The 72,089-nt window shown below is 35.6% G+C and overlaps 2 protein-coding genes across 2 annotated transcripts; both read left to right on the top strand.

Moving 5' to 3' along the window:
- Window positions 1–16,142: 16,142 nt before the first annotated feature.
- LOC132549431 (gamma-aminobutyric acid receptor-associated protein) lies at window positions 16,143–22,300 on the top strand. Its single transcript, XM_060213369.1, has 3 exons — window positions 16,143–16,319; window positions 19,300–19,497; window positions 20,464–22,300. Exons 1-3 carry the CDS (start codon window positions 16,230–16,232, stop codon window positions 20,527–20,529), a joined length of 354 nt encoding a protein of 117 aa, XP_060069352.1. The 5' UTR covers window positions 16,143–16,229; the 3' UTR covers window positions 20,530–22,300.
- An 8,688-nt stretch (window positions 22,301–30,988) lies between these two features.
- LOC132549350 (solute carrier family 12 member 9-like) lies at window positions 30,989–66,477 on the top strand. Its single transcript, XM_060213279.1, has 13 exons — window positions 30,989–31,301; window positions 49,058–49,192; window positions 50,302–50,436; window positions 51,315–51,469; window positions 53,420–53,588; window positions 54,123–54,230; window positions 54,518–54,629; window positions 55,088–55,245; window positions 56,805–56,887; window positions 57,505–57,629; window positions 58,875–59,067; window positions 61,429–61,590; window positions 65,146–66,477. The coding sequence occupies exons 1-13, from the start codon at window positions 30,989–30,991 to the stop codon at window positions 66,154–66,156; spliced, it is 2,859 nt and encodes a 952-aa protein (XP_060069262.1). The 3' UTR covers window positions 66,157–66,477.
- The last annotated feature ends 5,612 nt before the right edge of the window (window positions 66,478–72,089 follow it).

The following is a 72,089-nucleotide window of genomic DNA, read 5'->3' as shown; positions in this document are numbered from 1 at the left end:
CATCTGTTCAAGTTGTAGAGTTGCCCTTCAGCAGGGAAGGTATTGATGGTATCATGAACAGGTTATGGTTTTCCTTAGCCGACATTTTAAAGAAAGGATCCTTGCAGAGGAAGCCAGTGACGGAACAGCGAAAAACCCACCAATATACAGTTTGTGAGAGCTGGTGAGAAGGGATATCCAGCTGCCACTCCATGTCACAGCAGTGTCAGAAAGTCATTCCTGTGGAGATAATGTTTCCATGGGAGGATGAGGTACCCGAACGGAGAGCTGTCAAATACCATGAGCAGGTCAGACAAGAGGAATGGGGTAACGTGTTGTTTCCGGTAGATATCGGAGTATGAGGGTTCCATGAACAGTCAGTATGGAAGACGATCTCGAAAGTGGGACTGACAGTAGCAAGAAGAAAGGTAGTTATTAAGACCATAACTGAGAGGCAGAGAACATTATACTGGTAATATTGCGGATGATATAAGCCGAAATAGAGACCCGCCAACAGTGAGCAGTAATTGATCAACAATGATGACCTGCCAACCAGAGGACGTCGTTGAATTGGGGTTTAAACGGCCGATGCTGATTGAAATCCACCCGACGACGTTGTGAACAATAGTCTCCAAGACGCCATTGCCTAACCGAAGAAGCGATTTGGTTTACCAACAGCAGAAAAATATGTAAGTTCATATTATAGTATAGGTTCAGTAATTTATTTTATTCATATATGACCTGATCTGTTATTTTGTCATGTGACATTTAAGTATTTATTGTGAATGGTATGGATATTGGTACTTAGGTTAAAGAGTGAATTAGCAGGACATCTCAGTGAGTGCAGATGAGAGTAGCGAGACTTTTTCTGAGTAAAATAAGGTTTGTGGCAAGATCGAGAGCAGACATCTGTTGATTTTGTGTTTAATTATAAACATGTACAGTATATGCTTAATATCACAATCCATCCTGATGGTTACATTTCTACTGATATAATATTCATGTATCTTTTGTTCATATTTACTTGATTGAATTGTTTGATGTTGAATGTTGTATGCTTTTTCGTGATACAGACAAATAATCTGATATATTCAACACAGCTTTGTTGCCTGTTCCAATCGTCCTACGTCTGTTGTTCATTTTTTATATCAACAATATTGAGGTAAAGAAATTGCTGACAGGCGGCCATCTTGGAATTTGACGATGACAAAATGTTATCACCAATTTTTGAGAAGCACTAATGGATCTTCCTAAAATGTTCTTATGTAGGTTTGCAATGGTCCATTGCTATTTCTAGAACAAAAATTTTTTTCTGAAATTTTATATGCAGTTTCTCCCTGATATCTTGGTATGCAGACAACCATCTTGCATTTCAAAATAAGCGTGCTATCACTGTTCTTTAGTGTCGATCTTCATCAAATTACATTTGTCGACTTCCAACAGTCTCTGATTGTGCATGATTAATTTTAGGAAAGATATGAAAATTCAAACTGGTTTTTTCAAGATAGCTGTCCAAATGGAAAATAAGGATACAGAAGGGAAAACGTACCTATTTTAAAACATTCATTAATGCCATACAGTTGTGAGCGCCAAAATCCCTATTAGGTCTCTTGTTACATGTAAACCTTGCATATAAGTAAAATTAAGACAAACAATAGGTAAGACACATTTATTGATATGAATTCATATAGCAATCATAGATATATAAACAAACAAGAATGTTGGCAGTTCATATCGATCTAGACGTTTAAATACTATTTTGACTGACAAGAATCAATGATAAAAACATTAGGGAATATAGAAAGTGATTTAACGTTAGTGACAGCATTACAACGACGCAAAATTTACCTGGGGATATTCAGTCTTATTGTTCTCTGTGGAAGTTTCTATCTTAGGATAACCTTTCAAGTTCCATACATGGACTTTGCTTTAGGTAGTCATACGTTCCCATTTATTTCAATGAATCCTATTAGGCGTTTTCATATAGTAGATATTCACCTTACGACAGCTTATGCTTATCTAGGTGCTACACAATTGTTTCCATCATGTCAACTCGTTGTGTATCACATAATGTTACGTATTCAGGATGATTCTTACATGCCATTTCCCACAGTAATATTGATTTCCAAGGTAATATCCAATCAAATTTCCTCTTGTTCATATATGACTCTACCGGAACATTCATATGACTCTGTCATTTATAATTAATAAAAGGTTATAAATGTTGATGTAGCCCACTTTGCTCAAGATCTTGTTGTACATTATGTTGGCAATGTTCCGATGTTCAATAAATCTATCATTTTAATGTTATGTTGTTTGAAATGGCATTTGAAATTTATGCGATTGAAAACCTCACATGTAATTACTTTGTATTAGCTGGCAATATTTACATACATAGATGACATTTACATAGACTTTTTAATGTTGATCTATCAAATAACAACAAGATAATACCAACATTTCAACATAATCATAACCCAAACTCAAATTCAATAAAACTAGGCCAAAATATGAACAAAAAAAAAAAAAAAAAAAAGAGACCTCTGTGATAAAGATAAATGAGAATAAGACCAGGTGTTTCGAAAGAGTAAATTTTGGCCAATCTTAGTCAAGTGGGTGACGTCACGTTCTCAAATGAGAACAAGGTATACAACATCGGAACCAACAGGTAAACTAACGGTTTTAATATTTCCGCTTAAATAACAATAAACTTACTTGGTGTACGTGGTATTTTGAAAATAATAAACATGTATCAAAATATAAACTATATAGATAATTACAATACAACAACAACGAAAAACAAACAGAATAGTTATATAGATATAAATATCACTAGACATCATCAAATCACATATAACATCATTAAGTAAGAATTTGAAATCTTTATTGAAAAGATGTATGATAATAGGTTGAACACAGGGTTCTTCGAGAGCATACGTCGCAGCGGGCATTGGAATGAGGAAAACACACAGAAACATCTTTTTTATTATGAAAACTCTTCCCAAACATATTCTATCAAAGCATAAAGTCTAGAAAATTGTCCGATTTGAAAACATTGTCGAATTCAAGCAATTTTTTTTTCAAAATTTACATTTTTTGCTTATGATCCCAGTATTATTATATTGCGTTTGCATAGGAAATAGATAAAAAGTCTTGTTATTCATGGGAACAAATATTTGTTTTTCTTTTAAATTAAAATTTTAAATTTCGAAATCTGAGTTTTATATATCATAAAGAAAGGGAAGCCGATCGAATTATGCAGCGTAGGTGCATTGACCAATCATCAATTTGACTTAATTCTGTTACCGCCAGCTCGTCACACCACTTTCCCCTTCTATGTACGCACTGCTTAATTCATCTGATGAAGGGGACGTTGGTCGACGATAAAGACATTTTCTAAATAGTTGTAATATAAGAACATCAATTTCCTATACGTTACCATCATGAACGAATAAAAATTAAACCCGAAAAATATTAAGAGATTATGGAGAGCAATGGCACACGAAATAGGTCATTACTTACCAACGTTACATGTATGTTGTAGTGCATTCCATTTACATAAAAAACTAATGTTATAAAACATCTAATTAAGGTTAATTTTAATTAGGTAGTATAATTGCCTAGTAACTATTAAATGAAAGAGTCCGTTAAATCCTTCAGGGATGCCAAGAATAAGGTGTGTTATCTAGTTTTAATAATCAATGCAGTGCTTTAGGTTTATTTACTACAAACTTTATCAAGCCTATGAAACCTGATCTTATGCTTGACCTTGAGAATATTTATTTCATATCCATACACTCCAGAGAAAAGAACTTTTAATTGGAATTTATTAAGCAGAACGTATATACCCTTCTTTGTAAAAATTGCTAGTTTCAAAATCAATGATGCATATGTGACGAAATTGAAATCGTGAAAAAAACATTTAAAATGTCAGTTATAGTATCATAATTTAATCAACAATCATCAGCATCCTTTCTTTTGTCAAACCTTAAGCATCTGTCTTGGAATATAATTTCGCTCATTTCATTTTAATGAATCGTCCCGGAAATAACTAGTATCTATGATTTACAATAATTCTATACATTTGTTAGTGAAAAATAATTATTTTTTATAAATGATATCCTGATGCATGCTGTTAAACGTAATACAGTAACATCATAAATGAACAATGAAAAACTAACCAAACAGCAAATCACCACAATTATAGGATGGTTTCGGCCCTTGGTTTAATTATCATGTAAACGATACTTTATATAGACAAAACCATGTAGTAATAACAACACAAGTACATTTGGGGTCAAACCAGAGGCGACTGAAGGTCCATTACAGAAATCACCACTACACAGGGTTAAACAGACAAGATTAAAACTCTGGTAACCGCATTCTGTCTGATTGTCTGGCACAAGATAATCAATAGGAGGATATATGGCCGAAAACGATCCGTCAGAACAGTCCCTGATATAGGACTTAAGAGAACCTGGAATATATAGTAATACATCATTTCAGTATTCCAAATACACGAATGTGGAAAATGAATTTTACAGAATTTCGAAGAAATCACAGAGAAAAGAGATAATAAATAATGTAATACAACTGTCACACGTGAAGTATATTTTTGAAAATCGTTGATACCTCTCATTATACTAAATGTAACAAGTTGATCCTAAATCATGAAAAAACATCGCTTTATTTTCTACGTTTCAACATCACAAAATGTTAGAAAGACAATCAAGCTAAACTGATACTACCAGGTCGTCGCAACATCATATGTAAATACCTTTTTAATACAAGTTAAGAATTAGTTGTATTAGAGGTATATAATACATCAACTGTATCATACAACTATTTCCTCCTACATGTCTGGTGTTTCACTTTTTAATTGGATAACAAGATCTGGCATGTGTACAACCACCACCCCAAAAAAAGAATAAAATAAAAAGATTCAATTATATTTTCAACATCAGAAATAATACAACAAACCTTGGCTTTCGACACGCTCTATTGAACAGTATTTTCTTGTTCCAGTACAGTTCTTCACATATGGTTGCAATACATTTTCGGCCTCCGTATCCAGTCTGGATTTCCTCAGAGCCTTCCAGTTAACCACACATGGGTCATCTTCTTTTGTGGAAGCGCAACTATAGCAAAGACCAGCATCTAGACAAACAAGTAGTAAAAACTGACTTTTAGTTGATTATGGCTTCATTTGGGGATCTTTTGATGGTCATCGTGAGCATTGAAATGTTTTCTCTGTCCATTGCTGTTCTCAGTGTGAACTTGTTTCAAAGGGAGCAATATCGTTATAATTGTAAGATTGCCAAAACGCCTTACAACATTAACCATACTAATAGTTATCCATATTTTCAACAAACATAACTCACTTCCTCTGCACAAGAAACTCGAGTGATCCGACTCGTCAGATTAACACAAACAGGTGGTTTTAATGTCCATTCATCTTTAACCAGCCATTTCAATTACTACGAACATCCATAACACCCTTCCTGAATTTTGGCATATATCTTAGACCGGCTCCTGAAGATATCAATTACATAAGCTGTGGATAGGACACGAGATTTACTTGCCAAGATTTCTAAATGATGACGTGCTACAACCACAGACACATCTTACTTATCAAAACAATTATTAGCAAATGTACTTATATAATGATACATTCCAAGAATCTATGATAAGTGTAATTCAACGTTATTCTGTACCAAGCGAAACATTCGGAATGAAACAGGAAAGATTAAAAAAATCTATAAAAAATAGCAATGGAGAAAAGGAACACTGCACTTACATTAAACCATATATAATCGTCTGATACGTAATCATAAATGTTACCAAGAAAAGCTAGGCGAGAATTCTTATCTCGAAACCTTTAGGTGATAATCCGGCTCACCAAAGTGATGGTACTAGCGGACAGATTCTTTGGATGACAAGAAGTGGTTTAGAGTAGATGTCATTCCCATGTGGCCAACAGTAGAGATATTCTGTATTATAAAGTGACTGAAGCATTCAATTTGAATTAAAGATCTTGGATCTTTTTGCAGTTCAGGATCTGACATCTCTTTTTATATTGCTGACTATATAACCCTGTAGTTCATTTCAAATGTAAATGAAAAATTCAAAACAGAAACTAATGGTAGACAAGCCGAGAACGTAATTTTATTTGCCTGCGAATACAGAAATGTCAAAATGGGGAGAAATTAATTGTTTTATTAAGTTCAAAAAATTCTTTCAGAACCTCTATTTGTGCAAATTTAAGATCAACAGCATTAAGCTACAGCAGGGTAATAAATGAATTTACGGACAAATAGGATAACTGTATGTAATTGTTTTTGAAAATCATAACATTATTGATTCTAAATATTTTAATCTGATTTATCGTTTGCTGTTAAATTGATAGTGTTTCAAAATTTAAAACCTCCCACATTTATGACATAAAGACGCTTACACAACGCTATGAGTAAAGAGCAGTTTGATGTCTTCGTACATTTGTTGATTTTCGATTCATTTGAGCCAAATTTGAGATGTGTTCTATGGCAAGCCGTTCTACATCGTCACCACTCGTGCAAAGGAGGAAGTGTAATTTAGCACTTATGATCGATCATTACTAACACAACTCATCCATGGTATGTATAAATACACAATCTTCAAAACAAAAACCAATACACTACAATATATCGATACTGACAATTCAGATACCATTATACAAGTTCTCATAAGTCGTGACTGACATTACTTATTACACAAACACTTTACTTGAAAATGACTCAATCCTACCTATTATAATCAGATATGTATGTGTCTGTGTGTCCATGCTATATACCTTGGCGATACCATGTGCCCGTATGTCCATACAGTATTTCCTGACGTTGTCACGTGTCCCATGTCATGTTGTATCTCCTAACACCTTCACGAGTCCCTACGTCAGGTGTTCTTATGTTGTGTAGTATCACATTATCACGTGTTCCCGTGTCATGTATTAACACTGGATGATGTCATATATCGCAACGTCATGTTGTATATACTGTCAGTGTCAGGTGTCCCTCTGTCATATTGTAATTTCTGATACTATCATGTGTCGATATGTCCATCTTGTATCTCTTGACACTGTCATGTGTCCCAAATAATGTTTTATATCATGTCACTTTCACTCGTCCTCGCGCCAATGCTGCTTCTCCGGACACTTCTATCAGTCCTCACGTTCATGTTGTATCTTCTGAAACTGTCATGTGTCCAATGTCATCAAGTATCTCCTGACACTGTTATATGTCCCTATGCCCATGTTGTATATCCTGTCACTATTATTCGTCATCATATCAAGTGGTTTTCTTTGTCAATTGTCATGTGAATTGTTCTATAACCTCACACTATCATGAATCCCTATGTCCATGTTTCAAATCTTGACATTGTAATGTCTTCCCGTGCCATGATTTATCTCCTGACTTCGGTATGTGTCCCTTTGTATATGTTGTGTCTTCAGACATTGGTAAGTGTCTCTATGTCTATGTTGTATCTCCAGACATTAGTATGTGTCTCTATATCTATGCTATATCTCCTGACAATGGTGTGTGTCTCTATGTCCATGTTGTATCTCCTGACATTGGTATGTGTCTCTATGTCTATGTTGTGTCTCCAGATATTGGTATGTGTTTCTATGTCTATGTTGTATCTCCTGACATTGGTATGTGTCTCTATGTCTATGCTGTATCTTCTGACATTGGTATGTGTCTCTATGTCTATGTTGTATCTCCTGACATTGGTATGTGTCTCTATGTCCATGTTGTATCTCCTGAAATTGGTATGTGTCTCTATGTCCATGTTGTATCTCCTGACGTTGGTATGTGACTCTATGTCTATGTTGTATCTCCTGACATTGATATGTGTCTATGTCTGTATCTATGTGTCTCTATGTCTGACATTGGTATGTGTCTGTCCATGTTGTATCTATGGTATATGTCCCTATGTCTGACATTGGTATGTGTCTCTATGTCTGTTGTATCTCCTGACATTGGTATTTTTCTCTATGTCCATGTTGTATCTCCTGACATTGGTATGTGTCTCTATGTCCATGTTGTATCTCCTGACATTGGTATGTGTCTCTATGTCCATGTTGTATCTCCTGACATTGGTATGTGTCTCTATGTCTATGTTGTATCTCCTGACATTGGTATGTGTCTCTATGTCTATGTTGTATCTCCTGACATTGGTATGTGTCTCTATGTCCATGTTGTATCTCCTGACATTGGTATGTGTCTCTATGTCCATGTTGTATCTCCTGACATTGGTATGCGTCTCTATGTCTATGTTGTATCTTCTGACATTGGTATGTGTCTCTATGTCTATGTCGTGTCTCCTGACATTGGTATGTGTCTCTATGTCCATGTTGTATCTCCTGACATTGGTATGTGTCTATATGTCCATGTTGTATCTCCTGACATTGGTATGTGTCCCTATCCCCATGTTGTGTCTCCTGACATTGGTATATGTCTCTATGTCTAGTATGTATCTCATGACATTGGTATGTGCCTCTATGTCCATGTTGTATCTCCTGACAATGGTATGTGTCCCTATGTTCATGTTGTATCTCCTGACATTGGTATGTGTCTCTATGTCCATGTTGTATCTCCTGAAATTGGTATGTGTCTCTATGTCCATGTTGTATCTCCTGACGTTGGTATGTGTCTCTATGTCCATGGTGTATCTCCTGACATTGGTATGTGTCCCTATGTTCATGTTGTATCTCCTGACGTTGGTTTGTGTCTCTATGTCTATGTTGTATCTCCTGACATTGGTATGTGTCTCTATGTCCATGTTGTATCTCCTGACATTGGTATGTGTCTCTATGTCCATGTTGTATCTCCTGCCATAGGTATGTGTCTCTATGTCCATGTTGTATCCCCTGACATTGGTATGTGTCTCTTTGTCCATGTTGTATCCCCTGACATTGGTATGTGTCTCTATGTCCATGTTGTATCTCCTGACATTGGTATGTGTCTATATGTCTATGCTGTATCTCCTGACATGTCTCTATGTCCATGTTGTATCTCCTGGCATTGGTATGTGTCTCTATGTCTATGTTGTGTCTCCTGACATTGGTATGTGTCTCTATGTCTAGTATGTATCTCATGACATTGGTATGTGTCTCTATGTCCATGTGTTATCTCCTGACATTGGTATGTGTCTCTATGTTTATGGTATATCTCCTGACATTGGTATGTGTCTCTATGTCCATGTTGTATCTCCTGACATTGAGATGCGTCTCTATATCTGTTGTATCTCCTGACATTGGTATGTGTCTCTATGTCCATGTTGTATCTCCTGACATTGGTATGTGCCTCTATGTCCATGTTGTATCTCCTGACATTGGTATGCGTCTCTATGTCTATGTTGTATCTCCTGACATTGTTATGTGTCTCTATGTCTATGCTGTATCTTCTGACATTGGTATGTGTCTCTATGTCCATGTTGTATCTCCTGACATTGGTATGTGTCTCTATGTCCATGTTGTATCTCCTGACATTGGTATGTGTCTCTATGTCCATGTTGTATCCCCTGACATTGGTATGTGTCTCTTTGTCCATGTTGTATCCCCTGACATTGGTATGTGTCTCTATGTCCATGTTGTATCCCTTGACATTGGTATGTGTCTCTATGTCCATGTTGTATCTCCTGACATTGGTATGTGTCTATATGTCTATGCTGTATCTCCTGACATTGGTATGTGTCTATATGTCCATGTTGTATCTCCTGACATTGGTATGTGTCTATATGTCTATGTTGTATCTCCTGACATTGGTATGTGTCTCTATGTCTAGTATGTATCTCATGACATTGGTATGTGTCTCTATGTCCATGTTGTATCTCCTGACATTGGTATGTGTCTATGTTTATGGTATATCTCCTGACATTGGTATGTGTCTCTATGTCCATGTTGTATCTCCTGACATTGGTATGTGCCTCTATGTCCATGTTGTATCTCCTGACATTGGTATGCGTCTCTATGTCTATGTTGTATCTTCTGACATTGGTATGTGTCTCTATGTCCATGTTGTATCTCCTGACATTGGTATGTGTCTATATGTCTATGTTGTATCTCCTGATATTGGTATGTGTCTCTTTGTCCATGTTGTATCCCCTGACATTGGTATGTGTCTCTATGTCTATGTTGTATCTCCTGACATTGGTATGTGTCTCTATATCTATGCTGTATCTCCTGACATTGGTATGTGTCTCTATGTCCATGTTGTATCTCCTGACATTGGTATGTGTCTCTATGTCCATGTTGTATCTCCTGACATTGGTATGTGTCTCTATGTCCATGTTGTATCTCCTGACATTGGTATGTGTCTCTATGTCCATGTTGTATCTCCTGACATTGGTATGTGTCTCTATGTCTATGTTGTATCTCCTGACATTGGTATATGTTGCTATGTCTATGTTAATTTGTGTTTATTTGTCTGCTGTTTAACACACTCACTTTACATAATGTTTTTATTTGAGATTAAAAACCTCGAACAATTTCCATGTTCGTGTCAAAATTTGGTACAGAAAAAAGCCTGGCAGATGCGTATCGAACCTTGAAATATAGAAGAACCCTACACATGTACTACCTCATCGACATTACAAAAATACCAAGATTATCAACACTTTGAGTCTTTCTGAAGAAAATAATGTCAATTTACCTGTAATCGAGTAATTTCATATATCATATACATACCTGTTAATTTGATGATACTCAGAATACCGAGGTAAACACATATATGTTGGATTTCAACCATAATTCCGTTTAAATTAACGTTTCAATGGTGGATCCACACTTGACTGTCTATGAAACCAGGAAGTTTAAATCGGGTACCGAGGTGCAACGAATTACGCCGTGTTTGTCCAATACCGGTTCCCCTATTGTTATGAGCTGTAAATTTAAATACACACATACATGTTTGTAATTCAAGCCGAACAGAGACAAGATTGACTGATCAGAGAATGTCAGCTTACTTTTAAACAAATGTTTATTTTAAAATAAATTATTAAATTATTTAAAATGTGTTTAATATCTATCTTATAAGTATTTACTTAAAGAAAATAAATCCAAGATGTCGCATGATTTCAGATCACGTTTTTGTAGTTAACATAGTAATATTGCAGATGAATACGATAATGATAGTGCTAACCTAAGCATGACTCGGTAAATATTGGCCTTTCTTATGTTAATTACTAGTCAAGCAAACACGCTGCTTAGAATATGTATAGTAAACAATGTAATATATATATATCCCCACAATAACTCTACGTAAACTCAGTTATATTCATCCGACGAAAGGGAAGATATGGTTTATATAAAAAGAAATCGGAAATGGAATGAGATTTTTTTTAATCTTAAAAGGCCGGATTAATTGAATAAAGCAGTGTATTTACATATAAGATATTGTTCTCTAGGTCAGGACAACGCTGATAATCCTACAGGTTTTAATTGTATGACAAGGAAGTAATAGTAATGTGAATTCCTAATAACAAAGAATAACATACAGAATAGAAAAAATTAAAAAAAAAAAAAAAAAAATATGACGGTCCTTATAGCAAGCATGAGATTGAATGTAAAATTTAACCCGATTAAGACAAGGAGACCGGGTAGTGGTCGAATTGATGGAACCAAATCAGTGTTTTTAGTGTTTGGTACCATGTTAATTATCATACACTTCTGTCTTCCATGTTGTGTCCTGTAATCGTTCAGCGATTGTGTTGTATGGCCCGTGACATAAACCTACAGGGTCGGGTACATTAAGGTCGGTATTGGTCACAATCAGGTAGGTTTCATTGTCGCCATCACTCTTGTCATATTGTCCACAGGGGCAATGAAATAACATTTGTCTTTAACATTGGGATGTTGTTACAAGAAACTTTATTTCACGTCGAATATTACAAACAGTAAACATAAGCTCTAGTGAGCTTGGTCTTCGACATCGGTAATTTTAGCTTGCACTAAATGGATTGTTTACATAAAAAAGGTCAAAGTTTTGATTCATTGTTTTTTTTTTTTTTTTTTTGGGGGGGGGGGTGGGGGGGGGGGGTGGGGGGGGGGGGGGGGGGGGGGGGGGGGGGGGGGGGGGGGGGGGTGGGGGCGGGATTTAGCTGATCCAAATTTTCAATCTTGTCTGAATGTTGTGACTTTGTTTACACGACGGCAGATAACAACTGACAGATCGATGTAAACAAGTAGGCGCTATTGTAAGAGTTGTCTCCCCTGAGCGCATAATTTTCTTACATAATACCTTACAAGGGCAAACACTATCCAAACGTTTGTGGCTGGATGTGATAGACATATTTGTCTTTTAATGCAAATTTAGATTTAGAATTTATATTTTTCTACCGCAAAATAACTGAATGGAAATGGTGGGATGTGAAAAAATAAAGAGAAAGAAGACAGATAACTTCCGTTTTGTGTAAAGAGTGGCAAGCCACAGGCCACTGTACGAACCGAAGAAAAAATTGTGACGATTCAAAAGTGCCCCAAATCCATAGAAAATTAGGGCATTTGAGAATGGCCACCATCAAAGAAAACAAATCTAAGATGACGAACTCAATAGCTTAGGCTAAAAAACAAGGAGAAACTCCGGTAGACCTTCTAAAACATCATCAAATCCCAATTCCAGGAACAACTATTGTGCGAATTTTCCTTATTAAACACTTTATTCAGAGGATTGTCGCCCATGTAAAAACACTATCACGAGTGATAATACACCTAATAACGTTAAATTCCAATTGAACTTAAAATGGATTGTTTGTTTCCTTTTATTCAATGTTTACAATAGTAAATATACATGTATATTATGATATAAACTAAGGAATATATACATAATTTCTTGTTTCAAATGCCTAAACAAAACAGAAGAGGAATGAAAGCTTATGGGAAAATGACATCGTGTGGTTTTATTGCCTGTATAAAGCAGAGGCTGAAAAGAACATCATTGTATACAGAGATATTGAAGTGAGTTGCAAAGAGAAAAAGAAAGGATTTGAAAGCAGTTGGAGGAAGATATAGAGACAAAATGTAATAAGACGTCAAGTAAATGAGGAAATACAGAAACAAGTACACACAAAAGCCAATTCAGTATCAACTGAGGGTACACATTGAGAGCAAGGAAAAATATGGCAGCAGTTCTGAGTGAACTAAACAAGTGAAAGAACAGGGAGTTTAACATGATTATATACAACCTACAATAAAGTGATCAGAACGACAAGGAAGCTAAGAAGGATCGCAACTTGGTACAGGAAGTGAGCGAAACATAAAAAGGATTGGACCAATACATATAAAGTACAAACATGGACAAGAACTCAGGAAAAAGAATATCAGTTTGTATACATTAATCTCTATAAGACGAAGACCTTACATTTCCTGAGTTATTTGAGGAGAAAGCTTTTAACATAAAAACAAGTAACACAAACAGCATGTACTTGAGAAGTTATGAGGTTAACATGATATCTTCGGAGAAGTAGTGTATGGGGGATTTTAGTATTCTAACATTGACTGGGAATTACCGAGTGACAATGGGGAAGACACGGGTGATTATAAATTCTTTGAAGTATTACAGGACAATATACTGTTTCAGATAACCAGTGGCCCTGTCCTGTTTCTATGAAGCAAATCGTCCACAAGGTAACATAAACGACTCGTTCTATTTGTCTCCAATGCCGAAATGGCTATACGATCCTAAATGTTAAAGATAAATGTAATTAAATTTGCTTCTGTGGAAAATGTTAAGATCGACAATATGATGAGAGTGACGACGGTAAAGGTAAAACCACCTGGTTGAGAACGACTGATCAATACAGAGGTTCGAAAACATGTAACGGGCTATAAAACGCACAATGGTTGAATAATTATAGGACACTGCACGAAAGACGAAAGTGTATGGTTTCTAATTGCTGTCAAACGCAAAAACAACAACAACAACAACAACAACAACAAAAAAAACAAACAAACAAACAAACAAACAAAAACAAAAACAAAACAAAACAAAAAAACTCTGATTTGGCTCCATCAACCCAAACATTATCCTGTCTCCTCTTCCTCATCAAGTTCATTTTTTTTACATCTGAATGCCACAACGTGCTTAACTCCACCATCACATGAACAACTGCCAAATTACCATAAATATCACCACAAATGTTCCAGTACCGAAATGTTGTTGCATGGTGGTGATCGAGGATGACTTGGAATAGATATATTGTGTGACGTCACGCCTTGTAAACTTTTGATAAAATTCCTTTGACTGGGGTGACGTCACGCGAGCATTACACAGTGTGTCGAAAAAGTGATAAAACGGTAAATAAAATACGTCGATATACCTCTTAAAATAAATTAGCAAATATGTGATATTGAGATTAAAATGTCGAGTCAGAAAAATCTGTTCCTTATATGTTTTGAAGTACATAACGGAACAACTTTCTTTCGCGGACGAATATACCTACCCATACAATGTTATCACAAACTGGCCTTTTTTTCCAACATCGAATGCTATAGGCCTGCAATATACCGCGAAGAAAGGAAAATAATTAGTTTGTAAAATATGGGTATGTCTTAAGAAATATTAAATTTGTTTGTTTATTTTTATAAAAACTTGGGAATAAAAAATAAATAAAAATGAAGGAAATGGAGGGCCGACGGTCACCTTTTCGCAGAAAAAGCTTCTTTCTATATGTATGATTTAGAACAGGTAATGCATGAGGAAGACATTGGGGTCGTGATAAACGACCAATTGCTTTGAGCAGCACATAATTGGAAAAGTAAAGAAAGCTTCTTATCATCCTTAATACGCAGCTTTTTATAATTTGGAAGAGAAATAATTTATACCACTGTAGGAAACTCTTGTAAGGACGTATTTCGACTATGTAAGTTTATTTATTTATAGAATTCATAGGAATACAAAAGATGACAACAAATCAGACCCCTGGGTGGAGCCTTCTAACATATCAACAACGCCAAGGAAATTAAACTATCAACTTTGAAATACAGGCGTCGCCGAGGGGACATGACAAAAGTCTATTATAAAATAAAAAGTGGATTATATGACGCTAAAGCTGCATATTTCATTAAAATAAGGAACGTCAAAGTATCAAGAGCGCAAGGTGTTGGAACTCTAAGACAATTTATGTGCAAAGACCAAGGCTTAAAACCCGAGGAAATACAGTTTCACAGTGAGAGCTTCAAATCTATGGAGCACCTTACCTGACAAAGTGATATATATAAAGAAAAGTAATTTCTGGAAAAATCAGAAAGTGTATAATTACACTGAGGAGAAGATCACTGTTACCACGGAGATATTTGCCCATTTTGGATAAGACATAAGAAAGATGCTGTTTTAAGAAGACAATGACAAACCAATTAGTCTGAGTAACTATCTGAGTACTTAATACTAACCATATTTCACATGAGTTCATTTTTAAAATCATTTAAAAAAAATAAAGTTCTTTTAAATTAAGAAATAGACTGTATGATGATCATACAGGCTACATCCCTTACATTTCACGAAACACATTACATATAATCCTACACAATGAAAAAGATGTGATGATGCGTTTGCATGCTCCATGATGTCGCTCCTCTATGTGCCTTAGGTGCGGCTCATGTAACTCCATCATGTGCAAGAATATATTTAGGTACCAAACTTCTTTCTAAGAAACATGCATATAAGTATGTAAAACTGGAATTATACTGTAACTCTTATTTTTTTCATTTCAAGTCGTTATCACTATTGGAAGTAAGAAGGAAGCTGAGAAGGTTCCAACAAATAGTACCTCCAGGAACAGTGTTGGATTATTAATAATATCTCCGTGTTAAATGCCTTCGTATGATGTCGGCTGATTTCGTATACCGTAGTCAGCCGAGATTAACCGAACGATCATCCCTTGTTTTAAAAATAGACATGAATAAGTTCCAGTCTGACGTAAGGTCTAGATCTTGTGACTGAGGAGATATTATTGCGCCACGTATACCTATTCGAAATTAAGTTGTCGCTGTTTTTATGTATCGATGAAAGTGTAATCGTTTATATCATCCACCAGCACCATTTGTTTATAATATTTCCAAAAGAAAGATTCATGGAGAAATAATCACATAGTATAGTGGACTACTTTTAAGCACGGATGTACTTATTTGTTTACATCGGTACAGAAATCGGCCATATTTGTTGTTAGTTGAGAGCAGAACCAGCCATCTAATTATTGTTGACATTTAGCGCAAGAAAATGAAGTGGGAATATAAAGAAGAGCATCCGTTTGAGAAAAGGAGAGCCGAGGGAGAGAAAATCAGAAAGAAGTATCCTGATCGAGTTCCCGTATGTGTGATTTTCTCTCAAATATGCAATGACTTTGTGGCGATAGTTCGCCTCAAATTTCTCTTATCATTCTCAAACTGAAAGTACATACCATAGGTAAACGTCATCGGTTTTCTTAGTGCGTCGTCATCATTTAAAACTGAATGTACTGCTAAATGCTATATTTTCTTGTATTACGGTTTGTTTTTGTTTTATGTTCTGAAGTCGATGATTTTACCTCGCATGACTCGAGTGGAGGCCAATATACAATTTGCGCACTTCTTGAGTTGCTATATCGACGTTTATAATTAATCGCAGAGTGTTGTATTAGACTGTAAAACATACAGAGAATCAAATTGAAGTTTCCCCCGTACTTTTTAATTTGCTTCTGTTGTAGTTACAGCGCGTATAAGTATATATTGTAATATACGTGTTGACAAATGCAGTCGTTCCCGACATCTGTTGTTTGTTTACATTCATATGACGTTAGTTGAGCCATGACGCGTCCGACTTTGTGTTTCCTTTGTTGTCATGATTTTGTAATCGTTTGTTCGAACTACCGGATTGAGTGAAAGTAAATACTTGTTCTTTTTTACTTAAATTTAAACTTTATTACCTCAGCCTAAAATTGATTTAATTTGTTACAGGGAATACATTGTCAGTGTCATAAATTAAAGCAGTATCTCGGCTAGGGTAGAGAATGACAGAAGTGCCACTTTTATATTTCTGACCCAAACAAAAATATGGATTGCATTAATCAAGTAAAATTCACAGACTATTAAAACTTAATGCTTGTCCTTAAAACTTTGTTGACCTGATATTGATCAGTGTTATGCTGAATTAGGCCTGATGATGACATACACCAAATTACTTAGTGTTGCTGTGTGTGGGAACATAAATGATGAGGAAATGGTTAAAATCCATAGTGAATTATCAGTTAAATAAGTTAATAGATTACACAGTTGTTCGTGTGTTTTAAAGAAAGTAAATGTATTTTCTGTTGCAGCAATCTTTTCTTTTCTTATATTTTTAACCTTAAATACCTCACTTACCTAGAATTTTCATTAGGATGAATATTATTGGCGTCATTATTATGCATAATATGAACTGTCTTTTTTGTTAAAACGCCAGAAAAATAATGAGGTACCGATGAACAACTATGAAAAATTGCAATGGATCATTTCATCAGATAAGGTTAAACAACCAGACAATCGATTATATCCGATCATGGTCCAATCACTAGGGTTCCAAACAAAACAGATTCAGCTGTAGTAGAATTTTCATAGTTTTCCTTAATACACATGTTCAACACAATTAACAAAATTATCAAATAGCATTTTGTAATAGCAAACTGATGGATATAGACTGAAAGCCTCTGTGTCCATATCAAATAAAGACACTCAAAATCATAAAGATATGTATAATATAATATATCAATGACTGGTAAATTAATGTAAGTTCTAGATCTAGAATTCATAGAGTATTTCTTCGTAGCGTTTATTCAGCAGATGTTTATATTCTCTTATGGTATCTGCATTTACAGTTCCACATATCAACAATGCTAGTTGTGTAAAGTTCTGTATTACATTACAGTTATATTTGTGAAGTGTAAAGTTATGACTGTGAGAAGTCCCTTTTCCACCAAAATATTATCGATTATTATGAAGATGTTACTAAATCCCCTCTCATCCTATGGTAATTTAGAGCGGGAAGTTCTTATACCCTCAGATATTCGCTGTATTGAAGCTAAGATCCCTGAGCCTTAGTGAAAGCTTGGTTGCACTTCCTTTGACATTTTCAGTGATTTGAAATTTGGCCAGACTTTAGCTTTGAACAGTTGTTGGATGATTGGCTTGGTTATTTACATAAAAGAACTTTTAAGTATACCAAGAATGGAATTTGCTTTGTTGATAGACCAAAAACAAAACAAAAACCCAGTTTTTCATCTACTGGCACACCAAAGTCTTTTTCAGTTTTAGTATTTTCAAGAGTTATTACTTTGCCATTTTGATCCTGTAGATGGGATCTTATATTCATTGTTCATGTGAAATTTGAGCAACCAGACATTGGACCACTTTTTGAGCTTATCTATATCTGATTGTAGAATAAATACATCTTCTTGATTTGTAATATTTGATAAAGTTTCAATATTTTGCGTTATCAGCAAAGAGGGAATAAGGTAATATGTTTTCTGGCATATTATTGATATAAATAACAAATAGGATAGGGCCTAGTTGATGTTCTGAGAAATCCCACATAATATGTGATGCTTTATTTATTTTAAGAGTTTTTCATCTCTGAAATAATATAGAAGTGATTTATAAATCATTTTTGGTGAATTTGTGCACATATTAAAGTACAGTTCTTGCCACTCTCGAATACAATTATATATATGAGTCAAATCATATTCCAGCTGTAACCCTTAAATTGTGGTGCTGCCCTGTGTAATTTATCATTTTCGTTTATTGACAACTTTGCTGCCCTTACTTTGAACTTATTAGTACTTCAAAATTAAGAAAATAGGAATGCACAATATCCTTTTACATATTCGTGTTCAATTCACTGTGGACTTAGATTGTAATGTATCATGTATGTGGTTTTCTTGAATCTGATTAGTTTGGATGATGAATTGCCCTAACTCAAGAATAATAGACTATATAGATTTGATTCATAGATATATACATATAGATATATATAGGTATCTATATATGTGAATGCAATTTGAGAATAGGTAATAGTTGCATGTCTGCTTTTTGTAGACATTTAGCAAATTATAGTGACTGACAAAAACTTGTAAATTTGAAATAATATCTGCAGATATTTAATTTTTTATCTTTCATATTTATAAATCCTAAACATGATATTTTGAAATTGAAGGAAATTGTTCAAGACCTTAGGGGTTAATGTTACAGTCTGAGCTAGCTTTATATATTGTAAATGTCAATGCTTGAAGATGCAAGAAGGAAATAATTATATGCCTGTGTTTCTTATATCTTTTCAGGTCATTGTTGAAAAAGCACCAAAGGCAAGAGTTGGTGATTTAGATAAAAAGAAATATCTGGTACCATCAGATTTGACTGTTGGACAGTTTTATTTCCTTATTAGAAAGCGGATACACCTGAGGCCAGAAGATGCCCTTTTCTTCTTTGTAAACAATGTGATTCCTCCAACAAGTGCAACAATGGGATCATTGTACCAGGTAACAAGTTGATGATTAGGAAATTGGACAACTTGAATTATATACAATTAATAGCTCTTTAGGAAGAAACTGCTAATTATCATTTATGATAATTATGTAATCTTTCATTTCTGTTGTAATAAACCAGTTGCAGTTCACGTGAATTTAATTTGTTAAAGGTTTTGAACGATTTTCAATCATAATGTGAGTAATGATCAGGAGGAAAAAGAATTGCTTTATTGATTTTAATTATATGATGGTGTGGATACACATTGCATTTTTTAGAGTTATCGCTGGAATCAGCTTAGTTGTTGCAATGTTCATTGGTTTCATAAGTGAAATTAAATATCATGAAAAAATTAATCAAATTAGTATACATAAAATTTGCTGGTTGATATCAAGGACATATGGTTGGAGGTGTAACATAATCTATGTTACACAAAATTGTAAAATAATTAAGAGAAAAAAAGAGAAAGTGATTAATGTATAAAATCTTATCAACCCCCCCGGTTGTGCAATAATTTGTTTTGGAGAAAAACATATTATAAAATTTAAAAGTAACTGCCATAGAATACAGATATCAGTTATGCCAATGAACACCAACTTGATATATAATATTTCAAACCTTAAGAACATCCTAGCACAACCAGTAGATATATTGTAGTATGGTATATCAGTGATTCTAGGAATAACCTTAGTGAAGTTGTGACAGGTGTAAATAAAAAGTGATTTAGATGACACATCAAGTTCTTAGTGGTTGTGATATAAGACAATTAGACCCTCTTTTCTAACTTGTACCTGTCAGATGAAATGTTTCACTTTTGTTTTGACTTTAAGCTTTTCCAAGGTGTAATAACTTAGCAGACATATGGTAAATGTACTTTATAAATACAATAAACCTAACCAGACACATCTGGAAATTGGAAGTCAGTGTTAAAATTGATATTAAATGTCCTGCTTCTAAATGTTTTTTTTTCTGTTTTAAAGGAACATCATGAGGAGGACTTTTTTCTGTACATTGCTTACAGTGATGAGAGTGTGTATGGCCAGTGAGACTCCTTCATATGAAGTGACAAGGATGTGTATGGTTAGTGATTTCATCACAATCTGCACATAATTGAAGACCACACCTGGGGAACGTTTCATTGCTTTTACTACAAACTGGTGATCTTAATTTTGCATGTTATCATTATTGTACTCAAAATACAGACAACATTGCGTACAGTTTTGTTAAAAGGGAGAGAATGTGATTTTAAACTTTAAACTAACAGATGGGGCCAGATTTTACTTTGAAAAAATCTGCCTTTTTACTGAATTTTTTTTTTTTGGCAGAGTGCTATTTTAACCTGATAATCTTCACAGGGCTATTATCACAATATGGGAAATTTTTGCACCTCTCATCTCAGTAAACGTTAATTATTTTGGTGCACAGTTTTAGGGAAAAAAACTTGTTCCCTCAAATTCTGCTTGGATTGCATCTACAAGAAATTGTTTGTCAAGAAAAAATTTCACAATTACATATCAAAATTGTAACCAACTGTCAAGAAATTCTGGTACTTTTGTTTTGATTAAAAATAATCATCATTAAAAAAAGAGATACATTTGTAGATATATGATTGCAATGTAAAATGTCATGTATGGTTAAGTATGTGTAAAAGTGTGAGTAAATGTTGACACGTAGTTCAAAGGTCAAAGGTTAGCTATTTCTGCATTTGTATCTATACTGACCATTTGTGGCATATAGGGATTTGCAAAGCTAGGGACTGATGTTTGTTTTATTTTCATGATTATTATTTTATTTAATGTTGTACCCACTTTTATGTTGTTTTCACCCATCTGTTTATTGACTATGTATTGACGGAGCATGTAAGAAGATTTGTATCTGTATAACATCAGATATTAAGAAAACAAAAGTTTGGAGAGGGATGGGGGTTGCTGATGTTAATTGGATGAAAAAAAAATTAATTTGGTATTACTATACTCAGTTTGTAATAAAATATTGATAAAGACTCCTTGGAAGCGAAAGTTTTATTTTTCATGCGAGATGTTGTACATATTTATTCAATTTTGCCACAAGTTTCAAAGTCATGCTTTGTCTACTTCTTATACACTTAATAATGTATAAAACAGATTGTTGTGTACGTTTAAATGTGTCTTTCAAAAGAATACACCGTTATTTTTACCTTTTGTTACAAACTATATCTATAATTAAACAGAAACAGTTGTTTCTTGATAAGGGTTTATATTTTCCGCTTGTATTATTGGTGTTACACAGAAATTGCTTACATGATAAAAACACTTCAGATATTGATGTTTAGGAATTTTTAGCTTTAAAGAAAAAGAAATTGTTTATATTTTAATAGGTGCTGTATTCTGTAGAGAGATTTATTTCATTTTTTTTTCTGATGCACAGTTTATGTCTGGGTCGCTGCAGATTATTTGAAAGTTTCCAAAGATAGGCTTATTCACGTCTTGATCTGTTGATACGGTTGTTCTACTTTGTTCATACAATGTTAATATTCCTTCACTTTCATACTGAGAAAAGTGTACCAAAACCTCACCATATTTTGTTTTAAGGTTTGTGTGGTGAAGTGGTTGATAGGATTAAATATTGATGTCACCTGACAACCTGGTTTGGTTGGTGTTTGTGAAACCTTGATAATAATGTTAATGTATACAAAACTTCTTTATGTAGAGAACATGTAGTAACAGTCTGTCTATTTAATGGAAATTTTGTTCTCATATTAGTTCATCTCTGTTATATATTTGGTTTCACCCCGAAACATGTTTTATCAAATTGAAAATAAAGGTAAAATATTGTTAATTGAGATTTTATTTTGTATGATGTATATTATTATGTAAGTAGTAATGGTCAAAATGAAGGGAGATCACTCTTCTGGCTCATTTCTAATCAATGTTACAATGCCTGCTTCACCAAATAAAGCGACTGCCATGTACAATAGCAGAGATTGTATGATTCATAGCAATTACTGCATTTAATTTATTTGTGGAGTATTTTCTGATATTCAGAGTTTTAAGGACATATACAATATCTCATTTTGAAGTGGTACTTTGCATTGGTGAAATAATAAGATATAAATAAAAACTAAATGCTTTAATCATTAAGTATCCCTCCATTCAAACATTCCAGACAAATAATTTTGCAATTAAAAATATCTGCTTCCACGGGTGCATAATGTGGTAAATGACAGCTGTGTTATGATAACCCTATTGCTAGGCCTGATCAAATGACCAAATATGGATGCTGAGCACTAGATGCCTAGGAAACTATGACTACATGTCATCTGTATAAATAGGATATTCACTGAATGTCATCAGTCTCCAGTGTTTCGTTTGGAATTGCAATTAGAATATGGTAATTTTAAAAGTCGGTTTCGTCAACAAAAAAAGATAGGTCAGAGGTCACTGCCGTAGCCTTGTGTTGAAACTTGACACTGTTATCTACATTACTGTGGAAGAATTTTACTTACTATTCGATGACGTCAATAAAGTAATCATCATTAAATTTCTGTGTCTTTCAAGGGCAATATTGGACCAACCATCGTGTAAACAGAAGCTGACCGCCCGCCCTCTAGAGAACGAAAACCCCGTAGGAACAAGTTATATTTAAAATATATTTTTTCTGACCTACATTGCGGGTATTTGAGATAGAATGATGGGTGGTGCTAAACGAGTGGTATCAACCAAGAGCCACGCGTTTAGAACTACCCATCATTCTATCTTAGATACCCAAATTGTTGTTCATAAATATATACTTCAAATGAGTTGTAACATGGTCCCGCCTACAATGAACCTACTTGGACCACTCTCATATCAATCAAAAGACCGTCTTTTCCAATTAACACTAACTGGGAATAAACCTACACAGTCGACTTCCTGGAGTTTTCCGACGATGGACAAGACATTTTCTTAGTCAAGTTTGTAAAATTATTGAAAAAATGGTAGCTTTTGGGGGGCTGAAAAAATTGTTCTTTACTCAAGTTTTCGCAAATTACGACTTCGACGAAAATATGTCAAAAAATGAAGCAAAATTGAAAAAGCCGAGGAAGACGATTTTGAGGGAGCTGGTCTAGGCACATTGGAATTGAAACCCCGCCGGTCTGCAATATGGGGCTACCGTCGCCAACGCGGAATTGGACGAACGACAGCAGAACGTAAACACTAGGAAAAACACCCAGTGGAGTATTGCTGTCTTCGAAAAATAGCGTGAAAACGAAAGATCCAACAGCCCGACCACGGGAAGGATGATGGATGTCCCATAAGGAAAAATACTAACAGAGTACTAGGTTAAATGTACATAAGAGCCATGGGGTTTGGAAATGTTGTCAAGTTTGTGAGGAAATAACAACGTTTTTAACAATGGTAAACTCCTCTACACTGACTAAGTTTTATGGGACTTCCGTCTGATGGAACTCGCTGCTGTGTTAAGTCGGTCCTCCTGTGGTACATGTATTTATGGAGGAACAGTGTATTCCTGTCCAGGGGAGTCAGTTGTTTTTGTTTTGTTTTTTGTTTTTGTTTTTTTATTTTATTTTTTTGTTTAATCTTCTCTCATTTATTTACAGGAAACACGAACGAGTTTCTCCTCAAAGAATGGCGCATCTCTACAACTTTATGTTAAATGCTATTTCTTTACAAAATGTAAATAACGGGAGGCCTAACTACTCTCTTGGAAACATCCATGTCAAAAATTTAAGGATGGGGTGTTAAACTTTAAAATAAACTGCTGACCGTTTGGATGACCATAATACGAATCCCGATATTTTAGAAAGTAGAACTGTGTCCCCTATGATGAAAGATAAACAGTGTGATGATCGATGAGGATGATGGTATTTGTGATGAGGTTGTTGGGGGAGAGGTGATGATTTGTCTTAAGCATATTGTGTACATAAATTTTGTTTATCAAAATTCATCAAATTATCTAAATAAGATGTAAGCCTATCTAGGTTAGCGATGCGGCCCCTATGCCATTTATTCTTCAGTGTTATAACTTTAGAATATACTTAAAACAGGTAAAATCGATTGTTTCGTTTTTCACGAAGAGACTACGTCTGGGTATTCCCGTGGGATACGGAGAGAGTCTGTGACCGTTATCGGGATGATGTGTAGAACAGAGGAATAGGTAAATAAAACCACGAGCTTAATACGCTTCCGGAGTTTTATGATGTCACGCTGTGACTCAGAGATAATATTTTTTTCTTTTTCTGTCTGATTCATGATATTTCATTGATTATTTTGAAAGAGGTGGAATTTCGAATATCAGGCGATGACACTATTGGAGCATAAAAAAATAACGAGGGAATAACTCCCGTTCCTAGTGATGTAAAACCGGACGTTAGTTGCAGTATAAGGTTGATTGAACAGTGTACAATACATTAAAGGATATGGTCGGTAACCCACGGTCTCTATGCGTGAGCGCAGGACCATGGGTCACCAGCGTTAACTATTAGAATCGACATTCAATTCCTTAAATCAAGAACCTTGATTCAGACCTTGAAAGCTATACGAACAACGCCCAGTCCCAACTCCCCGAATTTTTTTCCACCAACACCACAATCGCCATTTTTGAAGCGTCGTTTGAATCTTTATTAGCTCACCTGGACCGAATTGACCCAAATCTGGTCTGAAGCAGTCTTGGGTGAAGGGGAATAAGTTTGTTAAAACGATTGGTCTCGTCCCCTTGGGACCTGAGGGACGGGGCCAATTGAGGGAAATAGAACATATTCTTAAAAAAGCATACTCTCCCCGTAAGAATCATTGCATTTGACCTAAATCTGGTCTGAAGCAGCCTTGGGTGAAGGGGAATAAATTTGTTAAAACGGTAGGTATTGGCCACTTAGGACGGGGGGGGGGGATCCTAAGAAGGGAAATGGGCAAATTCTTTAAAATCCTACTTCTTCTGTAGGAATAGTTCAGTTTAGCTCAAATTTGGTCTGACGCATCCTTGAGTAAATTGTAAACAGTTTTATAGAAATGGCGGGTCTAGGCCCCTTTGGACGGGAGGAGCAGGAACTATTCGAGGGAAAATGGAGCATATTCTTTAAAATTCTTCTGTTGAAATGTCAAATTGGTTTTGAAACATGAATTGTTTGGCTGATCCCCTAAGGACAGAAGGGCGGACCCAATGGAGAAATAGATATAGTGTTGTGTGTGCGTGGGAATTTAGAATTCCTTTTCTTATAGTTCCTAATAGTTTGTATGAAGCAATTTCAGCAAAACAAGACAGATGAGCGATGCAGGCCCTGTGGGCGTTAAAAAAGTCAAACACATGATAGCTACAAAAAAGACATTATCAACAAGTTTAGACTAAAATGTGTTCTGTATATACCCGAGGGCAATGTCGGTTATAGATTTAAAATAGCGAAACAAGACATCAGCTTGATACATGTATCACTTATTTTGGCTCTTAACATTAATCAGAGTACTTGGATAAACTCCAAATTGTCGGTCCTGCAGGAGAGCTCATATATTTTCACGTCCGATTCGGAAATCGAACTCCAATCGCTGAGGTGAAATACAATGGCGTTACTACTAAACTTTAATGTTGTAGCCTTGACAACAGCACACTTTTTCACTTGTGCTAAAGAGACCGGATATTGGTAATATTACAAGTAAGTAAAAATGGAAGGATTTGAATCCGGATTATCTATCATCCAAGCTTTTTTTTTTTTTTTTTGTTTACTTGCCGTATTGAATTTAAAACTCTACGGCGTCGATAAAACCACTTTCCCATTTCGAAACAGAAACCTGAAACATTGTAGATTTTACCCGATATTTTGCTGATGGTCCTATCCGCCGTCGACCCTTTCTTGATTATCCAGAAATAGTCGGTCTGTCGGCTTATCGATTTATGCGTCAAATTTGTAGAATCAGTGTCAATATGATTACTTGTACAGATAAGAATATCAACTTGCAAAGGTCGCGTGTAGAGCTGTCTAGATTGTTAATGGAAAACGAGACGCTTGTAAAGTGCTGATTGAATCTGTTCAATCAGTCGTCGAAAACTTTTCCATACCAAGTCAATGCCATCTCGTTAGTCCGGAAATTCTCTGGTTGAAATAAGAAACAATGAAAATAAGAAATGAACTTAAGTTTTTCCTTGTGAAAAAAAAATCATTTTATACCATCAAATGTCGCAGGTCATAGAGTGCAATTAAAACTGTTTTTATAACTTTTTTTTACTCGAATGTTAAATAACGCTTTACATACTCGCCTGTTAACGAATGGTTCATATACTTTTTTGTCACATGTACCTACAACGCTTCGATTTGTTGCCACGAAAATGCGACGGTTCGTTATTAAAAACGACACCGTTTTCTTAAATCTTTCGCGTCAAAAAAATATTTAAGAATCCGCGAGGAGATTTAATCATCTGTCTGACATGGAACGGAAACATTTCAAATATAGATTTGTGAGCAATTGTGAAAGCTGTAAAATGAAAATGGACAAAGTTCTCGATACATATCTATCTTCGCTGATATCACAATGCAGATAGATATGAATTGTCACAATTGATGGGTTGAAATTTAACCAATCATTTATCATTGATTACTAAATCATAACAAAAATATGTAATGGGTATAATGTTATACTGATAATAGTATAGTTGTTGTGATAATTGTAAAATCAATTTTAGATCCGTATAACACACCGAAATGTACATCAATGATACTCAGAAATATAGACAATCTATTGTAATATATCTCAATGTAAATATTGTAGGTTTCACATGGATAAGATAATCGCTCAATCAAGGTCAAAGTTCAGGAGCACAATTATAAAACCCCGGATGAAGCCCTCGGGTTCATGGTGTAATGTAATTCATGTTTGTACCTAGTATGTACGCTATTCAATGCTTAATCACTAGAATTTAAAGCCATGTTTAAGTAAACCACATGCAATAAGACGACTGATGGTAATTTTGCCGGATTTAGAATTTGTTCTATGGTTAATTTTTTTTCTTAACTATAATGGAATGATAGAAATAAAGGTGATTATTCAGCAGAAATCACTAGAGCCGTGTAATTGTATTTTAGTCGTAATTACGGCGATTACGGATGTACGCCGAACTAGAGAGACACGGCGCCACAGAAATCGATGTGTAATTTGTCGATATTGGGATGCTGGTTCAACAACACCGATCCATTGTTGATAACATTAGTACAGATTTCCACGCACACGGCACAAATCTACTGTTAAACCAGTCTTATCTGAGGCTATGTAGATGAGACTGCAAATGCCATATTACTAAAGATTTCTGTAAATAATCAGCAAATTTACTAAAATTATTGTTAATTCCCTAAAGTAAATAAAACACGATAGAAAACCTACAGTATATTATACTAGCAGTACACACATATCAATTAGTCTATAACTCTAGTATAACCTGTCTTTGTCTATAACTCCAGTATAACCTGTCTTTGTCTATAACTCCAGTATAACCTGTCTTTGTCTATAACTCCAGTATAACCTGTCCTAGTCTATGACTCCAGTATAACCTGTCTTAGTCTATAACTCCAGTATAACCTGTCTCTGTCTATAACTCCAGTATAACCTGTCTTTGTCTATAACTCCAGTATAACCTGTCTTAGTCTATAACTCCAGTATAACCTGTCTTTGTCTATAACTCCAGTATAACCTGTCTTTGTCTATAACTCCAGTATAACCTGTCCTAGTCTATGACTCCAGTATAACCTGTCTTAGTCTATAACTCCAGTATAACCTGTCTTAGTCTATGACTCCAGTATAACCTGTCTTTGTCTATAACTCTAGTATAACCTGTCTTTGTCTTTGACTCCATTAAAATCTGTCTTTGTCTATAACTCCAGTATAACCTGTCTTAGTCTATGACTCCAGTATAACCTGTCTTAGTCTATAACTCCAGTATAACCTGTCTTTGTCTATAACTCCAGTATAACCTGTCTTTGTCTATAACTCCAGTATAACCTGTCCTAGTCTATGACTCCAGTATAACCTGTCTTAGTCTATAACTCCAGCATAACCTGTCTCTGTCTATAACTCCAGTATAACCTGTCTTTGTCTATAACTCCAGTATAACCTGTCTTTGTCTATAACTCCAGTATAACCTGTCTTAGTCTATAACTCCAGTATTACATGTCTTTGTCTATAACTCCAACTGTCTTTGTCTATAACTCCAGTATAACCTGTCTTTGTCTATAACTCCAGTATAACCTGTCTTAGTCTATAACTCCAGTATTACATGTCTTTGTCTATAACTCCAACTGTCTTTGTCTATAACTCCAGTATAAACTGTCTTTGTCTATGACTCCGGTATAACCTGTCTTTGTCTATAACTCCAGTATAACCTGTCTTTGTCTATGACTCCAGTATAACCTGTCTTTGTCTATAACTCCAGTATAACCTGTCCTAGTCTATGACTCCAGTATAATATGTCTTTGTCTATAACTCCAGTATAACCTGTCTTAGTCTATAACTCCAGTATAACCTGTCTTTGTCTATACCTCTAGTATAACCTGTCTTAGTCTATAACTCCAGTATAACCTGTCTTAGTCTATGACTCCAGTATAACCTGTCTTAGTCTATAACTCCAGTATAACCTGTCTTTGTCTATAACTCCAGTATAACCTGTCTTTGTCTATGACTCCAGTAACGCATGCCTTAATGCATGACTCCGGTGAAATAGGTTTGACACTATAACTTATGTTATATGTGTATAAGTCACTACAGTCCAACCTTAAGCTATAAAACTGCTGTCAAATAGTCTATAGCTCCAGTCGAAACTTCCTTTAATTCCAGTCTTACCCGCCTTAGTTTAAACAACAACAGTTAACCTTGGAAAGTGTATAACTCCCTTCAAATCCTTTGGCCAACATATTTATAATTCCAGTCCGAGGTACTGGGCTTATTCTGTTAATCTAGTCACTCCTGGATGCTTAGTCTATAGCTCTAGTCACACACACCTTAGTTTTTCGAGACGAATCTCTCTAAGCTTTCTTGAAGTTAACATATATGGAGTCTATAACTTCATATTTATCACTCGCTTTATTATGCCACTGTAAAGACCAGTAAGTGTTTTAGGGACTACCTGTCTTAGTCCATAACACTGGACCAACTTACATCTACTGTAAAGACCAGGATGTGTTTTGGGGACTACCTGTCTTTGTCCATAACGCTGGACCAACTTACATCTACTGTAAAGACCAGTATGTGTTTTGGGGACTACCTGTCTTAGTCCATAACACTGGACCAACTTACATCTACTGTAAAGACCAGGATGTGTTTTGGGGACTACCTGTCTTAGTCCATAACGCTGGACCAACTTACATCTACTGTAAAGACCAGTATGTGTTTTGGGGACTACCTGTCTTAGTCCATAACACTGGGCCAACTTACATCTACTGTAAAGACCAGGATGTGTTTTGGAGACTACCTGTCTTACTCCATAACACTGGACCAACTTATGTAAAGACCAGTATGTGTTTCGGAGACGTAATGTACATACCTGTCAGATAAATATATTCATTTGCCGCATAAAACAATTATTTACTAGTCCCAATATTCAATATTCGCCCAAGGAAGTATATGTTTTCTCCAGGTATATGCAGTGTCTCCAGGTAAACACATCTTTCTGTCTGTGTATTGTGTAACCAAGCGAAACGTGTCTTTTTGTATTGTTTCCCTATTTCTTGTCACAAGATACCAAGAGTTACAATTTAAGAGTTTGTGCCTAGCTCCTCGTATGTTACGTCATCTATATCATATTCACATTTTTAACTTTTTCAATTCCAGCTGATCATTGTTTTGGTAAATACTGCAACAATAAAACATCCACACGCTGACAATAAAGGAAGTAAACATGTAAAGCTGTGAAACAATCTAATCTGTTTGTCAAGATAAATAGATAATAATTCAGAGATAGTGTAGACACTCCTAATAATGGAATGCTTTAATCGAACTAACACTAGTTATTTATAGACGTTGCTTCACGTGTTTGGGGGAAAACGCCAATACTAGTTGGTGTATGCTTTCCGTTTAGAGGTGTTATCGATTGAATTCGTTAGGTCAAACCTGACACTATTAGCTTCTTATTACTACGACGCATAATGAATTGCAACCTAGTTATCGTGAACTGTATGACAGGTCACTCAGATTGCTATATAAAAATTGTAGCAATGGCGACATTGTAAATTTATTTCTATTTTGGGCTATTACATTCGTGCTGGACACTTTGAGGGGAGCGCGCCACAGCCATTGTACATGTATTGCTCATGTGACGGTTCATGAGATGCTATACTATATCTCTGTGTGTGTGTATCTAGAGTTCCATTTATAAAAGTCATGTGACACACAGCTATTATTCATTTGAAATGACAGAGCTATTAATGGCGGAACATTTTAAATATCAAATGGTGTGTTTTGTTACCTAATAGCTTTTTTGTGGTATGTCGAACGTTCGGAGATACACAACGGTAGACCAGTTATTTTGTGCTATTTTCGCCGATTTGACGTAATGGCAGAGATCTATAACGATGAAGATAAAAGAAACTCCTCACCCCTTAAGTCTCATAGACATGACGGGTACAAAACTCTTGGACCCGGAATGGAAGACTCCCCGACTGAGGGGAAATGGTACGAGAGAGTTAGACTTGTAGGGGGTAATAGGATTGTTACGCGCGTGCTGGGATTTCTGCCATGTTGTGGTTATGACGATGGTACCGGAGATGAAGCTACCGATGACCCAAGACGGTCACTGTCTACGTTTGCCGGGGTTTTTGCACCTGTCGCTCTATCAATGTTCAGCACTCTGCTATTTCTGCGTACAGGTAAGTGTGATTCATAGGTTCGATTTTCTCTCATGCACAGGGATATGATATGCTAGAAGATTGTTCCTTAGGTCATGTTGTCATAGTAACTGGTTAAATATTGCAAAGAGAGCAAACTCTGTGGCTTCCAATCTCCTTAGTCACGCTACAGTGTTACATTGTTCATAAAGGTATCTATCAGATTGACATTTATTTAAGACAATAACTCCCAATGTATTAAAAGCATTCTCTCTGTATTTTAACTTTGTTGTTGGATCAACGCTCAATTACAAATAGTTTCTTTTAGCAATTTGGGGGTAGGGATAGGGGTGGGGTAGGGGTGGGGTTATCTTTACAGTGTTTTTTTCATCCTATTTCGTTCTCTCTCTTTTTTAAATATCGTAAGGCTCATCTACTGTTACGTCATATGCCAAAGTGTCAATAGGTTTTTTGCAGACTTTTTTTTATAAAATGAAAAAAAAATATTTATCGTCTCCCATACATTTTTGAGCGATAACATATCGGTCTGTTTGGTTGCTTCCTGAGCGTACGTCAGCAAGCTTGTAAACCAGTCACCACAGTCATCTTTTATGTGAACAAGCTCATTAATGAACTATATACAGAAAATATTCTATTTTTTGAATACAACGTGTCTACTGTTTAAACATTACCTCTCTATAACGACCAATGTCTATATAAACTGTTGTCTACAACAGTCAACCAGCCGAATATATAACTTGTCCATATCGGTTTTTGTCTTTAACAACTACCCTACGTACAAACAGTCAAACTTGCCATAGAGAGCATCTGTCTATAGCGACTATTGCTTACATCGGCTACTGACCACAAAGTCCAATCTGCCAAGCGGTTGTCTTCTGTCTATAACTACAGTCCATCTTGCCAATGAGTCGCCTGTCGGAAGTGGCTTTTGCCTGTAATAACTGCTGTCGGTTCAACTTGCCTTAAAGATCACCTTTCATAACGTCTGTCCATAACTACAATTCAACTTACCAAAGAGACGACGTACTCACGTATTAATATCTAACGTCCATAACAACGACCGTCCATAACAACCGTCCAACCTGCCTTAGAGACCACCTGTCCCCAACAACTGTTCATTACTACCGTCCGACCTGCCTTAGAGACCATCTGTTCCCAACAAGTGTTCATTGCTACTGTCTAACCTGCCTTTTAGACCACCTGTCTTTAGCAACTACTGTCCGTAACTACAGTCCAACCTGCTTTAGAGACTACCTGTCTATAGGAACTACTGTCCATATCTTAAGTACAACCTGCCTTAGAGACCACCTGTCCGTAACTTCTGTCCATAACTACTTCCCAAACTGACTTAGAGACCACCTGTCTATAGCAACTACTGTCCATATCTACAGTACAACCTGCTATAGAGACCACCTGTCTATAGCAACTACTGTCCATATCTACAGTACAACCTGCCTTGGAGACCACCTGTCTATAGCAACTACTGTCCATATCTACAGTACAACCTGCCTTAAAGCCCACCTGTCTATAGCAACTACTGTCCATATCTACAGTACAACCTGCTTTAGAGGCCACCTGTCCACAGCAACTACTGTCCATATCTATAGTACAACCTGCTTTGGAGGCCAAATGTCTCTAGCAACTACTGTCCTTAAATACTGTCCAATCTGCTTTAGAGGCCACCTGTCTCTAGTAACTACTGTCCTTAGATACTGTCCTACCTGCCGGAGGGACCACCCCACAATAATAAATACTGTTTGTAAGTGAATTTAAACCTATCTCAGGGGTACCCGTCAATAGAGATTGTCTTGTATTTAGGCATAGGCAACAAAACGTTACAAATCACAAGACACAAATGCCTTAGACAGATCTTATCTAATTCTGTGGTCACACTTCATAGCGGCTAGTTTTGTGTCAATAAATCACACACGAATGGTGTGAATGAAAGAGACAGAGAGAGGGAAAATGATAAAACTCAACTAATTGCAGAAGTTACTTAATTAATATTCTTGAGGATTCTTTTTCGTGAAGTCATTCATGTGAGGAACAGTTTTTTTAAACACATATCTTTAGAAACCGAGCACGTGATATTGTGCATAGATGCTGCATAGTATACTGATCTTTGCTTGTTATATGTATTTACATGAACCATGTTCGAAAACATTTTTTTAAAATTCACGCTCCACTCGAGATTTCTTTAGAAGCATCTTAAAAAAGCGGAAACGAGGGATGTGATGGGCAAAGAAACTTGGTAACTTAAATGCATACCCAACGTGTAAAAAACACGGAGTCCCCTTCTCCTAAGGATGTTTCGGTCCCACAGAAGGTGTAAGAATTTAAAAACCTGTCTTAAAATTTCCCACTGGTGGCCCCATGGCGTCTAGAACCTCCATTTACTAGTATACACACTTGATTCGCCTTCCTCTCGGGAATGCTTCTGACTAAATTTGGTCAAAACAGTCATTCTATTAATCTCACTGATGCGATCCTTTTAAGCAATACGAAGTAATTGAATTCAAATCAATTTTTTTATTCTCTCGTACAAGTGGTATACGGGGGTGTAGGAATGATATTATAAAGTAATAATAACGATATCATCAGTACCTGACACACTGCGAGATATCGCGATACAACAAATACATCCGGATAATGCCTAATATATATATATATCTTAAATCTGCCATCTAGAGAGCCTTCGTTAAACACACGATCATGACATTAACTTTTATACGTTTATTGGTTGGTTATAGATTAGTTCATTCTAACGATAGTGTGTGGTCCATGCATCCATCCGTCCGTTCCATGCATCCGTCTGTCCGTTCCATGCTTTTACCTTTTACCTGTTTTTCTGTCTGGTACTTTGGGAATATTTTTTTATCCTCTAGACACATGTATAATATGGTTCAGCGTAAATAATAAACAAATGGGGGAAACAAACACTTTCTCTGAAGTTAATCGTGTACATAGATATATGAATGTATTCCCAGTATTTAAGTAGCGCCAAAATTCACAGGTTTCAGACATGTCCTGCATATACATGTATCATTTAGGCGCCTCACGATAACTGACTTCGTGAAGTTGTCCAATAATTCAGTTGAACGTCAAAGTAATACGTTATATGCTTGTAAATATAAATGTACAGCAAAATTGAAAAAAGGTGACATTTGAGAGGTTTGGCAAACAGGGGTCTGATTTTGATTGATTTGAACCATAATTGAAATAAGAATTCAATTTTTGGGTTTTATTTCGGCAAATTTGGAAATACAACTTAAATCAAATATATTATATGATTCGACAAACTGGAAACGCATGTGCTAGTAGAAATGATTGTGATTTTAAAAAAAGAATATGGTAAACCATTTTATAAATTAGGCAACTTCGTTGGTTGTCATTTTGCGCTTAAACTTAAGGACGTTATAAAATGGTTAATTCTACATTAACTTACCATATTTAAAAAATATTCTTTTACGTCCATAAGCACCAACGTCTTGGAAAGGTGTTCTAGTGATCGTTACGTGTTATACCTCTCTAGACAATAGTCTAAGTCTTTGTAAATATGTTTTAATTTATTCTGCAATGCTTGGCGATATCCAATCGATGATTCTCAGAGTGTATGTCCGAAAATGAAATAGGTTGTGCCAATATTAATGTCAACACACAAAATCGCTTTATAGAGAGGGGTCCCATCTTCCTTCCTTACACAGTAGTTTAGGGCTAAAATTAGGTCAAGGGGATTGTCTTAAAAATAGTTTAAGAACAGGTCTGGCCCCTCTCAACCTCATTTCTGTATCCCACTCTCTCGTATCTCTTCATCACTTCATACGTTTTCCTCTCAAATGACTTTCCAATCTTTTCTCGTCCGCTGAGAGGCAGAAAGACCGTAATAATCGGCATAAAACGCATTCATTAACCAGATGAATTAAGTCCAGAGTTTTAAATAGTTCTTGAATGAAATGAAAAGCTAATTTTCTTATTAGTGTGTAGTTTATACGATTTCATTTCGCTTGACTCGTTATTTAGAGTGTCATAAAAATGAAAAAGAAAAAGAAAAAAAAAACTCACATTTGTTTTAGTTGCAACTAGCACACATCTGATCTTGTAACTTTTGGTCGGAATTGTCCGGCCGTCACAGTGTAGACGTTGTAGTAACACCTATCTCTCCGTACAAAGTACATTCCTTGATGCATTAAATAATAATTTTCGCTCCCTGGAAATATTTTTACACATCACATTGTAAGCTAATATATCAATTTAAATATTGATGTACTTGTTGGAGAAAAGCCAAATCACCTGGAGTTATCGCCCTTAGTGTGTGCTGTTATTTTCATTGGAACACGCGGTTCAATAGAAGTCACCGTGTTGAATCCCTTGTCAGTATTTCTTTCGGATATTATCGTACATCTTCCCTTAATGTACGAATATATGTAACAGGTGTGTTGAGCTGATTGGAATGAACCGTCAGTTTATCGTTATGCACCGTAATATGTATCTAAGGACAGTTTTTTTTAATTCTATATTTTATCATTGGCAGGCCACCCGGCGTGCTCCCTCTAAAATTTGCGAAGTGGCCATTATTTACAAGAATAATTAACTGATTCCATCATCACACCTCAGTGTAGAGGTCTGCTGTAATACATAACTCCAATTTTTATACGAATATCTCAATTGAGGACGTTATTTATTTGAATTTAAAAAAATCAGAGTTACGTCTCCAATCAGACTTTGAAACGTTGACTAATATAATTGCCTTCAATTGCTTGTGGCTTCTATTGGTAAATCTATCAGAATATTATTGTACTTTATAATTTTGCTTTAGTTTTTGAGGATTGCTGCGCCGTCCTAATATTATAATGCAGTCATCTGTGAAATAGAGGGAAGTGTCTGGCACAACACTAATTTACGGTCCCTTTAACTCACAAATCTAGATCCGCACCTGTTTATTCATTTTGAACAGAGAATAATATCAATCGCGAAAAAGTACCTTGTGTGAAGAATGTTACCGAAGGCATATTAACAATAATGTACATCCTGTATTAATATATCGCAGTGAAACAGTTATCTATGAAAGTAATGGCAATGTGGAGTAGTTTGACATGTAGGATACAACTTAAATGAGAACAAAATGAATCACAAGTCCGGAGTTAAATGTATTTCACTTAAACAGTCGTAAATATAGCTTAATCTCATTCCTCATATTCATTGATTGAAGATATGATAAATAAATGGTGTACAGATAAAAAGTTGCATAAAAACAAATGGTTATTCGATAACAATAACATTCAGTTCTTTTTATTTTATAAAAAATATTCTGTTGTATTAAACCATAGACACTAGAAAATGGCTAAAATAAGGGGAAAATATATCTGTGTTTCCGGTTTACCGACTGTCCCTCTTTTTTATGCTACCGACCCTATTTTAAGCCCCCGCTATCAATGAAAAATGGGGGAGGGGGTATATAGTGTTACTCACGTCCGTCTGTCCAGATTTGGTTTCCGAACCATAGCTTTAGAACGTGTCAATAAAAATTATGTTTTGCATGTTTGTTGAATATTAAAAATCTGAGACAATTTCGATTTTCGCTGATTTCTGCCAATTTCTAGCAGAGTTATGGCCCTTCCTTGACTTAAAAAGTATTCTGCAACTCTGACAATTGATTCACAGTTTACAGTAAGCATACGTTTTATAGTATTCATAACATACTGGGGAGTGTTTCCCTAAACTGTTCTGATACAAAATGGTCGAAAAATACTCCATATGGCGGGACATCCATGTCCAGTAACATAAACAAATGAGATGAAAATTGTTTTGGAGAAACATTACAATATGAGTTTCTTGCAGAGATGCAAATTTCTTCATAACCAACCCCTTTAATTTTGGGTGGGGTTTGGGGGAGGATGTTTCATAAACACGGGTTGTTTTCCCTAGTTTTATTCCGACGTCATTATGTCATCAGAGTGAAATCGGTATTGGCGGTCGTGATAGTTTATAAACACTCACATAACACGCACGCGGCGACGATAACAGACCTAATAACACTATAATCAAGTGTAATAAACTCCCGCCCATTGTGTATCTAAAATATATATAGATTGGACGATTGACGCGGACGTAGGTTTCTACATAGACCGAATGTTCAGCCTCTTTTAAAGAGACATTTTTTTGTTAAATTTACTTGAAAAATAAGCTAATGTGATTGATTCACGAATGTTGGTAATTTAGAGTTTCTTTAAAACGGCAATATGCTGAAACTTGAAGAAGTGAAATATGCTTACAGTGATGAAGATTAGACGCTGAAGTGTTGTTTTAGAGACAAGGTTGTGTCTCCCCAGTAATGGACCATATAGGTCATCATTGTTATATATATACATTGTATTAGTCTCCCCTTCTAAGACTACATCTTTATTGGAATATGTTACAAAGTATTTTTTATGAAGGAACATGTAATATGGTAACAATAAACTCAATTTTACTGATCTTCCCTTTATAGATAAAATAAACCAAACATCGGGGTCCCGCGTATCATGTATCTAGCATCATTTTCGGCCCCATCTGCTGTATGCCAACAAGAGTGAAACAAAGGGAAGTAACTCTACGATATCAGACTGGTATACAAGGGAAGGTATAGTCACCCGTAATCATGTTGTCATTAGTTTGTTCGAGTTTGACACTCTATCGGGAAGCTGATGAAAATAGCAATGACACATTATCCATGTAAAAAAAAAATACGAGGAAATGGGTCTGACACAATCAGCTGTAAAGACGATAGAATGACCCTCTCCCTCCACATATACACCACACCCAACCCCCAACCCTCCACACACACATCACACCCCTAACCCCAACCCTCAACATATACACCACACCCAACCCCCAACCCTACACACACACACACCACACCCCATCCCCAACCCTCCACACACACATCACACCACACCCCCAACCCTCCAGACATATACCACACCCCACACCCAACCCTACACACACACACCACACAACACCCACCCCAACCCTCCACACACACATCACAACCCAACCCCAACCCTCCATACACACACCACACCCCACCCTAAACCCTCCAAACACACACCAAACCACACCTCCAACCCTCCACACATACACCACACCCCAAACCTCACCCTACAAACACACACACACACACACACACACACACCCTCACACACACACACACACACACACACACACACACACACACACACACACACACACACACACACACACACACACACACACACACACACACACACACACACACACACACACACACACACACACCACTCCTACCACACACACACACACACACACACACACACACACACACACACACACACACACACCCCCTCACACACTCACACACACACACACACACACACACACACCACCCCATCCCCAACCCTCCAATCACATCCACACCCCACAACCCTCTACACACACACACCCCACGCCCAACCCTCCACACACACACCACACCCCATCCCCAATCCTCCACACACACACCACACCCCATCCCCAATCCTCCATACACACACCACACCCCACCCCCAACCCTCCACACACACACCACACCCCATCCCTAACCCTCCACACACACACACACCACACCCCATCCCCAATCCTCCACACACACACCACACCACACCCCCGACCCTCCACACACACACCACACCCCACCCCCAACCCTCCACACACACACCACACTCCACCCCCAACCCTCTACTCACACATCACACCCCACCCCCAACTCTCCACACACACACCACACCCCACTCCCAACCCTCTACTCACACATCACACCCCACGCCCAACCCTCCACACACACACCACACCCCATCCCCAACCCTCTACTCACACATCACACCCCATCCCCAACCCTCTACTCACACATCACACCCCACGCCCAACCCTCCACACACACCCTAAAAACCCAATATACATATGTATGTATCGTAGTACCCAGTGTGTCAATGAACTTGCTTTTTACACAAATGTCATTGTCACTTACAGGACGTCGACCTTGTGAATTACAATTGACTTTCCACCAGGTCACATGTTTGTGTGTTTAAATGGTTGAACTTGTGTCTAGACATGTACGTATTGAAAACAAAATCAAGGTAATTCAGGTTCTTGGAAGTTATTTATGTTTGGAATATTTCATATACATTTTCATATAGTCGATTAGTGTCCATATTGTATAAATTGTATAGATTCACATTCTACGGAATGGTTGGTAACACAGAAAAAAATTTGAAATCACTGTTTCGTATTTAAAGTTTTAGTCCTTCCTTGGGAATTAATTCTGTTGTTCGTTATGTAATTTTCAACTGTTTATCTAAATCGAAGGCAAGTGTATCAATTCCGTATTGTCGCGTTAAGGTTTTACAATTGTGACTAGTCGGAAATAAACCAGGCCTCAGTCAATCAATAGGTTGGCTTTTTAAACCCTCATTTAAAACTAAAATTGAAATTCTTCCTCGTGAGAAATTTTGAACGACTTAAGTTGTAATTTGGTCTCCCGAGATTAACATCGAAAGTGATATTGATTTAAGAATCATGAAAGATTGTCGCCTGTTGGATTTATTGCCTCGTGAACAGCCAGGGTCATTTTAAGGCGGGGTCTTTTGTAGTACCTGGTAGCTACCTTAATGAACAACATACGTGAGACCCGTCGCGTGCCACCCAAAGCAATTAAAGTCAAAGACAACCATGACAGCATGCGCCGGTCAGTTTCTCAGCTTCCTGAGAAACACAAGCCCCCACACTTCATTAGGTCATGAAATGGACATGAACACCCAAACGATAACAGAATGAGAGTCAGCACTGATATTTAATTTGTTATTGGTAATAATATATCAACTTCATCAACTAATCTTGTTTGCTATCTCCGACTAACTGATGGATGGATGGACGGACGCCAAAGCCGGACGTTGGTTTGTGAAATTCCCTCATGACCTCGAGCTACTGAGCAGAGTTTGAGGGCTTCGAAAGGTTCCGGTTCTAGATGTTAAACAGGCCTCGCGCACTGTCTATTTATAGTACATTCATGTCATCGGGTCATTTATTATTTAACAAATGCCAAAGCGCTTTTACAGAACGATCAATTAACGTTGTCTGAGGGTTTTTCATATTAGAGTAGATACCTAAATAGCATATGTGTTATGGTAACTGCTTCGAGTATATGTGATATAATGTGTACATATAACTCGGATGCTTTTAGAGTGTGGTATACATTACAGATTTCAAAAGAAATGAGTATTAGAACGGAGAAGTCACTGTTGGAAATATATATAATATGGTTCAATAGGAATATATCTATATCCGGAAAACCCGGTTTTTTTTACAAGCAATGGTATATCAAAGGTGTAAGAACTAAAGCAGATTTGCTAGAGGATGGTAACATAGATAATTTTCTCAGTTTCCAAGATTTTTTGCTGGCAAACAATATAACCACTTTTTTTTTTAAAAAAAATATCAAGGGATCACATCTACAGTCAAAAGCTTTTTGTCAGATGAACTGTCCATAGAGAATACTGTTGTGCGGCCTATAATTATATCCATATTTTCATATGACATTTAAAAGGATCAAAAGATTTTTTATAATATTCTAAACAGAAGGCATAGAGAGCCAACAGGTAAGGCAAAATGGGGAAAACAGTTTGAACTGATTAACAACGACTGGGAAACTTTCAATAAAATGCCATTTCAGGTGACGAAAAATACTACACTACAGTGGCTCCAGTACAGAATTTCCCATCTAATTCTAGACTTTTCAAGGCAAAGTTGGTCCATTATGTAATCTATGAAAGAGAATCAATTACCCATCTCCTTTGGGAATGTCACGAGGTTCATTTTTTTTGGCAATCATTTGAGACACTAACTGATGCACTATTTATACCATTTTCTATCGATAACAATCATTTCTGTTTGGAATTACAAGTCACGATAGTCCTAGCTACAGAGTTGGTAATGAAACAATTCTGATAAATTAACAATACATCTATAAAACAAGGTGTCTCCATAGTTCGTTAAATATCCATACCCTTGTAAAGGTTATACAGAATCACTTTTCTGTTCAAAAATATATTTCAAACAGCAGAAATGCAACATTCAAACAAAAATTTACACTGAATGAATGGCGGAAATGGGAAAATCTTACTCAGCTGGATATGTAATCTTTTCCAAACTTTTATTGGCAGTGCCGACTGATTTTGATGAAAAAGTAATGTTAATGTTTGAGTATGGATGATGTGTAATTGTGTGAGTGGGTGTATATGAATAATGTATATACCTATACGTCTTAAAATCTTGAAAATAAAACAATAATAAAAAAAAAAAAACAACAAAACAAAAAAAAAAAACCAATTGATTATAACTTTGAAAAAAAAAATATATATATAACTCGGATGTTGTGATATAAATCGAAATATGGGATTTGTAAGAGGAAAGTACAGAACATAAGAGAAAGGGTCTTTATTATAAAGAACCAATAGAGGAATTGCTATGGCTTGCACCGGGATCGCTCTGTTATAAAAATAAACCGCTTAACCTTTATACATGTATTTGATTAATAACTTCACAGCCTGTACATTGCAGTCACTGTGATTCTTCAAAATTGACTCACATCTATTTCATTTCTATATTCTTATTAACGCAGAATCAAAATGTTAACGCAACTGTCAAATGCTAACGTTGTTCACTCGTCACTAAATGGAAAAGCTTAACATAATAATAGCCCTTTGAAATAGTGGTTCTATCGGTTCAGCCAAGTAAATGTAAGCGTACTTGTAATGTAAAATCTACGTGCTTGCCAAGCGCCTGTCTGACACGGTTGCGGAAGTGTTTGTAGTGGTGTTTACTAAGAGGTAACTGACTGGTGGTGAACTTTGAATCCTGGTTTGTGAGTAAGAGTTCGTCACCTGAGGTTTATAAACCGTGAAGTATTTTCTTTATATTTGAAAATGTCATGTGACGATGAATATGACTAAATCATCGCACGCATCGAAAGCTTTTGGGAAACAAGCATCGGACTCATCTAGTCACGTTGTCATTTGTTGAGGAGGCTGGTCACTGAAATTTTCAATCAGATTATAATGAAAGTGACCATTTAGAATATTCGAAATAACGTACACCACACTTTTTCAAATGCAATATCGATGGAGAATAGTTTAAGTGTCAATTCCATAGACGAAACGATGCATCCAGATGGACTTGATGAAGAAAACACACCACTTTTAGGATCAACAGGCACTGCGCCACAGGCACAGATATGGAAGTTTCCCCGCAGTCTCAGTCGCAACGACATGGGGGACAGTCGAAGTGTGGCCGGGCATTTGGAAAACAGACGGACACTGGGCACTTTCTCTGGGGTGGTCTGTCCTGTTGCCCTATCTATGTTCAGTACACTTTTATTCCTCAGATCAGGTACATTAGTGATGTTATTTATTTCACATAATCATACACTTTCCACTCCCCGATTTCTTTATGTAATGATAGTTAAGACGGCATGTTAGTCAGACACTATATATCTTTCTATTTTTCTCAGTTTTTTTAAGCAAGTTTCTAAAAATGACCGCCAACACAAGGTCTCATAAGAGTTTTCAAAAATAGACTTTTACAAGATAGCTGCCTATTCAAAATATTCCATATGATGATAACGAATGAAGCATATGAAATTTATCAGTTTCAAGCATATTTTTGAAAATCTCAACCATCACAAGATCTCATGAGAGTTTTCATTAAGGATGGTCCTGTCAGATACATGAAAAGAAAACTGGTATTTAGCAGGTATTTCATTAAAAAAATGCTTGAAATTGAATGAAATGTATTAAATTGCAGTGGTTATGATCAGCTTCAAGCTCAATTTTAGAAATGGCCTCAATAACATGATGACATGTTCATTATAGACTTGTCAAAAAGCTTAATTTTGCAAGGCCATGTGCTAAAAGCTGTTGCTGGAGAAGTAAATTAATATATCTTAAGTTAATAGTTAAGTTTAATGTCTTCTATGAATGCATAGTTTTGTGGAAAAGTATTGCTTATATATACATACACACAATATGCTGAATGTTGACCTGTGCTTATGGATCACCAGAATTTATTGGTGTGTACAAAGAGGAAATAGGGTTATGAACCACAACGTACACTGAAAAAATCACTGATCATGGAAAGTCAAAATCATTTAGAAAGTAAAGGATATATCCTCTTTAACAGAGTTACTTGCCCAATAAAGGGGAAGGAATGTATGAGATATTTTTATCAAAGAAGCAACTTCGACATTTAAGTCTTCTCTTCGTTGAAAGAACTTGTTTTGAAGTCCTGTGGATGATGATAACCATGCATGCATGTAGTGGCAATCAGGGCTAAAAAATTGAGTAAAATTACATTTCATGTATTCCTACTTGTAATGTCATTTTTGAAATATTCATCCGTTAGATTGTTATATTACTTCCCCATCAATGCTGAAATTTCATCTCCTGCCTATCTCCATACTTCTGTGTTAAATTCAGACTTCTCACAACTCCACCTGTCTGATTATAGAAAAAAATGTATTAGTCACATTTTATGATTAAACAAAGACACATGTTTTTTTTTTTTCAAAATTGCACATACTTGTTATAGAAAAATACCCAACTTATATATCATGGATACTAAATAAGCTTTAAGAAACAAATATTGTGATTAGAAAGTCAGTACATTGTACTTGATATAGTGCACTGGGGTATATACATGTATGTTTTTTTCCGTATAACCTGGTATCCATTTTTGTATTTAAGTAAATTAAAAGGTAGACCTGATATTACTGAATCTAAACTTTGGGTTCCCACATTACAACATTTATATATTATATATTGTCAGGATAATAATTATCATTTACAAGATGAGTATATATTGGCATTGATAACTTTTATTTTATCAATGAAAACTAAAACTTATTGACCTTGGTAGATTTTCACATTTCTCTATGTGTTCACTACACTGTACTATATAGATATTGTCAAGGTTGCACTAAAGCTTATGGGTCATGGTTACTTTCATGAGTTGATTTCATGTAGTACAGACTGATAGGGTTTTTATATCAATGTATAGATATAGTCTATACATGTATTGGTGTGATAAGTACATATGTACTAAAGGACTAGTGAAAGATTGCAAGCACTGACTGCTGGTAGATCAGATATAATGATATATCACAGTTATACATGTATGCTATATTCTACTTCAGTTATAAGTTTGTTTCTATTCAGATGTACAGCATTCTTGTGATTGTTAATTGATAACTTACATTAAGAGGATATATGTTCAGAAGAACTTAATGAACACCACTTACTTTAATTGACTATATATATATTTGTCTTTAGAAACGACAATGAAATGTTGTCAGACTTGCAGCTTACAGTATAAAGACAAATATTCAATGAGATATTAAGAAATGATGATGGTTCATGTCAGGGGCGTAGCTAGCCCAGCAGAAATGTGTAAGCCCAGGCGAGGGGTCTGGAGGCTGCCTAGGCCCCCAGCGGGTCCAGAGCAGGGTTGATGGGGGGATCGGGGGTGGGGGCGAAGCCCCTCAATGGAAAATGAATTTCATGGTTTCATAGATGTTTTGAATCGTATTCTGAGACAGTTTTCTTTATTTATTTAACAACAAACTTTCAACCCCTGACTAAGTAAAAGCTAACTTTCTGTTCTTTTGATTCGCAAAAAATGTCCATGACAATTTCCGTATCTTGGTTACATATACCTTCGGTCTTTGATGTGTCACTTTTAGTGTGGTTACTCGATTTGACTTTATTTTGTTTGAAAAACTTGTCGATCGACGTCTATAATCCAGAAGTCTTCTTCATTTTGAAAATTTGTACTTTAACAACATTATAATCGGAAATGTTGAATTGATAGTAAGAAGTAGAACAGTATGACGTGTATAAAGTTCCGGAAAGCAATGCACTAGGCCTAGTTATTCAACAATTTTCTATTTATATTTTTTTATTTATCAAAAATATTATATATTTATTTTCAACCTTAGTTTTGTAATTTTGTCCGACATACTCTATGCATAGATTTTTTATGCATAAGCCAGGGCTTTTTCTTTCTATGGAAGCTACGCCCCTGCATGTGTACATATATGTATCAGTATACAATAAGTTATGACATCACAAATAGATGATGAAATATGTACAGGATACCAGGTACAATATTGTACAGATATCTATAATGTGTTTATTCATGAATCAGCTCATGTCTGGACCATCCCTGTCTTTGTCTGTTCAGTAGAATCATAAACAAATTGGGTTTCCTTGCCCTATAATAAGTCTGACCCCTGAATTTGGGTCAAAGGTTATGTGTTTACCCTTCTTACATTAAGCATTACCCAGTTTGAAAATAAGTGACATTATCAGATGTTGTATTACATATAATATATAATGAAACAATTGGTGTTTCAACAAAGCGTGATATTAACCAGAAGGTGACATTAACATATGTGACTTTAAGTGCGTTCCACTGTATATAAATAAGTTATGTCATCAATACACTGATGATGCTTGACATGTAAAATGTACTGCTACTTATACCATATATTTGCCAGTAGCACTAGATGCCAAGTTAGGAGGGAGGGAATTCTACAGAAAAGTAGTTCTTGGGAAGTACTTCTTTCGAAGCAGAGATTTTACTGGAAAGACTTTAAAAAGAAAGGTGATGACATTATTGTTAGGGTCCGATAGCCAGGGTAGATCAGAAGAGTATAGAAAAAATGGCTGTTGTATTTTGTATTATTCTATTATATTATTAATAGTTATCTTATATAGCATAGTTAGGTGGGTATCACGACACTGAGCCAAGCTCCACCTCTCTAGTCCATTGATCACGACTCTCACACTGAAAATATTTCTGTGACAATCACAATTTAGTCTACATCCATCTTCAGGTTTTTTTGTAGATCCCAAACCAAACCAACATACTCAGGTTTAGTCCTCACAGGATCTTTGAAGGCATTTTCCTTCACATTTGAAGAAGAAATTTGCAAGTTTTGTCTAAAAATTATAGACACTATTAGTAATTGATGTCACTAATGTGGAGGTCTGACATCAGGTTGGAGGTAATAGTAACTCCTAGCTATTTGGCCTGATCAACATGCTCGAGTGTTTGGCCATGTAGTCTATACTGGTGGAGTGTTGACTTACAAGTTTTGTGTATTGAAAGGACTTGACACTTACCAGGATGAAAGGCCATCCTCCATTTAATTCCCAGTTTGCAAGAACATCTAGATTTCTTCACAAAGAGGCGCACAGATTAGTTAACACCATTTGATTTGAAATGGGAAAAGACTGGGTTCCAATACTAATGCTTGGGTACATCAAACTGAATGGAGACTATGTTAGAAACCCCAGTTTGAGACCTGTCTGCTAATCTGCTTAGAAAGACATTTTAAATCAAGATAATAGTGGAACATTGCACAGTTATTCATTTTCATTTTTAGATTAATAGGGGATTTATACATATTCATGTCCTCATTGGTCAAAAATACCTAGCGTCATTGAAATTCCCAGGTCAGGTCATTATTACATTTCACTAATTGAAACCTGTGGGAAATCACTTTGTCAGTGACAGAAGAGGGATCTCTCATTCATATAACAAACATGTACTTGAGTTATATATGGTGTATCTATTTATAGTTGTTAGAATTGAAGTGATATTGGTTCAGTTATGTACAAATTAATTATGGTGAACAATATTTTTCGGTTGATATTGACAAACCACAGAAGCGAACAAAATTCTAAGGAGATATGGTTGAGGACCAATTGTTTTGGTAAGAAGCCTTTCTTAAGCTCGTTTTGGATGACATCACATTATCAGTCAAAACTGATATCTTCATGTGTTGAAAATATACCTTTGTCAATAAAACTTTGCAGTGAAGTCAGCAAAAAGTCTTGCCCCATTTCCTTGGCCAACTGAATTTTTTTCAAACACTTTAACTGCATCTTAGAGAAATTGTAAAATGTAGCTAGAGTTGAAGATTTAGAGCTACTTTGGGAAAGGAAACCCATGCAGAAATTGAGAAAATGATAGCAACATTTTTTTTCTCAAATTAAAAAAAATACCATCTGTATGATTTGACAGAATTCAATGATCTCTTCTCAGAGTTGTTTGTGTTTCCAAGGAAGGTCTTTTGCTGATAAAGTTGTGTCCTTGGATATTGACACACATTACCATGATAGCTTGATTTGGATAAACATGTAGCATGTTGTAGATCTCCAGCATGACTGTAATTGAGGTCAGCTATCAGCTATACTACAGCAGTTCCCAAATGACCCAGGTTCTGTTACAAACAAATCAACATGGCCAAATTCCTGAAATCATTAATCTTGGACCATTATATGTTTAGCTTACCATCAATTAATAGTAGTTATCTTCAAATCGACCTTTGTCCATAGGCAGTTAGCTAATATCCATCGATAAACAATACTTGTTATACAAATGTAAATATTTCTTGAGAAGTACCAAGTTATTTTTCTCAAACTTTTATGTTTGTTCCCTATGGTCACTAATGTAGCTCATTTAACTTTGAGACTGATCAGAGTAACAAAATAGGTGACAGGTGGCAATCATGAATTTGACAGTAGAAGTTTGTTAACACTATTTCTTGAGAAGAGTTGTAGGGATATTTCTTTAACTTTATGTGTTTGCTCCCCTCTGTCCCTAGTTTTTGTTTAATCAGTTTTGATTCCCATTAGTGAAGCAATATGGCTGGCAGACAGCCATCTTGTATTTTAATAGTAAAAATTTATGATCACTATTTCTTGAGAGACACTGGAAAGCTATTTCTGAAACTTGATGTGTATGTTCCCCTGGGTCCCACGGTGTGCCCATTCATTTTTGTGTCTTAGCAAGAAAAAAAAAAGGCTGACAAGAGAGTTTTTATTAGATCTTAATTGGATTTCATATGTAGGATTCCTTTGTCAGCAGAGGATTGAGATTAACAATGAATTCAAGACTTTTGGATTTAGGACGGACATTTTCCTGAAGTCCTGGCTCCTGGGATTGTTAAAAGTCTTGTATGGTGTTACTGAGCTAGTCTTGTGAAAATCATTCTAAATTAAGAACCAGGTAAAGGAGTCATGTTGACTGTCACTAATGCACACATTCCGTGTACATAAGGTATGTGATAAACACAATGTTGGAACGATTTAGACTAAACACTGCGTGTAATGAAAAAGTTCTGACATCATGGCCAAGCCTGGGAAACAGACCTGTGATCATTAGGCTGGGACAATGTGCAAACATCAAAGGAAATTTCTTATTAAGATACCAAACACCATTTTTTTGCAAGGTCAATATATTGATCATGTGGTTTCTATTTCAAAATTTTATTGTTTGAAATTTTGTGAGCCACTATCACTAACTGTGATAATAATGCAATGCTAATGATTCGGGTTGGTGATTGAACCTGTTTATGTGAGAAATATGAAATAAAACCTGAAATAAAGAGTGATAAAAGCTATTTGAATGTGAAACAACATCTTTAACTCACTTGCCAGAAGTTTTGAAGTGGCATGTAATAGGTTGGGATGAAAGATGGTAAAGACCTTTAAAATACACCGCAAATAACATTCAGTGTCAGAAAGTATCAAATACATGTTTAACCCTGAAAAATAGCTTTCTCTGAATAACAAAGGGTCATGAAGAATCACAGGGGTAAAAAGTGCTACAATTAAATGAATATTTGATATAAAATATTTACATTTATATGTTGTTGCATGTTTCAGGTTTCTTGGTTGGCCAGGCAGGGGTCCTGGAGTCGATTGCCCAGCTAGTGCTTGCTTACTTTATTCTGGCCATGACAGTTCTGTCCATCTGTGCAATCTCCACCAATGGTGCTCTTGAAGGAGGAGGGGCCTATTGTATCCTTCTATTTTTAGATAATCCAGTCACTTTTGGTATTGCTTTTAGCTAAAGGTCAAAATTTGATCATCGTTTCATACCACAGAAAAGTATCCAGTCTCGAATTTCCTCTCAGAAAGTCATGTAACTAATGTAGATTTAAGGCCACTGTGTAATAAATTTCCAATGGAAAGTTGATACAGTGACAAAATCAAAGTAGCAGTGATATATCACAATGTATTAAACTTTCCCCTGATATTTGTACAAGGTCTAAACTAAGGTTAAAAATTAGGGTCAACATGATCATAACTTTCGTGACATTAACTAGGTATTAATTAGGAATAAGGAAAGATGTATATGATCAACATAAATTTCATCTTTGTTGTTTTAACATAACAAAAGAAACAAAATGAAGCATATTTTGTAACACTATACATTTTTTAGAAATCATATATCACCAGAGAATTCACTGAACTGTTAACAACATTATATAACTTAATATTTCAGATACTGAGTTTCTGTTCAGTTTTGGCAAATTAAATCCCGGCACTATTGAAAAGTATTGCTTTTTTCTTGAAAAATTTAAAATTAGTTACAGTTGAAATATATGTTTTGTTCTGATTTCAATTGATGTATGGTTGCTATGTTAATAGCTGGAGTTACTTTCATATATGTTAATGGCATATAGAGAAAATTAAAACTTTTCTGAAAAATTGTTACCAAAACTATATTGATGATGTGCTGCACATGTGCTGTCAGAAAAGGGAAGAAAGCTTTTGAAAAAGTACCTTGTATATTTATTTTAGAAGGGAGACAGGGAAGTAAATACACTGATATACACATTGTATCATAAACAGACATTCAATCACCTGGGATATAAAGTCCTGTAGTATTATCAGGTAGTGATTTGTCTCCCCTTTATGTGAGAACTTATCAGAAATGTAGTGTACACCGTTTTTATTGCCTTGTAAACTTACATGTGCAGATTAAAACGGAAAAAAAATGGCACCTCTGTTAATTTTGTTCAAACTCAAAAGAAAGGTTTCTATAAAATTTGAGGAGTTTTCCAAACAGTTGAGTAGAAATTAAAGTAAAATGCAATTCTATAAGTTACTTAACCTGAAATTAGTCATGATTAGTCGAGCTCTTGGACCAGAATTTGGTGGCAGCATTGGTTTCCTGTTTTTCGCTGCCAATGTTATTGCAGCAGGCCTCTATGTGAGTGGTTTTGTGGAGGGAGTGCTGGAAAATTTTGGTCCTGGAGGTAAGTGTTTTGTATGGGATGGTTTCTCCGGGCTATGTCCACTATCACTCTCTGAACTCCTGGAACATTTCCAGACAAAATTGAGTACCAAGGATGGCAACATGTATACATGTAATCTGGCAAAGGAAAACAGTTTATTTATGACATTTAAACAGAGAAAAACGTTTTAGATATCAGATAGCCTACTTTATAGTTATTAGATTTTGTCTTCGGCTTAGTAGGAAATAGCAGTAACATGTCAAAACTGGACGGTAAATATTCAGAGTGAAGCTTTAACAGTGTAGTCTGTAGTCTGCTCTTAAAATATGCTGTAGAATTTATTGACAAAAAATTTTAGTTAAAATTCCCCTTCCCCTCCTCTCCCCCTACCTCCTTCCTAAAAAATATCCAACTTCAGCTGTGAATCAATGTGCTGCATATTTGCTGTTTTCAAAAATGAAAGAATAACAAGTTGTTTGTGATATGATCTTGAACTCTTGATCTATTCATGGTCAGTAGTATTAAGTTCTTCTGAACAATCAAGCATGATACTTGTGTTGATTCATGATTGAACTTAATTGCTTGAACAGTTTTCCTGTCAATGATTTGCTTTAAACACCTTCTCATCCCTGGTACAGTTGTCTTTGTTGTTTAATTTTATTTCAAATATTGTTTTGGATATTTGTCTGTTTTTATACATTACATGGTTTTTATATCAAGATATTAGTTCACTGTACTTGGTCTGTTAGATCTACAGTATATTTACATTAGGTTGAAATCCAGTAAAACCGGATGCATGTGATAAGAACTGAAATTAAAGGATATTAACTATGTACATTTACTAATATTTTATGCTTAGAAAGTAGGAAGTTGTAGTTATATATGTATTTTACTTACAGGTACACTGCTGACAGATGACCAGACAGGCCTGCCCACACATCCCAGTGAACAATGGTGGAAATATCTATATGCTACCATTGTTCTTTTCCTCTGTCTCATTGTCTGCATTATTGGCGGTAGCATGTTTGCTAAAACCTCTGCTTTTATCTTTCTGGTAGGATATTATGGTCAGTCTACTCTGTAGTAGAGATAATGAAGTATTACTTTGTGTTTTCAAGGTTAGTGCTGCCACTGCTTTGTAATAAAAGGATGTTTATAAGTCCCCTACTAGAAACAGTAGGACACTATATTTTTGCCTTAAGTCCTTCTATCATTTTGTCCGGTCTCTATCTCCTGCACTATATTTACTTGTCACTGGAACTTCATACTTTGGGTATGGATTCATCTTGTTAGGATGGTTTATCATGTATCAAAAGTAGGTCACTTTGACCCTCGGTTTTGGTCTTTGACCTGCATCAAAGGAAAAATTGTCTGGGTTCCATCTCCAACACTTCTAGTCCCTGGAACTCCATGGGTTCACCTTGGTGACACAGTGTGTCATGTATCAAAAGAAGGTCATTATGACCTACTTTTTCACCTGTGACCTACATCAATTAAAAGTATGTGCTGATGCTATATCTACATTAATTATCACTGGAACTTCTTACTTGGCATGGGTGCATTCTTGGCACATAATTCACATTCGGAAGAGTATTGTAATTTGCTAAACTCTTTTCATCAATATAACATAGTTTCTTCTTTTGGAGTTAGACTTGTATTTTTTTCATTGGGGAGAAGTGAGAAAATCTACACTGTTTCGTCAAGTGACTTTTTGTGTCGCCTGTAGAGCTGGCGGACACTTAGGGATCACTTTGTCCGTGATCACGTGTCGTTGGCGGCGGCGTCCATACAAAAGATTTCCAGACTTTTTTCGGTAATGCTTTGAATTATCAAAATGAAATTTGGCATATGGCTTCTTGTTGCAAGGGTACAGATTAAGTTTGATTCCCGGCTGTCTGTGATCCTTTTTGGCAGAGTTATGCCCCTTTGAACTTAGAAAATTCTCTGGGAATATTGTTTTCTTGACTTTCTTTTGTTATGCTTCAAGTTATAGAAATGAAATTTGGTATTTCAACTTTTTGGTTGATAGTTGTACATCCAGTTCAATTTCTGGGTGACCGTGACACTTTATGCAGGCGACACATACAGTTCCGAGGAACTCTTGTTAGTTTTTAGGTTAAGAGTTGTATGGTTTGAAAATCCATACTCTGGGCAATGTGGTTCCCCTGTAATGAGACACCTCTTTCACAGTTTGTTAAGTAAGGTAGTGGTCAGCTACTATAAAGAGGCTCAAAATGGCCTTAGCAAAGGGCGATAAACATAACAAATAAATAGTTAAAGAATTAAAAACATTGAGTTTTCAAACCATTTGAAGTTAGTGGAGTGTAGGACTTTTGGAATATTGAATATTCTACATTGTTTTTTGTAAGTATCTATGCTACCCCTTGGACCTAAGAGTGAAATCATAGAATTCAAGATGAGTTCTTTCCTGGAGGTTTAAGTAATGCTGATGTGATAATTACTAGATATTCTACCGAGATAACTTAGTTAGTGTTTTATCACAATGATATTCCCTCCCCCAGAAGGACTTGTCACACAGTCAGTATTATGTACCACCTTTAATTTTTCATAGAATTGTCATTAATTTGAGGTTATGTACCAATTAGCATGCCAGCTCTAACTTAGATAGGTGCTACGATTATATCAAAGACATACAAGTGTTTGAAAAAAAATCATTGAAATTTTTTGAGATATAAAAAGGACAGCATCCAGATTTGATATATTGATAACCTTGGATTATCGTAAGATGGACATGCATTGAAATTTATGAGTAGAACTTATGCAGGTGTAAACTTACCAAGTCTAAACACCAGTAACTGCTGATATTGTTCGTAAAAACTTTGAGATCTGTTATTATTAGTAAAATCAGTTGATTTGATAATATGAATACATATAACTGTTAGTATCTTTATTGTTTCATATTTTCATAATACATCTAGGACAAACCCAGTATTAAAATTTTAAACTGCGATCTGTTTTTTATAGTAAATGTTTTCTATTTCAGCTGGTGATTTTATGCACACTGTCTGTTTTCATCAGTATTTTTGCCAAAAGTTCTCCATTTGAAGTGAAAATTCCTAATACAAATCGTCTAGTTGCGAATTCTTCCTTCGACAACATCACTGGAACATACACTGGGCTTTCATCAGAAACTTTCCACAAAAATCTACTGCGTAAGTACTGAAATATACTCAAATACCATTGGATGATAAACCTGTATTGTGAAAGTATGTTTTCTCTGTTTGCACAAGTAGGAATACAGATATAAAATACACAGGTATGGTTAGTCATTGAATGATATAGAATAACTATGTTGGTTTATCATATCTACAGAACATATAAGGAGAGAGTCCCTGCTCATCCAAAGATTGTCCAAAAGCTAAACTAAGAAAAAAGAAACATTTTGAACCAGTTAGGAATACAATAGATATTATATTTAGTTCTTAAGCTCAAGAAATATGTCGCCAAATTTTGTGTCACCTTTGTTTACCACATACATTGAAATACATTATTGATAATATGATGCCCCTACCTCATGTCTTTGTCATAATTCGTATTAATAATAAAGCTACTAAATCTGTCTGCATCTTTTATATTTTAGGTCAGTATCTTTGGTGCGTTTGAACTGCATCTTTTGTATGTATCTTTTGAATGTTTAATCTCTGTCATTGGTATGTTTAATTGGAACGTTGGTATGTTTTTTTTAGATGACTATACCAAGGATTATAACACCCTTAATAAGATGAATTTTGCCTCTGTGTTTGCCATTCTATTCAGCAGTGTGACAGGGATCCTTAACGGGGCCAATATGTCAGGTTGGTTTTTAGTCTTAGATGTTCAAATCAATGCAAAATTTATTAAACATAATAGAATCCTCTTCATCCATTTTTTTGTACTTTATTTTCAAATGAGTAATTTAATTTAGCTCAAGTGAACAGCGTGCTTTTTTGGTAGTTTAATTTGTATCGAGAATATTGTTGTTAAGGAAAAAGTACCCAGGATATGAAAGACCACCCTTTCTCCATTCTCTTAATGGTATCTTTGATTATTTGGCAACCATAAGACAATGCAGAATTTAGTAACAGTGAACTTGTTTTTTCAGGCGAACTTAAGAAACCCAGCCAGTCCATTCCTCGGGGAACAATTTGTGCTGTGATGTTCACATTCAGTATATATTTCATCGATGTGTTGATGATCGGAGCATCTTGTGATAGGTGAACAATATTTTAACCGTTCTTGCTTTATTCTGGTATTTCAGATTTTGTTTATATTTAGTTATTTTAAATTCTGACATGTAAAAAGATAAATTTTTTAACAAAAATGCAAAATAAAAAAGATAAATACAGTGTGCATATTTCTAACAGTTAATATAAAGTTAAATTTTTTCATGCCTCCATCAAGGATGACTAACGTAATGTAAATTCCTGTACATCCAATTGTCTAATGGTATGATTATTTGATTTGAAAGAGGCCTTGAAGGCTACCAGCCTGAAATCTAGAAAAGGTTACATTTGATGCTGACTTAATGTAATCTTAAATAAATCTGATAGTAATCTTAAACTTAATCTACGTTTTACCTATGATGTTATTTTTCACATTGTTCAAATAACATTCATTTCTTGTGGAATTAGCTGACAATTTTACTGAGATTCTTAACATTATGTTTTAATAGATTCCTCCTTGTAAACAACTATAACTTCCTGCAAGACATCAATCTTTGGGCACCATTTATTTTGATTGGTTTATTTGCTGCGACCCTTTCTGCTGCTCTGGGTAATTTGATTGGTGCCTCCAGAATCCTGGAAGCCCTCGCCAATGATCAGTTATTTGGTAGGTGCTGCAAGCTGTGAATAATTCTGACATATCGTTAGGAGATTGCAAACAAATGTCATTCATATACTTGTTGATGTTTTAGCAAAACTCGTTGCTTCTTTTGAGTATTCCTTGATGGTTATGTTATACATATCATGTATTTATACTTCTGAGATAAAATAGAAATCTCATTTGCTTCATCAAGTGTAACACAAAGTGGAGCCATAATTAAAATAAGGTCCCATCCACTTGTCTTTTATGATGTCATTTAACTATGACTGCACTTTGTGCTAAATGTCATGAAGTTTAACTTGACAACAGAGACTATGTATTTCATAATTTAGTAGATAAAAAAATAGGAATATTTTTATGTAAGTGTGATGAAAAGTGTACGGGAAGTAGGAATATTTTATGTTAGTGTGAAAAAGTGAAAAGGTATTTTTATGTTAATGTGATGAAAAGTGTACAAGAAGAATATTTTTTATGTTAATGTGTGATGAAAAGGTGTACGTGATGAAAAGTGTACAAGAAGTAGGAATATTTTTTATGTTAATGTGATGAAAAGTGTACAGGAAGTAGGAATATTTTTATGTTAGTGTGATGAAAAGTGTACAAGAAGTAGGAATATTTTTATGTTAGTGTGATGAAAAAGTGTACAAGAAGTAGGAATATTTTTATGTTAATGTGATGAAAAAGTGTACAAGAAGAAGGAATATTTTTATGTTGGTGTGATGAAAAGTGTACAGGAAGTGGAAGTGTGATGAAAAAGTGTAATATATTTGGTGTGATTATTTTTCATTTTTTTTACTTTTACACCTAAAGTAGACAGTTTTATTTTCCATATTGGAAATTTCTTTACATTTGATGGAGTTGACATGTCGATGGCAAATTTAATATCAACTAGGCTATAACTGTTATAGATAATCTCACTCATTCAATATTTAAGCAGAAATGAACTAGATTTCTACAAAAGGACAGTGAAAAATGGAAATGATCATTTTTGCATTATGAGAATGCACAAGTATGGGAAAGGGGAGGTAACGTGATACAGACCCTGTAACTATGATAAATTAGATGAACTTTACGTTTTCAGAAAAGGTGAGATAACAAAACAAAGTTCTGACACAAATCCGACAGTGATATCATTTTGATGAAATCTGATAAAACTCAAAATGATTTCTGATATGAAGAAATTCTTTTCTGAAGTGAAACACTTCACAAAGAAGATTCTTTCCAACAATCCTGCATTTTGTTATCATAATTTATGAGATTTCTGTAGATGTTGGAAAATATGTTCCTTACTTCAAAATCTTATACAGTTGAGAAATTTGCAACAGTATTAATTCACCTCAACTATTTTGAAGCAAGAAGTGTATGAGTGTGTAGGTGATTTTTTTTCAAAAAAAGAAGATGAGAGGGAATTTTTAACCTTTTATTTTCTCCATACATATATATATGTGAAAGGGCCAAATGTGTGAAAGTTAAGATACGATAAGTATGACACTCAGCAAATTTTCTTTTGTGAAATGATATGATGGTGTTGGCATTATCACTGATTCATTTCTTTACAAACACAGGTGTTTTTCTGAAACCAGCAACTATTACTACAAAGGGAGGTAATCCATATGTGGCTGTCCTGATATCTTGGGTCCTAGTACAGGTATTTAGAATTTTTCATACCTGGAAGGTGTATAAGGTTTTACACCTTCCAGTTTTGAGTAGAATATGAGTCAATTTGATGGATTTAATACACGATGATTAGTATAAGTTGCAATAAATTGTTTTGTGCCGTTGTATGATAAAGGAAGTTGTCCTACCTTCAAAGAATCGACGTTAATGCCAGTAATATTTGTGTCAGAATGGATATCTTTGTACAGCTTTTGGTCACACAGCACCTGATTCAGAAATGTCTTACAAGACTTTAGAATACATACTCGAAAAAATAGGGCCATGCTTCTCTCCTAAAAATGGCTTTAACATATGAGTTCTGAAAGCTATGTTGTAGATTGATTTTATTTTCACATTAACATTTATCTTACAAGATGAGGTGTTTATAAAATCAATTATGAATGATTTTGTCTGGACAGCTATAATCTGTAGTTGTAGTAATCCTAATAGCATCCAATACAACTTTCTATAACACTGTAACAAACCAAGGGAGGTAACTTGCTACAATTTTTGTTATATTCCCAGAGACAAGAATGGCACTAAATATGTCTCTGGTATACACCTGTATGACACATAGCCATTCAAATGCTATCATACTATACTCAACAGGCTGTTTTATTGGTTGGCTCACTCAATGCCATTGCTCCAGCTGCCTCTGTATTCTTCCTGTTGTCCTATGCTGGTGTCAACTTAGCATGTTTGGCCCTGGAATTAGCATCTGCTCCAAATTTCAGGTATGTATCATGATTTGAATAGTTTCATATCACAAAGAGTCTACATGAAATTCATATTAAGCATATTATTTGGGCTTTAAATCGAAAATTGAAAAGTACATTATGGTCACACCAAAATTGCTTTTTTGTGCACTCTTTCACCTGGAATTCTAGGCGAAAAAATTTGGAAAAGAAGGTATTTTCTCTCGTTTAAAACTTTACATAAAAACTGTGTCTCTTGAACTTTTATTGTTATCCTGTAATAAGAGTGAATTGTTCTTAATTGGATGTAATATCTGGCAGTAAATCGATAACCTGCAGCTGTTGGGAGAGCATACAGTCACCACTTTGTCTGTCTGTTTTTCTGTCTGTTCATCATCCATCTGTCATAATTTTGTCCGAACTGTAACACAAAAGCTATAAAAGGTTTCAACATAAAACTTCATAGGTAGATAAATCTCAACAAAGAGATGTGCAGTGCACAAGAACCATTGTTCTCTTTTGCATAATTTAGGAGTTATTGCCCTTTGTTATTTTATCATACTTAAATTTTGTCCTGAGCATTACACTTAAACTACATAAGACATCAACATAAAATTTCATAGGTATATATATCTCAACAAGAAGTGCAGGCTGTTGTTAGCCTTTATGAAATTGATTTGCCTTGTTATGAGTTGAGAAAGGGACATCATTTCACTACCTGTGTGCCATACCTTCTATTACCCCTAGGGAGAGCATGTCAACATCATTAAAACAAGTCTTTATAGGATAATCCAATATGGCATTATATGACATTGTTCCCATGTAGAAGTCAAACTCTCTAGATTTTCTGTTGAAAAGTTATTCTAATTTTGAAGCACTATTTTCGTAAGTGGTTGTTAATGTAAATTAACAGGTTACTATATTTGTTGTAGCTCTATTTGATATTGTCATAATATTCTGATATAATTTATTTACAAACCACCAGACTGAACATTTAAAAGAGATATGCTATACATCACCCACCAGTTTAGCTTACTATGCTATACATCACCCACCAGTTTAGCTTACTATGCTATACATCACTCACCAGTTTAGCTTACTATGCTATACATCACCCACCAGTTTAGCTTACTTTGCACTTTTTTAGGAAGGGATATCTAGATATCTCAAATCAGCATTTTTTATGAAATAGTCTTTACCATATTATGAACTATTGTGAATAACACAAAATGTTTCTTGTTTGATACTGATCGATAGTGTTTACTTCATTTTCTTTTCACTCAGACCATCTTTTAAATACTTTACCTGGTACACTTGTGGAGCTGGACTTGTGGGATCCATGGTGATGTGTTTCCTGATCAGCCCTATATACACTTCAGTGGCTATTATCATCATGTTGCTGTTAACGATTTTACTCCATTTCCGCTCCCTACCCACACAGTGGGGCTCCATCAGCCAGGCTCTTATATTTCATCAGGTACTGCTGTCAACCAACTGTATCTATTTGATTAATTTGAAATTGATATTAACAATAAGAAAATTATGCTGAAATTCTGTTCTTCTGATATTGATTTACTTATAGAAATTGTGACGCATTTAGATGTTCTACTTCAACCTCCAGCATTGGAGGTGTAATTGTATTCTGTAAAAGTTAATTCATTCATGCAGTCCTAATTTATGTTTTTCATATGCCTGTCAAAAATTTTGGTGGGACATGTTCTGGTATGGCATTGTACATTTGTCCATCCATTACGACTTCAGTATGCATGTGCTTTATTTAGTGATATAATAAATGGAAATTGGATGACTAAGACTTAGAAATGCATAGCAACCGACACATAAAATGTAAAAAATTTCTCTCCCCAACTACTCCTTGTTACTGTCTGTCCATCCCTCATAAACTTTTATTTGTCTGGAGATCTTCTCCCACAATTTTTAACAGATTTCTTGCAAACTTGGTTACCATGACATGAAATTGTGTTTTCCTGAATAACAATTTGATTCAAATGTATTTTGAAGAGTTGTTGCCCCTTGTTGTTTTTTATGATGTTGATCTTGTCTGGAGAGCTCCTGTCTCAACTTTTGATGGAGTTTTCAAAACTTGGTAAGCTTAATCACCATGAGTGAAGTTGTGTTTTCCTGGATGGCAGTTTGATTCTTTGGCATGTTACGTGCATATTTTGTTTCCCTCTGCTGTACTGTCATTTAAAGATGTGATGAAGCTGCATCTCTTGAAAATCAAATTGATTTAGAAATATCATAGCCCCTCTCATTGCACTCTCCTGACAGTGGTGTTCATTAGCACTCTCCTGACTGTGGCCTGTATGAGCACTCTCCTGACTGTGGCCTGTATGAGCATTCTCCTGACTGTGGCCTGTATGAGCACTCTTCTGACTGTGGCCAATATGAGTATTCTCCTGACGGTGGCCTGTATGAGCATTCTCCTGCCTGTGGCCTGTATGAGCACTCTCCTGACTGTGGCCTGTATGAGCACTCTCCTGACTATGGCTTAATTGAGCATTCTCCTGACTGTGGCCTTTACGAGCACTCTCCTGACTGTGGCCTGTATGAGCACTCTCCTCACTGTGACCTTTATGAGCATTCTCCTGACTGTGACCTTTATGAGCACTCTCCTGACTGTGGTCTGTATGAGCATTGTCCTGACTGTGGTCTGTATGAGCATTCTCCTGACTGTGGCCTTTATGAGCATTCTCCTGACGGTGGCCTGTATGAGCATTCTCCTGGATCCCATTTGACACTCACCTGACTTTGTCCCCTATGACACTCTCCTGACTGTGGCCTGTATGAGCACTCTCCTGACTATGGTTTAATTGAGCATTCTCCTGACTGTGGCCTTTACGAGCACTCTCCTGACTGTGGCTGTGAGCATTCTCCTGACTGTGGCCTTTATGAGCATTCTCCTGACGGTGGCCTGTATGAGCATTCTCCTGGATCCCATTTGACACTCACCTGACTTTGTCCCCTATGACACTCTCCTGACTGTGGCCTGTATGAGCACTCTCCTGACTGTGGTCTGTATGAGCATTCTCTTGACTGTGGCCTTTATGAGCATTCTCTTGACTGTGGCCTTTAATATGAACAGTCTCCTGGATCCCATTTGACACTCACCTGACTTTTTCCCCAATAAGCACTCTCCTGACTTTGTCCCCTATAAGCACTCTCCTGACTTTGTCCCATATGACACTCTCCTGACTTTGTCCCCTATGACACTCACCTGACTTTGTCCCCTATGACTCTACTGACTGTGTCCCCTATGACCCTCACCTGACTTTGTCCCCTATAAGCACTCTCCTGACTTTGTCCCCTATAAGCACTCTCCTGACTTTGTCCCCTATAAGCACTCTCCTGACTTTGTCCCATATGACACTCTCCTGACTTTGTCCCCTATGACACTCACCTGACTTTGTCCCCTATGACACTCTCCTGACTTTGTCCCCTATGACACTCTCCTGACTTTGTCCCATATGACACTCACCTGACTTTGTCCCCAATGACACTCTCCTGACTTTGTCCCATATGACACTCACCTGACTTTGTCCCCTATGACACTCTCCTGACTTTGTCCCATTTGACACTCTCCTGACTTTGTCCCCAATAAGCACTCACCTGACTTTGTCCCCTATGACACTCTCCTGACTTTGTCCCATATGACTCTCCCAACTTATATGAGTACTCTCTGGACTTTGTCCCTAGGACACTCACCTATCCACGTCCTATAAAATTTCTTTCTTGACTGTCCTTTTTCAGTATTTTCCTGACTTTCCCCACCTATATGAGTACTCCTGTAAGTGGTCATTTTTTACCTTCATTACTACAGGTGAGGAAGTACCTGTTGATGTTGGACCCCCGGAAAGGTCATGTAAAATACTGGCGTCCGCAGATCATCCTCATGGTAGCACAGCCTCGACAGTCTAGTGAACTTATCGACTTTATCAATGACATCAAGAAGGGGGGACTTTACGTTCTTGGCCACGTGAAGGTTTGTACAGAACAGACTGTAGATGATATTGTCTTTCTCCTGTGATGTTTCAAATTAGGGATGTCAATTCCATAGAAATTACGATTCAATTATTCATCTGATTAAGTATTCAAATATTCGTTTTTATGTCAATAACGACAACGTTTTAGCAATACAGAACAGTACGTACACGTTCAGTGACTAGATATTTTCAACATAAAGAAAGTAACACATAACTAGTTATACTGAAAATGGTTACGATTTAGGTCTATTTACTTAGTGAAAAAAACAAAAATAGCATAAAAATATAACACAGGAAATGATAAGATATGAAGACACAAATGTATCTTCTCATATTTCAAAACTCTTAACACAAAATTGTTATTTAATGTATAAATGATTTTTGTCAGTATGCCTTTCGTAATAGTTCTTCATCACATAAATTGTTTCTTTATTTATGTATTTGCAAAAATAGCCCTGAATCCACATCTGGTAGAATGGTGGCCTGTGTTACAAGTGTTAGGCTCAGAACTATGTGAATTTGAACTAAATGTGAATGAAAACTAATAGTAAAATTGCTTGGTCATACAACTCTTTCTTATCAAAATTGGCAAAGAATTTCTCTTTTAATGTGTCAACATGTTCATCCCTATTCATGGAATTCTCGTAAGTAGCAATTAAAATGTCTGAAGGAAGATAACATTAGGATATTACTGCCCATAAATGTCCAAGAGAAATAACCTAAATCAATGTAGATTAATTGACTGACGATCCGTAAAGACTAATGTTCATGACAAGACTTTGGTCTTTATTGTATCATGTGCATGAGGTACAAAACTTACCTGGATAGGCTAATTAATGTAATGAGAAATTATACAGGTGTACAACTTTATACACTAATAGTACTTTGATGGTTTAGCTGACAAAATTCTATTCAGAATGAAAACTGGATAATTTGCTGACAGTGAACAGATTAATTTTAATGATCTTCCAAGCATTGACATATAACAATTATGAAAACAAATATTCAAATATAATTTCCTATTCAGATACTGCCCTACGGAACCAATATTCCGATATTTGAATATTTCCTGACATCTCTTTTTGAAATGTAACAGTTTCAGCAGTAATCTGGTTTATAACTATTTGTGCTAATTTCAAACCTCTGCACTATTTAAAATCCCTGTTTTCCTGTTTTGTATAATGTATAATTATATATTTTATTGGAGATTTATTTTTAGTTGATTTCACAATTACTAGTAATTTATAAATTCATATGTCTACAAACTGTCATAATTAGTATAAGTACATTTATAAAATTGTAATTATCCCAAAAATCTATTGTCTACAAAAAAGTGATTTTTTGAAAGAAAAAAAAAAAACACAAAAATATGAGCCGCAAAATTTTCTAGCAGGTACATGGTAAGTAGGGCTTACACTTTCCTCAGAAAGTATAGAATATTATTCAGGCTGTTGAAATCCTCATTTAAGAGTTAAAGAAACTCTAGCATTGAGTCCTTATGTTTTAACTTGTTATTTGAGTGCTGTAGCCAAACTTTGTGATCTCAATTTTAACATGGTTGTGAAAACTTCAAGTTCTAGAAGTATTGAAGTGAACAATAGCTAAGATAAAGAGGATGATTGTTTTGATTTTATGGAGTGGGATGGAAACATTTTGATATTTCCCAGAATGCTTTGCACCTGTGAAAGAAAGGTATCCACTCCATTGTTGTTCATCAAAAAAAAATAATATCGTATTTAATTATAATGTTTTATCACACCTGTCTTTTATTCCTCTGTCTATGTGTGTGCTTTGTCATTGAATGAAAACTTTTATCAGATCATATATATATATATATATATATATATATATATATATATATATGTATATTTCAAAGGTATGTTTCAGTTATAAAAATAGATTTGATGGGGACCAGGTATACTGTATACTAATCTGGTGATATTACCATGCTAAGACTGTCATTCTATACAATGTTTTTGTATTGGTCTATGTATTATAACAATTTTTTAAGACAATCGTTTCTGGAACCTCTGCATTAAGGCTTGGAATTAAGGGGAATTTGCAACTTCTATGCAATTTCTGATTTTCTCATTTTTCATGTTTGTCTGAATTCTCCATAACTATGTAATGTAGTGAAATTTGAAAACTGTTTTATTCATGATTTCAGCCATCAATTAGTTTGTGTGAAAGAGTAGCATTATTGACATGCTTTTTCAGGAAATTTCTGTAAAAATTATCTTTTTTTTTATGAAGAATTTGAATATGCAATGTTTTTATCATGGTGATTCTAAAAAGTTTCCAAATATGTTTTTAATTGGCTGTTACTGACTGTTGTAGCACTGTTGGTATAATTGGCCAATGTAACCTCTGGTTAAGATGTGAGACATGTGGTGTGACACACCATACACATGGGGGTTAGTGTTTTCTTTTGAAGCTGATTGCTGATTAACAGACGAGTTTGTAATGATGTGGTTTTGTCCTTGCATGGTTTTGTGCTTGGACAAAATACTTTACAATAATTTCTCATGATGGTATATAGGACAAGGGATGGGCCTCTTTTATGTTGTTCAGTGAGCTAACCACCAGTTATTACATTGAGATCAAGCTTAATGATGACCCTGGTTGTTAATAGGGCGATAATCCCAGCAGGCAAACATTGAGCTAACCACTAGTTATTACATGGAGATCAAGCTTCATGATGACCCTGGTTGTTGATAGGGTGATAAACCCAGCAGGCAAACATTGAGCTAACCACTAGTTATTACATGGAGATCAAGCTTCATGATGACCCTGGTTGTTGATAGGGTGATAAACCCAGCAGGCAAACATTGAGCTAACCACCAGTTATTACATGGAAATCAAGCTTAATGACGACCCTGGTTGTTGATAGGGTGATAAACCCAGCAGGCAAACATTGAGCTAACCACCAGTTATTACATGGAAATCAAGCTTAATGACGACCCTGGTTGTTGATAGGGCAATAATCCCAGCAGGCAAACATTGAGCTAACCACTAGTTATTACATGGAAATCAAGCTTAATGACGACCCTGGTTGTTGATAGGGTAATAATCCCAGCAGGCAAACATTGAGCTAACCACTAGTTATTACATGGAAATCAAGCTTAATGACGACCCTGGTTGTTGATAGGGTAATAATCCCAGCAGGCAAACATTGAGCTAACCACTAGTTATTACATGGAAATCAAGCTTAATGACGACCCTGGTTGTTGATAGGGTAATAATCCCAGCAGGCAAACATTGAGCTAACCACTAGTTATTACATGGAAATCAAGCTTAATGACGACCCTGGTTGTTGATAGGGTAATAATCCCAGCAGGCAAACATTGAGCTAACCACCAGTTATTACATGGAAATCAAGCTTAATGACGACCCTGGTTGTTGATAGGGTAATAATCCCAGCAGGCAAACATTGAGCTAACCACTAGTTATTACATGGAAATCAAGCTTAATGACGACCCTGGTTGTTGATAGGGTAATAATCCCAGCAGGCAAACATGTAGTAACATGATGTTAATTGTTTATTTATGTTGAAGGTTGGAAGCTGGGAAGATTATGACACTGACCCTCTTGGTGAGGAACAAACTCGCTGGATGACATTAGTGGATGGTATGAAAATCAAGGCTTTTGTAGAGATCACCATGGCAACATCTGTTGTTGAGGGTATGAGACATTTGGTGAGAATTGCAGGGCTTGGTGGCATGAAGCCCAACACTGTGTGTCTTGGATTTTATGATACGTCAAAGCCAATAGACTCTCTAGCCAGACGGCTTGCACATAAAAAGAAACGCATTCTTGGCGGAGTTGAAAATGGAGTTTCCTCCAATCTTGAGGGTCTTTTTTCTAGCTTACGTGGAGAACATGAAGAGAAATGCCTACAACCAAGAGAGTATGTACAGATGATTGAGGATTCTCTGAAGCTACAGAAAAATGTGATTCTATGTAGACATTTTCATTTGCTAAACAAGACTGTTGTTGCAGACACTCGAGCCACATCATATATTGACGTATGGCCTGTGAATTTATTTCAACCAGACACTGCAAGCTTCTTTGACAACACTTGTCTTTTCATGCTGCAGTTTGCCTGCATCTTGAGGATGGTTCCACCATGGAAAGCCAAAACTCAACTTCGTGTGTTCTTGTGCCTTAATGCCCAGACAGATAATACTCTCCAGAAGGAACAGAAATTAGATGCTTATCTACAACAGCTGCGTATTTATGCCAAGATCAAAATTGTCACATGGGACCACCTCATGCACATGCTGCCCCAACAAACTGAGGTGAGCAGTGAGCAGATGCAGGATTTTCATTCTGCACCCAACCAATTTATACGGGAAATGAATGAGTTGATAATATCACATTCCAGTCGTACTGTAGTATCATTCTTGTACCTTCCCAGACCGCCACCAGAGGACAAATTTGAAGGCGTAGATGCCAGAGAAACGGAAAGAGACAAGTTTCTACAACAGCTAGAGTTGTTGTCTAGGAACCTTCCACCAACTGTGTTTGTACATGGACTTCATCCAGTTACATCCACAACCTTGTAAACCTAAACGGCTGTGAAAGGGTATCATACTTCATGTGCTGAATCACAAACTTTAGCCTCATTCTGAGTGACACAGTTGAACCTCGTTCTGGTTGACTTAGATAAGTGTCATTCTGAGTGAAACAGTAGAACCTTGTTCTGACAGCTATAGATAAGTGTCATTCTGAGTAACACAGTAGAACCTCGTTCTGGTTGACTTAGATAAGTGTTATTCTGAGTGACACAGTTGAACCTCATTCTGGTTGACTAAGATAAGTGTCATTCTGAGTGAAACAGTAGAACCTTGTTCTGACAGCTATAGATAAGTGTCATTCTGAGTAACACAGTAGAACCTCGTTCTGGTTGACTTAGATAAGTGTCATTCTGAGCGACACAGTAGAACCTTGTTCTGACAGCTATAGATAAGTGTCATTCTGAGTGACACAGTTGAACCTTGTTCTGGTTGACTTAGATAAGTGTCATTCTGAGTGACACAGTTGAACCTCGTTCTGGTTGACTTAGATAAATGTCATTCTGAGTGACACAGTTGAACCTTGTTCTGGTTGACTTAGATAAGTGTCATTCTGAGTGACACAGTTGAACCTCGTTCTGGTTGACTTAGATAAGTGTCACTCTGAGTAACACAGTAGAACCTCGTTCTGGTTGACTTAGATAAGTGTCATTCTGAGTGACACAGTTGAACCTCGTTCTGGTTGACTTAGATAAGTGTCATTCTGAGTGACACAGTAGAACCCTGGTCTGAAAACAGTTAAGCTAAGCTGATATCGCCACCACTAGTCACTATATTTGTATTGATGTACAGCTTGTTTTGTAGAGATCAAATTTGAGTATATCATCTGAATTACCATACGTTTAATGCAGACATGAGTCATTCCAAACATTTCGTTCCATTGAAAATGGAACTGGTTCAACCCATTGGTGCTTGATTTGTATATCATATTATCACCAGCTTGATGTTAATAGCAAATAGAATGATGTTGAGGTTGACCAAAATATTTGCTATTTAAATTGTGTCGACTTTAATTGTTCATTTACTATCTCTCTCAGTTTTTCTGTAATTTTTTATTTCATTCAGAATTTCCGCAAAATAGTTAAAAAAATTGAGAATACCATCAATGTATTATCTGTGGTTTCAACAGACCTATATATAGGGAGACTACAATCACCATTATACCTTTGTAATATGTGCCATCACCTTTAGCATCACAATTATAGATATATTGATATTTTGTGTACTTATATATTCTTTTATAACTTGTTGGCCATATGTTTTCAACAATAATAATGTGGGCTTACATAATTTTTGTACAAATGTTAATTGCTAATTCTAGTAATCCAATGTGTTATCAGGACAATCTGGTTCAGTTACCTGCCTAATCTGACACCATGTCAGGACACAACAGATAAATTAACCTGTCCAATCTGACACCATGTCAGGTCAAAACAGATAAATTAACCTGTCCAATCTGACACCATGTCAGGACACAACAGATAAATTAACCTGTCCAATCTGACACCATGTCAGGACACAACAGATAAATTAACATCTCCAATGTGACACCATGTCAGGACACAACAGATAAATTAACTTGCCAATGTGACACCATGTCAGGACACAACAGATAAATTAACATCTCCAATCTGACACCATGTCAGGACACAACAGATAAATTAACATCTCCAATCTGACACCATGTCAGGACAAAACAGATAAATTAACCTGTCCAATCTGACACCATGTCAGGACAAAACAGATAAATTAACATCTCCAATGTGACACCATGTCAGGACAAAACAGATAAATTAACCTGTCCAATCTGACACCATGTCAGGACAAAACAGATAAATTAACATCTCCAATGTGACACCATGTCAGGACAAAACAGATAAATTAACCTGTCCAATCTGACACCATGTCAGGACAAAACAGATAAATTAACATCTCCAATGTGACACCATGTCAGGACAAAACAGATAAATTAACCTGTCCAATCTGACACCATGTCAGGACAAAACAGATAAATTAACATCTCCAATGTGACACCATGTCAGGACAAAACAGATAAATTAACCTGTCCAATCTGACACCATGTCAGGACAAAACAGATAAATTAACATCTCCAATGTGACACCATGTCAGGACAAAACAGATAAATTAACATCTCCAATGTGACACCATGTCAGGACAAAACAGATAAATTAACCTGTCCAATCTGACACCATGTCAGGACACAACAGATAAATTAACATCTCCAATCTGACACCATGTCAGGACAAAACAGATAAATTAATCTGTCCAATGTGACACCATGTCAGGACACAACAGATAAATTAACCTGTCCAATCTGACACCATGTCAGGACAAAACAGATAAATTAACCTGTCCAATGTGACACCATGTCAGGACAACTTAATGTCGTACTGACATGTTTTCAGATTTTCTGTCAGAATACTATCAGATGTAGAGTAGCAATTTCACGGTTAGATATAGGAGTTAGATTAGGCAGTATGTAACAAGTCGCACAAAAATTACATACAAGTTAAAATAAGTCTCAATAATGGAGGAGGGAGAACCAATTTTTTTTATTGATACAAAAATGGCAGGTATTCACATATTTCTGTTTCGTAATTGCAAATATTTATATATCACTGTGATAATATTTTTGTAAGATGTGATTGTATACATCGATTACAGAAGTCACCCATATTCTGTTGAGCTGTTTGCAGAATTTTGGAGGAATGTCAGTTTGAAGTTTGAGTTGAAATGCAGAAATGATAATATTTGTTGACTATTTTTATGGAACTGTAGTCTGTTGATGAACTTTTTCAATAGTGTTCAAATAATCATAGCAGTTTTTTTTTTTTTTGAGTTTTGTTAAGTTTTGTTACTGTGCTATTTCAGAAAAAGAAACCCAGCTAATAGCAGAAAAAATGTTTTTAAGTTTGTGTTCAAGAACGGTTTACGCTATTTTAAGTTATTCCTTGCAAAACGGTATTGAAATGGATTAGATATGCTCTCCTCTTCTTTCTGCTCTGATTTCCTCATGTGTTAAGTTTATATTGATTTGCCCATCATGTGTTCATTTAAATGCATTCCATTGGATAATTCCCACATGTGCGCTGAGGTGACAAACATTGTATTACCTTATATATATATATATATATATATATATATATATATATTCGTGTGTAATTTATCAAACTGCCTTTGAAATCATCATGTTGTTATACGTTAAAACTCCACTCTTTTACTCTTCTTACTTGTAAAGGAAATCATTGGTATATATCATGAAAACACTATCTGGTACTTTGGAATCATATATTTTTTGTGGAGCTCAAAATTTTTCCCCAAAAAAAAAAGCATTTTGGGGGCACTTTATTTTGGGATAATTAAGGCTTAATGAATATACTTATACAAATTATAACAGTTGTTGAAAATATAAATTTTTGGATATAGTGAACCCATGAAATGATTGAAAATAAATCCCTTACGAAAATTTGATTTTACATTATACAATGTACTTTAAATTATTTACAAATTTAAGGATTTGAAAGTTTTACCATCCTGATAATGATTTAGCACAATGTCCAAAAAGCCCTATAAGATGCAGACTTCAAAAATTTCTATTTTTAATTTTTGTAAAGATCTCTTTTATGCAAAAATGTAAAATGCGATTAAATGTTTTTATGAATATGGAAAGCACATGTATAATCACATATTTCTGTGGATTTAAGGTTGAAGAAATATTATCTGAATTAATACAGCTTTATATTTGGACAGAAAGCTAGAATCAATTCTTCCCTCCAATTTATTTTCCAGATTTAGATCAAGTTGTAAAATCAAAATGTCCAGACTTAATTAGACCCATATAAGTTTGGATGTACCCACACTTCCATTTTCACCCAGGTAACTAGGCTTTGTTTATGCTCATTTATTTATCAGAAGGATTTTCTCTTGGTAATTTGATCTTTCACATATTAAAACCTTTGACAAACATCCAGCCTGGCTAACAGTTTTTGTAATAGGAAGTTTGATTTACTCGAAATTAGGCATATAGACAAGCTTAGATGTGGGAATTTACACTCACAGAATATCTCACTAGAGTTTCTCATTTATAAAACATTTATCAAAGGATATAAAAGGAAACTGCTGTCTAGATTTTGGTAAAAAGTGTCGAAATCAAAACAAATGCAGGGCTTTGCTCATCACGTGTTGCTTGTTATGTTGATTTGGAATCTGAATATATTATGTTTATGATGCTTTTATGCTTTCAGTCATTCTCACATATCCATGTGTAATAATGTCTGGAATTTATCACAACTGAAAAGAAAAAAAACATCTGCCAATCACAGAACGGTCAGGTGTTGTAGTAGAATCATAAGTCCCATTTGTATCAGTGCTTAATGTTAGAGAACTAGCCTAGGACCAATCATAGCAACTTTATCATAGAAACATACAAACAGCTGCTACTTGTAGATGTTATGTGTAGCATTATACATGTAGCTTGTTATCCTATGTTACGTTCAATCAGAATTCACAACTCCTGTAGGATTTATGCCTTCAGCCAATCACAACTCCTGTAGGATTTATGCCTTCAGCCAATCACAACTCTTGTAGCATTTATGCCTTCAGCCAATTACAACTCTTGTAGGATTTATGCCTTCAGCCAATTACAACTCTTGTAGGATTTATGCCTTCAGCCAATCACAACTCTTGTAGGATTTATGCCTTCAGCCAATCACAACTCTTGTAGGATTTATGCCTTCAGCCAATCACAACTCTTGTAGGATTTATGCCTTCAGCCAATTACAACTCTTGTAGGATTTATGCCTTCAGCCAATCACAACTCTTGTAGGATTTATGCCTTCAGCCAATTACAACTCTTGTAGGATTTATGCCTTCAGCCAATCACAACTCTTGTAGGATTTATGTCTTCAGCTAATCACAACTCTTGTAGGATTCATGCTTTCAGCCAATTACAACTCTTGTAGGATTTATGTCTTCAGCCAATCACAACTCTTGTAGGATTTATGTCTTCAGCCAATCACAACTCTTGTAGGATTTGTGCCTTTCGCAAATCACAGTTTGCTAGGTTTACAAATCTGTTAGGTATTACAGTGGGAACATACAGGGTGCAGTTATTCACTTATTAGGAACAAACTTATAGCTCTGTTGTCATTTTCATACTTTGGATTGATGATTTAATATCTGAAGGTTGTGCAATGGATATAGATAGACTGTTCATTATTTTGATATATGAATATGTCATTTCAGTATGTTAAATGTATAAATGTATAAACGTATAAGGAGGTGGTGTACTGGAGAACATAATTTATGACATAAAAATCCAGCTGATGGTGAAGTGAAATGCCGATGTGCCATATACCGGTAACTGGATTTGTTGTCTGTACCAGAGTAACCCAAAATGTACAAATACCAGCTCCCTCTTGTTTTAATTCTTGTATGCTTTAGAACATTTGTACATGTTGATCATGCACTCTTATCTGTTTCCAACATGTTTAGTACAGTTGATAAGAGTATAACCATGGACTATTTATCATCAAAATAAAAGAATATGTTGTATGTTAATAATTGAGTTTATTTGTTTAATTAATAAAAAGATCAAACATACTAAAAAGATCATCATTATACAGTTTTGCATCGTTTTGCTCCTAGTGATGGCAAAATACACAATTTTATCCTGCCTTTGTCAGAATACACCTGCCTCATATGATTTTGCTGTATGCAGCAGTGATGGACAACAACTGTATTTTATTACGGGCATTAGTTCGACCAGACTTTACTGAAACATCATGTTTAATAATATAGATAGTTTTTAAACGGATGGTTTTACATGTTGTAATGAACAAGTAGATTTATGAAATTTGATAAAACCTCTGTTATATCCGAAGAAGTATGGGACTATATATCCA

Source organism: Ylistrum balloti, unplaced genomic scaffold (assembly GCF_031769215.1).
Source record: "Ylistrum balloti isolate Yb309-2 unplaced genomic scaffold, AGI_CSIRO_Ybal_v1 Utg370056, whole genome shotgun sequence".
Lineage (NCBI taxonomy): Eukaryota > Metazoa > Mollusca > Bivalvia > Pectinida > Pectinidae > Ylistrum > Ylistrum balloti.
Note: the sequence above shows the minus strand (reverse complement) of the source record. Positions and strands in the feature narration are given on the sequence as shown.

Excerpts from the sequence above, each read along its gene's own strand:
- LOC132549431 (XM_060213369.1), top strand. The coding sequence starts at position 16,230 with ATGAAGTGGGAATATAAAGAAGAGCATCCGTTTGAGAAAAGGAGAGCC. Across the intron at positions 16,320-19,299 it reads AGTATCCTGATCGAGTTCCC|GTCATTGTTGAAAAAGCACC; the intron begins GTATGTGTGATT and ends ATATCTTTTCAG. Across the intron at positions 19,498-20,463 it reads CAATGGGATCATTGTACCAG|GAACATCATGAGGAGGACTT; the intron begins GTAACAAGTTGA and ends TCTGTTTTAAAG.
- LOC132549350 (XM_060213279.1), top strand. The coding sequence starts at position 30,989 with ATGGCAGAGATCTATAACGATGAAGATAAAAGAAACTCCTCACCCCTT. Across the intron at positions 49,193-50,301 it reads TGAAGGAGGAGGGGCCTATT|TCATGATTAGTCGAGCTCTT; the intron begins GTATCCTTCTAT and ends ACCTGAAATTAG. Across the intron at positions 54,231-54,517 it reads TAACGGGGCCAATATGTCAG|GCGAACTTAAGAAACCCAGC; the intron begins GTTGGTTTTTAG and ends TTGTTTTTTCAG.